The sequence below is a fragment of the Schistocerca piceifrons genome, chromosome 3 (genome assembly GCF_021461385.2).
Source record: "Schistocerca piceifrons isolate TAMUIC-IGC-003096 chromosome 3, iqSchPice1.1, whole genome shotgun sequence".
Classification (NCBI taxonomy): Eukaryota; Metazoa; Arthropoda; class Insecta; order Orthoptera; family Acrididae; genus Schistocerca; species Schistocerca piceifrons.
Window position 1 is genome coordinate 408,699,831 of NC_060140.1, and position 72,089 is coordinate 408,771,919.

At 40.2% G+C, this 72,089-nt stretch overlaps 1 protein-coding gene across 1 annotated transcript; it reads left to right on the forward strand.

The window, feature by feature from the left end:
* Positions 1–10,502: 10,502 nt before the first annotated feature.
* On the forward strand, positions 10,503–44,159 carry LOC124789281 (COP9 signalosome complex subunit 7a). The gene is made up of 6 exons (XM_047256587.1): positions 10,503–10,619; positions 10,811–11,001; positions 16,578–16,742; positions 16,814–16,901; positions 30,002–30,222; positions 43,589–44,159. Exons 2-6 carry the CDS (start codon positions 10,834–10,836, stop codon positions 43,751–43,753), a joined length of 807 nt encoding a protein of 268 aa, XP_047112543.1. The 5' UTR covers positions 10,503–10,619; positions 10,811–10,833; the 3' UTR covers positions 43,754–44,159.
* The last annotated feature ends 27,930 nt before the right edge of the window (positions 44,160–72,089 follow it).

Genomic DNA, 72,089 nt, shown 5'->3' on the forward strand with positions numbered 1-72,089 from the left:
TTTAAATGTTCGTTGGCTATGTATCAGACTTTTAATACTATTTGGCAAATGACCAAAGATTTTTGTGGTAGCACAGTTCATCCCTTTCTGTGCCAAAGTGAGATTTAATCCAGAATAGTGAAGATCATCCTTTCTTATAGTGTTGTAGCTATGCACTTTGCTTTGATGAAAAACCGATTACTTTGAAACTAAGGTTGGTCACTGCAAATTTTAATTAAAGAAAGAATCTGGTTTCTACACTGTTCGGCATATCTGGTTTGCACTGGATAAGGCCATGCAAATGGCTCTCACTGCTACAGCGCATCTCGATAATAGAGCTCCAGAATTTAACTAATGAGATACGCAAAAGTGCAATACATTCTGTAAAATCATTGCTATCATTCTTGGTTCATAATTTTTAACAATAGTTTAAAATAGATTGAAAATTAATTGACTCCTGGGATGTGGACAATGAATATGGGTTAAACGAATTCAACAGCAATCTCATATCATTTGACTTAATAGAATTTAATGAAACATCAATAATACTTAAGCTTTCTATGAAACCACATAAGTATAACCCAAGAGTTACTAAAATTAAACGTCACATTTCCTTAAAAAAGATTCAAAAATCTAGTTTTTAAATCCATTCCTCTCACAATGATCGATAAATCCTAAGCAAAATGATGAGAAGCAAAAAAATTCCGAATCTGGATGTCTGACAAACTAAGAATGCTGCATTATCAAATCACTACCGCAAATAAAACAAACTTAATCAATACCTGTAATCTGTTCTTCACAAAGAGTGTAATCATACCAATGTAAAAATCAATTTTTTCTCTATTCACAGTAAATCTTCCACTAATACATAACATAATTCGCAGAAATCTCCATTACTTCCTGTTTACTAATACTAAACCAAAATTCGACCATTCATATCTAACACCAAACTTCAACTGTCCATCTTCTCTCTTCTCTAGTGAGCAATAGATAAACCCAGCGTGCATCTTCACAGAGCAAAGGTCACCTATAACTTATTTCTGTGCAGTGCAGCTACTCTGCCGAAACTGTGAGCTCGTATCTAAGCAATTCAGATCTTACGATCATGATTCCGGACCTCCAGAATAAGAAAAATTCCTACGAAAATTAACACACACACCTTTCAATGGTGGAAGCAAGCACATGGTATGTCGAATTGTCCTAGCAGAAATTGTGTGTAGCTTGTGAATTCGCTATGTTGGCATTCTATGCATGCTTGTGCCAAGCTGTGGCAGTCTCATTTGATGTTTGGTCACACTAATCACTGCTTTTATGAGGCCAACTGTCAACCAGATGCCTGAATGAGACAAGTTATGAAACTGGCTAAAGAGTGTGATCCACATTCCTTTGGCATCAGAGGTTGGATTCTGTTGTGGCATATGTCAGAAAGTATCAGCGCTTTGGATCTGGGTAGCATTCCCCAAACAACACACAGTCCTGTAGAGACATTGTTTAACAAGTTTATAATTCTTATATTGTTGCCCTGTCCAGATGCCAACTCGTTATAATCTATGTGAAGAGAAATGACGTTGGCACATGATAGGTAATCTGGAATAGTATTGTCCCTTGTAGCTGGGGAAAATCAGTAGTGTACTGTGTAATGCAGCCAAGGTGTCGATTGTGGTTGTAGCTAACATCCTTTGACAGATCACAGATTGCATTGGTGAGCAGCTTGTGATTCCTAAATATGATGAAGTGTGTCTCCTCAATATCTACCCTAAACTACCCTCATTATTTCATAGATGACCAGTTGTTCACAGTCAAAGGCAGACACTTTGACTGTGAAGCATAGGGGCTGAGTCTCAGCTCCCATAACTTGTTGCAGTACAGCCCTAGTCATGGTTTCATTGGAGTCTGTGGTGATGGTAAGCTGTACATCCAGAATAGGATGAGCCATTGTAGATTTTCATGTTAGACTGTGCTTAACAAGGTCAAATGCATCGTTCATTTTATCGGATCCAACTCCCTGTCTTTTCCACTCATTGTTCAGCCTGGCGAGGGCATCAGTTAGGGGTGCTCTTATCACAACTGCTTGGGGTAGGTGACGCTGATCAAAATCCCTAAGAAGTGCCGAAGCTCGTGGTAATTCACAGGAAGGTGGGGTTGTGTGATGAGATCAGTTCGGTCATCTGTAGGTTTGATTCCTGCAGTGTCTAATGGACTGTTACTACAGTCTTCCACAGCTGAGACTTCTCTTCACTAATGACCAAGCCCTCTTCCTGTATTACAGTGGAACCTGTTGGAGGCGCTGGTTGTGTTGCTGGTGTGTGGCTGGAAAAAATGAAGATATCATCTAAGTAGGCGTAGCAGAACTTGAACTTAAAAAGTATACCATCTATGAAGTGCTGCTATGTTTGGACTGCATTTTCAGACCGTATAACATGAAGAGGCCAAATGATGTTATTATCACAGTTTCTGTAACATAGTCTGGGTAACACCTGCGAGTGTGTGGATGAACTCCTGGATATTATGTATGGAGTAGCTATGACACATTGTGTGAGAGCTGAGAGCTCTGTTCCCCCCACAGAGTCTGACAGTCCCATCTTTCTTTTGCATGAGTTTCATCAGCTGTCCAAAGCGCAGACTATTCCTGCGTTCAACAATTTGTCGACAGCCACGTTTTTGCTGCACAGGATAGCTGGGGCTAGACGATGCACTTTGTATAAACTGGCAGCTGAGTGGTCGTTAGAATTCGATGCACCACATCGTTTGTGATCGCGCATAGCAGCGCCTTAGACTGCAGGAAATTTGCTGTGGAGGGGGCACCTACATTTGATGCATTGCTTGGCGAAGTGGAGTGCGCCATACTAATCAGTGTTGAGTGAGGTGTGTCCAGGGCCATTGGCTGTGGGGGCGCTGGGTATGCTGACAATGGGAAAGGGCTGGGTGGGGAGAGTGTGGTTGCACTGCGTCACCTACCCCATCTGTGTGGCAGGCACACACAAGGTTCTTGTACTGCTTGCACACCAGAGCAAGAGAACCGAATGTGTCTTTTATGTACTGTCGGAGCGTCGCATTTTTGGCATGTGTCTGAAGCTGAGAACCGGTCAAGGTACCACAATATGCTTTCTCAAAAGCTTTCTCGCCGTCATGATATACTCCATGATTGAGCTTTCTCACCGTCATGATATACTCCATGATTGTGCCGGAATATGTTACTTCATCAACATCTTGCACTGTTGGGCACAGCGTTGTTTGCAGGATAAGGTTGCCATTGGGGTGAAGAGTCTTAGGATGTGGTGGTTGGTGTTGTAGTACAGGAGTGACACATTCCGTAAATCTGGTGAGCAACTGCCGGTTTCCTGACGACGCTCCACATGAAGCAGTATTGCGGGGAGAGGTGCAGGGTCCAATCAATCATTCTGTGCATCATGGTCCATGAATCATTAGTGCAAGGAGTTGGACTGTTGTCCTAGTGGTGAATATTGAAATACTTTCCTTCGGTATCCTACTGATATCCAAACCTGTGCTTGGTAGGAAGTAGTTGCATGAGTTGTGATTGTGGACATACCATCTACCCCTGCCAGTGGTGTGGGCCGCGAGGCGCGTGGTTTTTGTCGACCTGTTGATTTGGCATGGGCTGGTGCACCCAATACAACCTGCGTGGCGAGGTGGTAAAATCAGAAGGCTGATAAAAATTGCTCACAGCTTTGTCAGACTGATAGTGGTAGCAGAGCAATGATCTTGTAGTAGTGGCGGCACTTGGCCGATCTTTGCCAGCTGGCACTGCAGTGGTTTGAGTGTTTGTCTGGGTTGCCATTGCCAGTTTCACCGTATTGTACTTATTTTGAGTGGAAGGTGTGAGTATTATATCGCTGATGAGGTCGGCATGTTCTGGCAGATGGCAAATTAGAGTCACCAATTGGGTGTCATCATCTGGATTGCATACGGAATTGAAAATAGATTCCATGGTTGTGAACCAGAGGGCAGATTATTCTGGGTGAAACAGCAATAGTTTAGGTTGAGAAGCCAGTCAGTGTATGTCATGATGGGTGTGTGGTAATGGCGTAGTAGTGGCTGAGTGAAACAGTATCACAGGCAAGATGAACTGCAGTATGCCTCACGTAGTTGTGAATCTGGTAACCATATAGTGGTAATGGGTGATCAGTTGTGGAGCCACGTGTGAAGCGATCCTATGTCCAACTATCGATCGCAGCACGGTTGATATGGGTGTCACATGAAATGCATCACAGTTTGAATGAAGTACTGTTTGTTGCACTGGTTTACATACCAGATCACTTGGCAGTAGTCCATGTCTGAAGTCTGACAGACGATTATCTAGATGTTATAACTGTTGATGGGATTTGGGCTCGGCCCATTATGTAACAAAAAACCTATAGCCATCATGCACTCAGATTTATCTGTTGGTCAGTGACTGTAACACTGATTGCACTAATAAATAAATTAATACATTAAGGGATCTAGAAATAGAGTGTCAAGTGCCAAATGTGTGTAAATATACAGTATATACATAAAAAAGATTATTTCTTCAAAACTAAAACTGTAATAAGTTACAATAAACTTTCAATTAAGTGTGATGTATAGGCTAAAACAATTTTAAAAAGGTCTTTTTCATTAAAAACGTCATAGAATTTACTGTACATTCTCGAAACAATCACCACTACCATGTCACATTTCCACATTCTTAGCACACTGGACTTGCATTTGGAGAACAATGGTTCAAACAAGCTTCCAGCTATCCTGATTTAGGTTTTCTGTGATTTTCCTAAATCGCTTGTGGGAAATGCTGGGGTGGGTCCTTTGAAAGGGCATGACTGACTACCTTCCCCATCCTTCCCTAATCCAATGGGACCGATGACCTCACTGTTTGGTCTCTCTACCCAAATCAACCAATCAACAAACATTTTCACATTCATGAAATAAATTAACTGAGGTAAACATTATCTGCAGCTCGTGGTCGTGCGGTAGCGTTCTCGCTTCCCGCACCCGGGTTCCCGAGTTTGATTCCCAGCACGGTCAGGGATTTTCTCTGCCTTGTGATGACTGGGTGTTGTGTGATGTCCTTAGGTTAGTTAGGTTTAAGTAGTTCTAGGTTCTAGGGGACTGATGACCACAGATGTTAAGTCCCATAGTGCTCAGAGCCATTTGAACCATTTTTTGAGGTTAAGATTAATGGATAACAATTGTACAATCTGTGCCTAAAAAAGTCGACTGGAGCTTCTATCCATTCTAGAGGCTGTTTGTTGAACATTCTCATACTCACCACTTGATAGGTGTTCAATGATTTAGACAGTCTACAGTAAGGTATCTCAAAATTCCTATGATTTCTAGTACCATGAGAGTATAAATCTCATCTAAGCCGGTACTCTGATAAGTTATTCTTTGTATACAAGAGAACAGTGTAAATGGATAAGTTTAATACAGTTAACATTTTATACCAATAAACAAATATCTGTGGAGGGCAAGCTTTCGTGAATTAATAAGAATCTTAACAACTTTCTTTTAAAGTACTAAAATGCCCTGAACATGTGAGGTACTGCCTCCAAATTAAAGTCCAAAGCATTTGTCGAACTGGAAAAAGTGTTCAACAACGTAAACTGGTGCAAGATGTTCAAAATTCTTAGAAAAATAAGAGCAAACTATAGGGAGAGATGGGTAATATACAACATGTACAAGAGCTGAGAGGGAATATGAGAGTTTATGACCAAGAACAAAGTCCTCAGATTAAAAAAGGTGTAACAAGCGATGCAGACTTTCACCCCTATTGTTCAATCTGTTCATCGAAGAAGCAACGATGGATATAAAAGAAAGGTTCGAGGGAAATTAAATGTCAGGGTGAAAGGACATAAATGATATAGTTTGCTGATGACATTGCTATCCTGTGTGAAAGTGAAGAAGAGTTAAATGATGTGCTGGATAGAATGAACAGTCTAATGAGAACAGAATGTGGATTGAGAGTAAATCGACAAAAGACGAAAGTAATGAGAAGTAGCAGAAATAAGAACAGCGAGAAACTCAACATAGGAATTGATGGTCACTAAGTAGATGAAGTTAAGGAATTCTGCTGCTTAGGCAGCAAAATAATCAGTGACGGATGAAGCAAGGAGGACTTCAATAGGAGACTAACACTGGCAAAAAGGGCATTCCTGGACAAACGAAGTCTATTAGTATGAAACATGGGCCTTAATTTGAGGAAGAACTATCTGAGAATGTGCATCTGGAATACAGAATTGAATGGTAGTGAAACAGTGACTGCAGGAAAACGGGAACAGAAGAGAATCGAAGAATTTGAGATGTGGTGATACAGACAAGTGTTGAAAATTATGTTGGCTGATAAGATAAGGAATGAGGATGTTCTGCACAGAATTGGAGAGGAAAGGAATATGTGGAAAACACTGACAAGGAGAAGGGACAGGATGATAGAACATCTGTTGAGACATCAGGGAATGACTTCTGTGGTACTAGAGGGAGCTGTCGAGGGCAAAAACTGTAGAGGAAGACAGAGAATGGAATACATCCAGCAAATAATTGAGAATGAAGGTTGCAAGTGCTGCTTTTCTGGGATGGAGAGGTTGGCACAGGAGAGGAATTCGTGGCAGGCTGCATAAAACCAGTCAGAAGACTGATGACACCCCCCAAAAATAAGTGCTATAACACTGTGGTAAAAAACAAAAACATAAGCTAAAGGTACAGGATTTTTAACTTTCTTAAGAAGTGCAACACTCTAGAGAGCCTACACTAGCATGTTTCATGTGTGAATCCCTTGAAAATTTACTTGCTATAACATTACCTAAAAACTTAACACTATCTAAACAATCTCTTACTAGTATATCTCTTAAACTAAATACAATTTGTTGATCTGTATTCTTGCTGAGCAAAAATACATTAGCTTGATGTCAGATTGACACTTTTGATAAGATGTCTCTTGTCATAGGTTAAAGGGTATCAAAGCCTGAACTGACAAGGAGAAAAGTGGTAACGTAGAGAATGGAGAGGGTATTTATAAAAATGGCACGTCATTTGTCATTGGAATAAATAATATAGGTCCCAAAAATGAACCTTGTGGCACACCACACTTATTTGCCACTATCTCTCCTTTTCAATACACTCAACTTGTTTCCAGTTATTAAGAAACGATTCAAAACTGTTACCAACTCGGTTATTAATAATTCAATTATAAACTAATTTAATGAGAAGTGAATCATGCTCAACACACTCGAAGGCCTTGCTAAGGTCACAAAAACTAACCTGAACAATGTTTTTCTCGTCATAAGCACTAACCACCTTTTTATTCAAAGAGACAGTAGCATGAACAGTAGACCTGCCCTTCCTAAAGCGAAACTGTGGGTGACCCTATACCAAATGCGTTATGTGGTTTCTTAACCTCATTGATTGCATGTTTATAATCTTTTCTAGCTCTTAAGAATCTTACATTAGCTGTATCTGTCTAAATATAACGAAAATCGGTTTTTCAGATTAGGTAGTTTAGAAGTATTAGAGGGATTGTTATGACTACGCTTATTTCCGTCAGATGTGTCTGGCAGGACTCTATATTTGAAACACTTCACTTGAAACAGTTCACTCATTTTCATCTATTTGGCAGAGTTGCGAGGGGCTGGTGAATAGTTATGTCCAATAAAAGGTGGCCACTTTGTTAATATGCATTAACCAAAACGAAACGAACACTTACTCATTGTGGTATGCAGTTGACACAGTGTCACCAATGTGGAAGTTTCCTCTTTTGGGTTTAAAGAAAGTTCTAATAATGGAGACAAGACTATTGTGAGCAGACAATACTTAATTTGCCACCGAAGGATACAAAAGTGTGACTGCACAGCCACATGTCTCACAGTATACTGAAGCTTTGTTTAATGCTCAGATATTGGTGTTCAGCATCCCTACTCTCTCTGCCCAGTAATGCTTGCATCTCGGAGCTATGCTACTGATATTCTCATACAAAGACAATTTTCGAAATGCTTTGAGACCACTGCCAATTTTACAGGAGTGGATTTACAAACGCATAATTATCTCTTGACACTCATAACTCATAGTACAATACATAAAAATCTGTCTTGTATGAGGAGAGCAATTTCTCCACATGAGCGGCTGACAATGATGTTAGGATTACAAGGATCTGGCACTGCAGTTACGAAACATGCGTTGAGTGAAATCACACATGAGGCTATTTACGCTGTCGTGAAGGCAAGTGAAGAACCATACCTCTATTCTGACTAGCTACAGATAATATTTATAAAATTTTAGGCATGTTTGAGACACAGTGCATTCTTAAAAGTTATACATGTGGCGATTCACCTATAGTTCAGTTTCTTTCTAAGTCAAGATCTTCAGTTCTCTGTATGAAGTCTACTAGCAACTTTTGCACCAAACTATTAAATTCTATTCTAGAATTTACAATATATATGAGATTCACAGTATATCCGGAAAATTTTACCTCTACTGTTGTGGTGATGAATTCTACACTTCACCTCTGAAACATTCTTATCGTGAACATATTATATTAGAAGGTAAAAGAAGTGTAATAAGAACTATATATCTGATGGCACACTCCAATGATCTTTCATTATGAGCTTTACACAATATTCTGGTAGTACTCTTCTTTAGAACAGATAGGGCCTACTTTTTTGCCACATTCTCACGATTGACATTAGATTATAGAATGAGCCAGTACTGAGTCAAAGTATGCTAACAATCTTCCGGCTCCAAATCGACTAAGTTTTGTTATTTTGCTTATCTCTTTGCGGTAAACAGTCTGTAAAGAATTGCTTTGAAACTATGAACCGTCTCCTCTTTGCCGTTCTTTCTCTGTTAAAAAATTATAAGCAGCTGCCTTCTTATCACAATGCTGTATTCCGTGTTTTTTATTTTCCACAGACTTGTATGACTCTTATATATTTCGATAAATTCGGCAATGAACTCTCCATTTTAAAATCGAGGAGACTAACGTGTGAATTTTAAAATTCACTATGAGCCCACAGAAGAGAATCACTTGATTGAACAAACTGCTGACCGGAACACATTTTAGCGCCAGATTTGCAGCGATGTCCTGTCCACACACTCCAATTTTTCTGTGCAAATGTGATTTGAAGCTACAAATTTGGGTAATTTCATTCGGTCTTACAACTCAGGTTTATACACATCTCATAGCTGTGCAAATCTCCTGTTGACAAGTAAAGATTTATCTGTGCAGTTGTGATATCTGCATACATCTGTGCAGTGAGATCCTTCTGTGTGGGCAGACATTAACAAGGAGCATTTCAGAAAAACATTTTTTGCGTATTCTTTTTGTACCCAGCAGCACCTGTTAGAAACATCACTTTACGTCTGCACCCTGAAAATTAAACTGACTCAATATCAGTCACCATCACTTACAATAATTTCTAAAATAGGCCCACAAATAAATAACACTCTGACATATATGTAAATAACTAGCTGACCTTATAATCCATAATAAGCAATTTCATTGCGTTATTTGGAAACCTTGTATGTCAACAGACATCAGACTAAATTCTAATAAGTTACATTCTTCGGCTCTGAAAAAAAGAAATTATATAAGTTACATTCTTCCGCTCTGAAAAAATGAAATTATATTCAGCTACTGCAGACTACCACAAAATTAGAATATATCACAGAATATATAAACATCTAAAAAAATTTCGCAGTTATGAAACCTAACATCGTACCACTAATTGCACATAGTGTAAATTCTGAGTTCCTACGAGGCAAACAAAGCTATAAGCCAACTTTATTTATGAAAGCTAACAACATAAAAAAGTCTGTCATCACAACAAAAATTAAATATAGTAAGTTAACTTCATTTACGAAAAGTACGTAGGAAAACATTCTCATACGCTATCTGTATCTGGCTCATGATTGTCCGTCTCATCGTCGCACTGTTCCCAGCATCCAGGCATAATGCAGAAACCACCGACCCCGTAACTGCACGTTAACCAGAAGAAACAGAAGCACGATGCTCAGTACAGCAACGTGAATGAGCGCGACGAAAGTAGATTTACGTGTTATGTTAGCAGATCTCGATACTGTTTCCCCTCCACCAATTTCAACATCAAAACTTTCTTCCTCAAACTTGATGTGACGTTACGTCATGTGGCATGACATTCCATGCTGCTGATTTGGACTGTGAAACGTTTTGACGTGACGCGACACTCCGTTCCACCTTTCCAGCCTACTGCTAGATTGCAACTTACAAGAACTCCGATAAATAGAGATTGTCTTTATTCAGCTTGAAATTGTCATCAGTAAAAAGTCCTGCTAGTATTGAATTAATGATCCGATACTCGTACACTACACCAAATACAAAATCGATGATTTAGACATGAGAATAGACGGAACATGTTTTCCTGTATGGGTTTGTCTATATATGAATGCCCTAGGTAATCGTAGTTGTGCAGACCACAGACATAAATGTATTTCTGTGGTGCAAGCGAACTTATACGGGACGGAGCAAAGAAGTAAAGTATCGTTTTCCCTATCTTTGGGATGGAGAGAGAACAATCACTTGGAATGTCTGTGAAAGGAAGGGTTTTGCTTGGAGTTTGAATTGTCAGTAGAGTGCAGCAAGAGTGGATGAGCCGAGAAAATAAATTTTTTTCTTAAGTGAAGTAAGATCATTCATCACACTTCGTTTCTCAATTTGAAATTAGTTTCACTTATATCTTCCATATGCAGTGGAACTTCAGTCTTTTATAACTGATAACTTCCTCGTTGTGGGGTCTTAAGTATTGTGATTTAAATTTTATTGTTGTTGTTGTTTGGGCTGGTTTGACGTCCTGTGACATATAGTGCCTTATAGTTGCAGATTGGGAGAGAGTCAACATGACAACCGACAAGGGAACTGCTACGAGTAACAACCCTTTAGAACAGTTTGTTTTGTTGGCCAAATCTGCAAAAGGAGCTGCAGCAGTGGAACTTATCAAACAAGTTTTAGAAGCTCCTGGTGTCCATGTGTTTGGCGAACTGTTAGATATGCCGAATGTAATTGAAGTAAGTTTTATGCTGCATTACCTCGGGTGTACACAGTCACGTCATCTTCGGTATTTCTTAGTAAATGTGGACATTCAATGCGCCATAGATTTGCATTCAGTAGTGCTTAAGCATTTTCTTATAGTCTCGATTTCTTCGCTCTGGATTGTGGCATATGTTGAATTAAGCATGGAGCACTTTGGATTGTGTAGTACATCGAATCATGAAATTGCATGCACAAGATAAATGGAACTTCATTGTTTTTGTGAAGAGTGGAAAGTGATGGAAATATCATTAATATTGTTGCATGTGCTATGAACTAGTATTTACTCCAGGTTGTTTACTGGGCCACAGATAAATCATTCCTCTTAACCCTGAGCTAAATGTTGAGGGGGGGGGGGGACAGTTGTGTTGTTACTTGTTTAAGATGCACAGCTTTACTTATTGAAGACATTGTACAGTTGTTAGTGATTTGCAGTATGATTTCCAGCAGCCACTGTGATGTCTCAAGGTACGTACCAGTACAAAGTACTTCATTGGAACTCCATGTGTTGGGTACTTTAGGGACCGATGACCTCCGCAGTTTGGTCCCTTAGGAATTCACACACATTTGAACATATTTCATTAGGTACTTGATGTGGAAAGTCAGGCTGCGCCCCACATCAGGATGCCATGTGATAGCCTCTGTGTTAGTTTCACAGATGTCCAAAATGTTGTTCCTCACATACCTGTTACGTATGAAGTAAATGTGTTGAAAGTGATTATCGATATGCCTGTATAAATTAGAAATATGAAGCAAGTGTTCTGGATTAAAGATACAAAATAAATCAACTTATTTTGTTCCTAATAATGAGAGTTCATCTGTATTACATATGATCTAAATTATCTTAAAGCTACAAACATGTGTATCATCTGTAATTTTCACACTGTTTAAATGTTGTTACGGGTTGGTCCATCATAAAGTGCAGAGTAACTCAAGTTTACGAAAAGATGAAGTAGAACATACCTCAGATTGAATGTTATGTTGTAACCATGGCGTACTTATCTTTGGTATTTGTGGTAGAAGCGAATGAGGTTGCTATTACTGTCTATAAACTACCAGCCAGTGCTTGTTGCATGGATTTAAATTGGCCACTTTAATGTCAGTGTTCAGTAGAATGCTTTGTAACTTGTTTTTTTGCCATGTTGGAGACAAAGAAATTATTTTGTTTACCTCAGTCAGTAGTTTTGATTGCTCTGCCATTAGCTTTTGTGATAGTACTTGAGTACTATTCTCATATAATGGAATAGCATCTGTAGAGGTCATTAGGACATCAGATTATTTACAATGCACATAGAGACATTTTAATGTAGTCATTCTTCCTGTGCACCATAAACAAACGAGATAGGAAGAAGCCGTAATAACTGGTACAGTGGGAAGTATGTCTGTGATGCACTTCAGCATTTTGCAAAGTATGGATGTAGATTTAGAGATGGTCACTGAATATTTGCATTACCTTGTTCTACCAGTTATGCTGATTTGCCACAATCCAAACTCATTAAATAATTTTAACTTCCTCTCAAAGTATTTTGTTATAGAATCAAAGAACTGGGCTGATGGTAACTACAAGATAGTTTTCCTGTCAAAAGCAGTTTATGAAACAGCTAGCCTAATATCGAACAACATTTGATAGAAAAAATGTCCGATAATTATCATTAACTCAGTTCTTTGCTTCCATAATTAAATAATTTAATCCACTGGGAGTGTGATCAGACAATGTAGTTAATACAATAGATTACAGATATTCGGTAACCATTATGTTGGGAATAGTATGCAAGTCCTGTCGTACATGTAGAAGAAATGCCTGTAAGAAACACAGAATAATGTTCGACATAATGTTTTGAATCTTAGGTTCTGCTGCCTCTCATGTTTATTTAAAAATTTGTAAGTTCTGTGGTTGGGTTTTCAAGGTATGTGTGGCCTACAGATTTCAAGTATCTTATCTCGATAGTGTTCTTGTGGCCTGATGTGTACTGACTATTGATCAGTTGCTGTGGAGTGTATTGTCACAGGTACAATAGTTGTTGATTTATTTATTTATTTATTTTACCTGGCAAGATTAGGGTCTTCAGGCCCTCTCTTACACCTAACCAGGCATACTGAGATTGAACATTAAGTTTCTACAGAACATTAAGGACATATAACATGTTATACAGTATTAATGTTAAAGAAAAGTAAATAGGGATTTCACAACTTACTATCCCAAAGTAACACGTTAGTTGATACATTGTTGAGAGGCCATTTGTCCATTAGTAGATACACATTAATTAGCATGCTCAGCACTTATTTTTCAATGTTCCTAACCTTTACCATCTGTTGTATGTTGTTGTGTATAATATGTTCTATAATTACAGCAAACTAAGCACGTAGCTATTGGTGAACAGGTTTTTCACCATTTACATTTAGGGTGGCGAGCACCAAACAAGTGTCAATTACTTTTGTAGTAACTCATAGTTCTTTAGTCTGGACTACTTTAGTAAATGACTTCTGTAGTAATATACTCCTTTAGTAACTGTTGGAGAGCTCAATTTCTATTTACTTCTTTAGTTGTAACTAAAGTAGTAACGCCTTTTTACTATAGTAGTAAGCCAGTTTTGCACACTGCCAGTATGTGCATTACATTCCCTCCTTGGAAAATATTGGTTGTTGGCAGACTTTATTGCATTGCTTTTTGCGTAGTTTATGTTTATCGCTATACTTTGAGAAGCTAGAAAGGATTATTAAATTGAATTATTAAAATTGGAAAATCTAAATGCTATTATACTAATTATTGATAATATCTGTGTATTATGAAACAGAAACATGCTATTAATGGATGACTCTTTTGTTAACTCCGCCATCTACAACTGTTTGTTCATGACACACATTAATTTAAGCACCAGTTTGAGATAGGAGCTAGCAGCAACATGGCGGTAGCCAAGAAATGTTCAAAAAACATGCCAGAAAATGAAAAAGAGCGGTTTGCTGAAATAATGAAAAAGCACATAACTACTATTGAATATAAAAAGCACAAGGTCAACATGCTAAATAGGAAAAAGAATGCTTGGGAAAATATACACATTGAATGCAATGCTCTTACACAAAGGTCATGAACAGTTTAAAGTAATTTGGAAGGCTTGAAAAGCAAAGCGAAGAAAATGAAAGCTAAATGTAATTAAGAACAATTTCAAACTGGCAGTGGAGTAGGTGAGACAAAGATCGACAATATAAGCCAAATGGTTGTTGACATTAACCCAAAAGTTTTCAAGGGTATACCTGGAGTTGACGACAGTGACACATCTGAAGATAATGTGATACTTTCAAGCAACTTTGAAGATAACTCACTGAAGGTAGCAATGAAACTCCTGAAGGTGGAGCTTCATCCCATAGTCATGAACCTTGTCCTGCATTCTCTGGTGGGAGCACACCAAGCAGCAACTGAAAAGATTCCATACAAAACCCAAACTTCTCTTTGAAATCACTGTCACCATACATCACAAATGGGTCTCTTCTCTCCATTACAACCCTCATTCTTGGGGTGTTCCTCTCTACCTCCATCTCCATATATTCTTTGTAGTCCAGGTAATCTATGGAATTCGGCACTTAAAGCACAGAACTCAAAGAGCACTCGGAAGTAAATGAAAATTTTTCTCCTGGAGTAATTTACTCCTTTAGTTCAGTACTATTGACTGGAAGTTGCCAATTTCTTTCTCTCTTAGTGACTTACTACTTTAGTTTCACTCACTCCTAGTTGATGCTTGCCACTCTTACTGTAGATAAATAAAGGGACTAGGGTACAGGTTTTGCAATTTATTGGATTATGTATCAATTTCTGTATTTTGAATTGCTAATTTCGTGTGATGAAAAGACTACTGCTTGTTGCTAAGCTTTGACCATTTTTAGGTTAATAAAAATGTAGAATCAAATGTTTCTAACCTTTTTTGTAATTTTATTATGAGATAGTGCTTTGTGCCTGTGATTTTGTCAACGCTAAAGGTTAAAGTAAAACACTAGCTTCATTTCAGTTACGATTATATTTCCCACATGTACGTACATACTCCGCAAACAGAACAGAACACGGCACTCCCCATTGTACCACTTCCATGTAGCCATGTGTCAGAACTGTAGTCAGTCTACTTTTATCTTTGTGTTCCTTACAGGAGGAATGAATAGTATGTTGTAGTGTAATGAGATTCTTCATGCAGTAGTGGTCCTTGATACTTGTTATTTAGGCTTTTATGAGTTATGTGGCATCTTATATTAAATGGCCTGCCAGGTAAAGTTTTTCAGCATCTGTGGCACTCTTATGGTTCACACACACACACACACACACACACACACACACACACACACACACACACAGTGACCATATGTGCTGCCCTTATTTCTGTACATTCATAAAAGCAGTATTCTAGGATGAGTTACATTAGTTTTTTGTAAGAATTCCCCTTTGTAGAAGGATTGCATTTTCCTGTATCCTACCAATGAATAGAAGTCTCTGTGCTTTAACTACATTGCTGTATTTATAGCTGAGCCATTGTGATTTCCATTCATATCCCCACAAATTGTTACACAAACATATTTGTATATTGTATGGTTTTATGTTTCTGAGCATACTGTTCATATTATACCAGTAACTTCTTATTTAACTTAACATAAGTTTCCCTATAAGTATTTGTACCCATTTGGCACTCTAGTAGTAGTCAAATTTTCATTCCTCCCCCTCCTCAGATGATTAAACTCGGGACCATGAGCCAGTTTCAATTCCTTATTCACTCTGTTCTTTTTTTTCCACTGTGCGTTCTTCCTGTCTTCTGACCACTTCAGACCACCAATATTTATTTATTTATTTTTTTACTCTCTCACCTTGGAATCTTTTTGTAGTAAATACCTTCCCTAAACCCTTCTGTCAGTTGTTTCTTTAACTTTTTGTATTATTTTTTTCTAAACCCTTTTTTACTTTATGGATCCACCTTGTTGACTTCGTATCCCACAAATACTTGAAGATCTTTATAGTTAATCCACTGTCTTGTATTCGATATAAATGTCCAAAAAATACTGGTCTTCTTTTTCTCATTACTTGCAATATGTTTTCTATGTTATGATAAATTTCATAATTACCATGTAATTTCACTCTTCTCAGCTTTCTAGTATTCCTAATTTATCTAAATTAAATATATTTGATAATTTTAACATTCCATTTTTAGTTTTATTGTGCTGCACACAAGTAACAAACTCTCACAGGCACACTGAAGCTAGCTCTCTCTCTCTCTCTCTCTCTCTCTCTCTCTCTCTCTCTCTCAACCCCCCCCCCCCCCCCCCCCCACACACACACACACACACACACACACACACAATATTTCATGTCTCGGCACACTCCATCTGTTTATCTTGGGCACTGTCAAGATATTTTGAGGTTTGTTTCGTCTAAACACTCAGATGTGTTTTTTTTAACTTTCTTGCCTATTTTAAAAGCCATGCATTTCATAGAATGCAATATTGGTAAGTTTTGTAATAAAATATTCTGTGAAGAACTTTGAAACATTAATGTTTCTTATTACTCATTTATTATTTACAGTTAGAAAGTGGCCCTCATGCACCCTATTACCGAGCATTGCATTTATTTGCATATGGAACTTACAAACAATATCTAGAAAATAAAGCTCAGCTCCTGGAATTGACACCTTTGCAGAAAAAGAAATTACAACATCTAACAATAGTTACACTTGCCACAAAGTCAAAGGTAATTGGAATGTAGTTGGAATTACATTTTCTGGTAAATTCTAGATATATTAATTTTTACTTTGTTTTTAGTGTATTCCCTATTCAGTATTACTACAAGAACTGGATATGAAGAACGTGAGAGATTTGGAAGATCTCATCATTGAAGCCATTTATGCTGGTAAGTTTCTTGTTTGGAAATACTGCAATGGTTGTTGTGTGTTGTACCACTGAGTTACTAAAAAAAGTGAATAATGTATAATATCTAATTGTTTAAGGAATCACCAACATTTTTCCTTTGTCATTAAAAGTTAATGTTTTTATCTAATATTAAAAGCCAATGGAGGAGGGGTATCACATCAGCTGATGTATAATGCCAACTTCAAACATTTCCTCGTGGTTTTGCAATATTAAGCACTTGATTGATGTTATCTTTGATGTTGCAAACCATTTAGTGGAAATCTGAAATGTCTTCTTCATACTGAAACATATGTTTATTATGATCCTGCTGCAGCAGCAGGAATTTTTCACCTACTGCTGTCAAAGGCCTCTTCATTTATCACAACCATTCTCACACATCTACATAGATACTCTTTTCATTTCCTGTCCTGTTTCAGTCGCAAATAGAGATAGGGAAAAATGACTGTCTGTATGCCTCCTTATGAACTCTAATTTCTCGAATCTTATCTTCATGGTACTTACGTGCAATATATGTTGGTGGCAGTAGAATCGTTTGGCAGTCAGCTTCAAATGCTGGCTCTCTAAATTTTCTCAACAGTGTTTCTCGAAAAGAACGTTGCCTTTCCTCCAGGAGTCCCATTTGCATTCTCGAAGCATCTCTGTAACCCCTACATGTTGTTCAAACATACAAGTAACAAATCTAGCAGCTCACCTCTGAATTGCTTTGTCTTCCTTCAATTAGACCTGGTACAGATCCCAAACACTTGAGCAGTACTCAAGAATACATTGCACCAGTGTCCTATATGCAGCCTCCTCTACAGGTAAACCACTCTTACCTGCAATTCTCCCAATCAACTGAAGTTGACGATTTGCTTTCCCTATCACAGGTCTCACATGCTCATCCCATTTCATATTGCTTTGCTGTGTTATGCACAGATATTTAAAGGACTTTACTGTGTTGATCAAGATGCTAGTAATACTGTAGCCAAACAGTACAGGTTTGTTCTTCCTACTCATCCTCATTAACTTACATTCTTCCACATTTAGAGTTAGCCGCCATACCAACAAGAAATTTCGTCTAAGGTGTCGTGTATCTTCCTACAGGTCACACCTTACTGTCTACCACAGATTGCTGCCCACCCTGTTCCCCCTGCGGGTTCGGGGGTAAGAATAGGCCCGCGGTATTCCTGCCTGTCGTAAGAGGTGACTAAAAGGAGTCTCAAACGTTTCGGTCTTCTGTGATGGTCCCCTCTTGGGTTTGACCTCCTTTTTTCTTTCCAAATTTCCGTTGTTAGTGCGTGCCATTTGGGGAAGGACACCTTACATGGTGTTTTTCTATTGGTCCATCATGCTCCACCATCTTGCATGTTACCTATTGTCGTGTGGGGGGGGACTACGCCCAACATCTTCTGGGTTGTCTCCTTCTCGCCTAGTGCGCACTCTTCTTCTTAGCGCCCACGACAACTGTGGACCCTTTCAACACCTAAAATCCAGCACGGTAGCCAGTCCGTTGTGGTGGGGTCGTCATGTACCCTCTTGGTGGTAGCCCCCTGACCACGCAGGGATCGCACTACAGATGCCAGAGCTGTTTCCTCCCCATGCATGCCAAGGAGTATGTGCCCATCTTGTCTGGGGCATGGGGACTCCGGGCAACGGAATATCGGCCAGGTACCCGTTGCTTTGGCTGGGTGGCGCCCTTGGGGAGAGCCCTCGTTCGGAGTAGGTGGCATCTGGGCGGATGTGGCGCAATGAAGCGCAATAAATCACACCAAGCTGGTGGTCGCACGGCCACCAGCGTCTCTAAGCGAGGTAGAGTAGACTTTGATGCTGCGCAATATGACCCTCAGTCGTTCCCCTCGTTGGCTGCGCCGTGGGAGGGACGCCGATCTAGTGCCAAGCGTGGAGCCTTACGTACTGCAATACCTTGTCTGCAGCAGGACTGATGGTGACGCCTTTCTTACGACAAAGCCTCTGTTTTTTGTGGAACACCTGGAGGATAAGTTTGGGGAAGTGGCGGGGTTGTCTAAAATGAGGAATGGGTCCATCCTCCTCAAGACGTCCTTCCCGGCCCAGTCACGAGCGTTGCTCTTGTGCGATAAGCTGGGTGACATCCCAGTTACAGTCACTCCCCACAGTAGCTTAAATATGGTCCAGGGGATTATTTACCATCATGACCTCTTGTTACAATCCGATGACGAGCTGAGAGCCGACTTGGAACGACGTGGTGTACATTTTGTCCGTCGTGTACTTAGAGGACCCAAGACTAACAGGGTGGCCACCGGTGCCTTTATCTTGGCCTTCGAGGGTGATGTCTTGCCCGAGAGGGTCAAGGTGATGGTTTACCGTTGCGACGTCAAGCCATACGTCCCTCCCCCGATGCGATGCTTCCAGTGCTGGAAGTTTGGGCATATGTCCTCCCGTTGCCCATCCAGTGCTACATGTCGAGATTGCGGACGCCCCTCTCATCCCGATTCTCCATGTGCGCCTCCGCCTGTATGTGTCAACTGTGGGGAGCACCATTCTCCATGCTCGCCGGATTGCCCCGTTCTTCATAAGGAGCGGAAGATCATGGAATTTAAGACTCTGGACCGGCTTACTTATCGAGAGGCAAAACTGAAATATGAAAGGTTGTATCCTGCTTCCATTCGAACATCTTATGCTGCAGCCACGTTATCGTCGCCCACGCAAGCGACGGTTGTCGCCTCATCTGTGCCGCCTTCAGTGGGCCCTCGGGGCCGTGTATCTCTGTCTACCCCCCTCATGTCTGGGGGCAAGCCTTCTTCTTCTGTTGCCCCCTTAGCAGTTGGGGGCAAACCCTCTTCTGTCGCTCCCCCCCACGCTTACTTCGGGAGTGACATCTGCTCCACAACCGGGAGGCTCGATCCCTCCCCCTCCTTCTCCGCCGGCGTTGCCTCCGCCGGTTCTTCTCTCGGGGAAGGGGTCCCTCGGGGCTCTCCCTTCCTCCGTTTCTTCTCCTACCCAGCCGGATGTCAGCCAGTGGCTGAAGGTTCCGCCACCTGCTGGTCGTAGGGCTTCTGCGTCGTCGTCAGCCTCCGACGCTCCTTCAGAGAAGCTCTCCCAGCCCTCTCACCCTAAGGGCCGACGTGAGAAGAAGGAACGGCATGTGTCCAAGAAGAAGGACGTTCCGGCGGTTTCAGCACCGCCTGCTGTACATAGTCCTGGCTCCGGGGATGAGGTGGAGATCCTCGCCTCTGCCGCGGATCTCGCCCTCACGGAACCCTTGGGGGCCTCTCCTATGGACTCAGCTGACTCTCCCCCGGTGGCGGCAGTTGGCTCTGAAGCGCTGTCTGCCTCTTAGTCGCCTTCACACCCTCCCAGTCCCTTCCTGCTTCCATTCTCCAATGGAACTGCGGCGGTTATTTCCGCCACCTGCCTGAGCTCCGGGTGCTTCTGAGTGTTTCCCCTGTTCTCTGCATTGCTCTGTAGGAAACTTGGTTTCCTGCAATGCGGACCCCCGCCCTTCGTGGTTATCGGGGATACTATAAGAACTGTGCTGCCTGTCAATGAGCGTCAGGTGGGGTTTGCCTCTTTGTTCACCACTCTGTCTGTAGCTCGCCAGTACCCCTTCAGACGCCTTTAGAGGCAGTTGCTGCCAGGGTTGAGCTCTCGCCGGCTATTACTGTTTGCTCTGTTTACATTCCTCCGGATGGGGAGCTCCCCCGACATGTCTTGGCTGCGCTGCTGGCTCAACTCCCGCCACCATTGCTGCTTCTGGGCGATTTCAATGCCCACAACCCTCTATGGGGTGGGACTGTTTCTGATGACCGCGGTCGGGCCGTGGAGCATTTGTTGGCTCAGCTCGACCTTAGCCTCTTGAACACCGGTGCTCCCACGCATTTCAGTGTGGCCCATGGCTCGTTCTCAGCCATCGATCTCTCTCTTTGCAGCCCCGGACTTGTCCCATCCCTCCACTGGAGGGTGCACCCTGACCTGTGCGGTAGTGACCATTTTCCAATCTGTCACTGTCCCAGTGTCATTCTTCTGGGCGCCTGCCCCGCTGGGCTCTCCATAGGGCTGACTGGGCGGCTTTTACTTCCGCTGCAACCATTGAGTCTCCCCCACAGGGTGACATTGACGAGGTGGTCCGCTTCTTAACCACGTCAATTATTTCGGCGGCCGAGGCTGCCATCCCCCGCTCTTCTGGCCTCCCTCGGAGGAAGGCTGTACCCTGGTGGTCGCCGGAGATTGCTGAGGCTATTCGCGACCGTCAGCGGGCTCTCCAGCGTCATAGGCGGCACCTGTCTCTAGAGACCCTCATCGCCTTTAAGAGGCTCAGTGCCTTGGCCCGTCGTCTTATTGCACGGCGTAAGCAGGAGTGCTGGGAGAGGTATGTCTCATCCTTGGATTCCCATGTCTGCCCCTCGCTCGTGTGGTCCCGGATCCGGCGGATTTATGGTTACCAGACCCCTATGGGTGTCCCTGGGCTCTCCTTGGACGGCGCTGTCTGCACGGACGCTGCCGCCATTGCTGAACGGCTTGCCGTGCATTTTGCTCAGAGCTCTGCGATTGCATCTTATCCCTCCGCCTTTCGCTCTCTAAAGGAGCGAGCTGAGCGGACGCCGTTCTCATTCCACACGCGTCGTTCTGAAAAATACAATGCTCCTTTCAGCGAGAGGGAATTCCTCGCTGCCCTCGCCGATTGCCCTGATACAGCACCAGGACCGGACTGCATCCACGTGCAGATGCTGAAGCATCTCTCCAGGGACTGCCAGAGACACATTCTCGCGATATTTAATCGCATTTGGAGTGATGGCGTGTTCCCGTCGCAATGGCGAGAGGGTGTTATTGTCCCCATCTTGAAGCCTGGTGCGGACCCACTGGCGGTGGACAGCTATCGTCCCATTACCCTCACCAGCGTTTTGTGCAAATTGCTCGAACGTATGGTGGGGCGGCGTTTGTGTTGGGTCCTTGAGTCGCGCGGTCTCCTCGCTCCATCCCAGGGTGGCTTCCATCGGGGCCGGTCTGCAGCAGACAATTTGGTGCGGCTGGAATCTGCTGTCCGTACGGCCTTTGCCCGACGTCAGCATCTCGTTGCTGTATTTTTCGATCTGCAGAAGGCGTATGACACCACATGGAGGCATCACATCCTTGCTACGTTACATGACTGGGGTCTTCGTGGTCAGCTCCCGGCTTTTCTTCAAACCTTTTTATTGCGCCGCTCTTTCCGGGTGCAAGTAGGTGCCGCCTCTAGTTCATCTTATATACAGGAAAATGGGGTCCCGCAGGGCTAGGTGTTGAGCGTCTCCTTATTTCTCGTGGCCATTAATGGTCTGGCTGCAGCCGTGGGGTCGTCGGTGTCTCCTTCTTTGTATGCCGACGACTTCTGCATCTCATTTAGCTCCACGACTACGGGAGTCGCCGAACGCAGGCTGCAAGTCGCCGTTCGCAAGGCAGCATCATGGGCTCTGACTCATGATTTTCAGTTCTCTGCAGCCAAGACTCGAGTTCTGCACTTCTGCAGGTGTCGGACGGTCCACCCTCATCCTGAACTTTACCTCGACGGCCACCTGCTTGAAGTGGTGGACACTTGCCGCTTCTTGGGACTCGTGTTTGATGCCCGGCTCACATGGGTTCCTCATATTACTCAGCTGAAGCAAAAATGCTGGCGGCACCTCAACGCCCTCCGCTGCCTTAGCCACACGTCTTGGGGTGCAGATCGCTGCACGCTGCTGCGATTGTACAGAGCCCTTGTGCAGTCCCGGCTTGATTATGGGAGCCTGGCCTATGGGTCTGCATCACCATCAGTGTTGAAGTTGTTAGACCCCATACACCACTGTGGGGTTCGGCTTGCAACTGGCACTTTTCGCACCAGCCCCGTGGATAGTTTACTGGTGGAGACCGGGGTTCCCCCGCTGCGGATTCGCCGCCATCGCCTGCTCGCCGGCTATGCTGTCCACGTGCATTGCTCGCCAGGCCATCCCAATCGTCGCCTGCTTTTCCCTGCCATGGTCCTCCATCTGCCCGAACGGCGACCTAGGTCTGGGCTTTCCGTAGCTATCCGCGTCCAGTCCCTGCTGTCGGAACTGGGGTCATTCCCTCTTCTGCCTCCCTTCCGGGTCCGTGCACCTACGCCTCCCTGGTGTTTGTCCCGGCCGTCCGTCCGTCCGTCTGGACTTGGCACAGGGACCCAAGGACTCGGTTCCGCCTGTGGCCCTCCGTCGCCGTTTTCTTGCGCTCCTCGCCTCATTTTCGGACTGTGAGACTGTCTACACTGATGGTTCCCTGGTTGATGGTCGCACTGCCTACGCTTTTGCTCACGCTGCCCATGTTGAGCAGCGCTCCTTGCCGGCTGGCTGCAGTATTTTTACTGCAGAGCTGGTGGCCATATTGCGCGCTCTTGAGCATATGCGTTTCTGCTCAGGTAGGTCCATCGTCATCTGCAGTGACTCCCTGAGCAGCCTTCAGGCCATCGACCGCTGCTATCCGTCTTCTCCTCTGGTGTCCTCTATTCAGGAGTCTGTTTCCGCCATTGCCCGTTCTGGTCATTCGGTGGTCTTGGTTTGGACGCCAGGTCACGTTGGCATCCCGGGGAACGAACGTGTTGACAGGCTGGCCAAAGGGGCGATCGACGCCCCAGCTTTGGAGATCGGCCTCACAGCTCGCGATCAGCAGCTGGTGTTGTGCCGTAAGGTGCTTGGGGTGTGGTCTGCTGAGTGGCGAGGCATGACAGCGCCTAATAAACTGCGGGCTGTCAAGGAGATGACTGATGTGTGGCGCTCCTCCCTGCGGTCTTCTCGCAGGGACTCTGTTATTCTGTGTCGGCTCCGCATTGGCCATACATACCTGACGCACGGCCATCTTTTGCGTCAGGAGGATCCCCCCCTGTGTCAGTGTGGGTCCCGGCTGACGGTCGCCCACATTTTATTGGAGTGTCCCCGACTGCGCACCCTCCAGCAGTCTTTTAATCTCCCGGGCACTTTGCCTTTGGTTTTAAGCGACAATGCCTCTGTGGCTGATGACGTTTTAAATTTTATCCGTGGTGGTCCTTTTTATGGTTCCGTTTAGGGAGGTCCTGCTCCTTTCCCTTTGTGTGTCTCTTGTCCTCGAGTCTCTCGTATTTGGTTGCAGATTTTAGTGTGTAGTTGGTTGGTTGACTCTTTCCCTTTTTTGTTGTCGTGGTCAGTCAACCAGGCTCCGGCCATCTTCTTTTCTTATGTTTCCTTTTGTCTGGTGTTCATCTATACTCTTCGTGTTTGTAGTGTTCGTTACCGCATTTGTGTTCTTTTAGGGCCTGGGGGGGAGTCTCCTTCCCCTTGGGGTTTTACCTGCTTCGTGCATTAATGTCTCGCCTGTTTCTGGAATGGGGGACTGATGACCTTAGCTGTTTAGTCCCCCTTAAACATCCCAACAACCACCACCACCCACCCTGTGTGCCAAATCATTCATGTATATAGAGAACATCAGCAGTCCTATCACACTTCCCTGGGGCACTCCTGATGATAGCCTTGTCTCTGAAGAACATTTGCTGTCGAGGACAAGTTATTGGGTTCTGTTACTTACAAGTCTTCGAGCCACTCAACTGTGAATTTACTGTAACGGCCTAGCCTGCTATGGGGCAGCATGTCAAATGCCAAGTATGTTGTTCTTACTTCCTAATGTCATTTATCTCTCTTCAATTAAGATAACCAGTTCAGTCATTTGTTATCAGTAGAATACAGTAGTGCAGTTTTTAATGTGTGTTGACAAAGAATATGTAAACTAGTGGAAGCATAGATTTTCATTTGCATCACCACCTCTTCAATCTTCGCGCTCTCAGTGCAAACAGCTTAATAATTTGATGTTGTTGTTGTTCTCAACAGCAACTTTGTCAGCATACCAAGCATATGCTCTGTCGGAACTTGTTCTTCTATAACTGGAGATGAATCACATTTCGCCGTAGTATACATGTCTTACATCAATGTGTTTGGTTCTGCCACTGTAACCACTTGTTTTTGGCACCTTTCTTGTCACTGAGAAGTTTATTTAGGCCATTTTCAGGGAATGGAGAAACTTCAGTAGCTATCCTTCGCTGCCAGAGAGCCCCTTGACAAGCTGAAGTAAGGGCCTTGTAATCAGCTTCAGTTATTGATAGAGCTACTGTCGGCTGTTTCTTTATCGTGGCCAGTCGGCATCACTGTACCCAGTTACGTTGTAATTCTATTTGTTAAAAAATTAATTTTAAAGTCTTTAGCTCCTTTCAAGTGTTGTGGGATTCTTTTATAATTGGTTACCAGTGAGCCATGCCTACATTTTTGCTGAAGCAAATTACAACAGCAGTTGAATATACTGGTCAGCTCTTGTTTCCTTTTGTGCATGCATTAAACTGCTCACAGCTTCTCTGTAGGGAATATTTCTCACAGCTTTTCTCTCTCTGTCTTGGTGTCCCCATCATTTGTGGGTATTTGATTGTTAAGCGGTCAATACTCCATTGCAGTCCTTCATGTTGTGTTTTTCTAGAATTTGTTGTGTGTAATGGGATGGATCCATTCGTAAAAATCACCTTTTGCAATGTCTTGTGATTCTGATGTCAAACAATTCACTTCTCATGGCTCTCTCAGCTTAAATTGCTCTTAGAGTTCTTTTTAAGCTGCTCTTCTCTTGTGGATTATTACTAAAAAAAATCAACATTGATAACTTTATGTAAGTTTACTTCCATTATTCTTCTTATAAACTTGTGGATATGCCGTAAAGTGCAGCTTTTAGGAGCACTTTCTTCTGTTTCATATTCCAGTCATGACCACATAGTTTAACTCACAAACTGTTTTAAGTCTAAAGATACACATATCTTTAGTAGTTCCAGTGACAAAATAGATTTCTGAGATTCTGACACAAATCTGTTCTTTGAAATCGCCTTGTAGGAATGCGGAAGGTCCAAGTAGTGTATAACTGAAGTCTTCATAGTTGCACCCTTTAATTGTACTTTGTATTAAACGGTCTCCTCAAAGATCCTTATTACTTTGTAAAATACACTTTGTGTCTTTTGGTATTTTATCTACTGTAGAACAGATGTTTTTCGTGTCATATTTTTGGTATGTGAATGCAAAATTTCTTTAATCACTGGAAGCCATTCGTTTGGTTGTTCACTTTACAAACTTTCTTCCAGTGATAATTAATCTAAATTACATGTGTTAAATAATTGTTTGAATTTTCTATGAGGTTGAGAATTTTTATTTCTCCTAGGTGAGCTTGACCCTTCTGAGTTGTTTTTATTGGATTAAAAATATGAGGTGTCACGGTTCTCATAAATAACAAGTTCAGACTCAACTCTTTGAGAGTTGTTATGTTGAATTTTCCATCTTTCTCTACGTGATTCGGAAGACTTTTCAAGGACTGTTTGTATTTGATTAGTCAGCTAAGCCCTATTTGCTTTAAATATCACACGTCTTGCCTTTGTTAACTCGTTTTTAAGTATTTTTAGATGCCCAAGGTCTGGTTTCTTTCTGGTAAGTGCTTCTTCTGGTATGGTGCATTTTAAGGCTTCTGTAGGTGATGAGTTAATAAAATATTCAGCTTCTTCTGGACAATATCTTTTTGATAATCCTACATCAAATAGTAAATGTATGTACTTTCTACGACTGATGTTCTGTTGTACTTTCGTGTTAACCGTTTTGTTCAGATGTGCAAGATACTGTTGTTTGGTATCTTAATCCTTAATGAGATTACTTATCCTGGTTCGCATATTCCTTAGCATTGTCTGTGTGCTGCAAAATATGTATTTTACTTCCTGTCCATTTTTCCACTATTTCTTTTTTTTCAAATTTGTGATAGTTTAAAGTACTTTTTTTTTTTTTGCTAAGTGTGTAGAAATATATCTTTCTCAGATCCCAATTTACCTTGGTACCTTCGGTCAACACAAGTTGGAATGTATTAGTTCAAGAATTGTTCTCGACTTAGAATGCTGCAAGGGTAATTTTGTCTGTCTACCTTCTAGGCATGCAACGCATGGAGCGTCAATAGCTCCTGTATAGTTACATAATGCCATTGGCCCTTTTACAAGAGTTTCATTCTGAGAGGGCTGAAGTGTCCTAAGCTTTCAAGTGAAAAGTTCACATCATTTGATAGTAATACTGACTTGCGTTTAACAGAATTATTTGGTTTATCCACTTTGTATATGGCCATTATCAAGTAATGCTGCTGCAAAATAGACTCCTGTCTGTATCATAAATGTGACAGCTTCATTTATCATAGGTGATGAAGTTTCCCGTTTTCACTGTCTTACTTACAGAAAGAAAATTTATATTTCACTGTGGCATGTAAATAATGTTGATTATTTTAAAGTATTTTTTATCTGTTCCAACCACTGCATCAATGTGTGTGTCACCAGTTTCTTTAATGGGAAAATTCTCATTGGCCACAGCCACCTGTGGAGCTAATACCAATTTATGAGTGCTGATGCACCAGAGTCACTCTATTAGCCATTATTAATGACATTATCTGATACTGATGCAATGAAGAATGTCTTGTTTATCGGCGAATTGCCACTTCCATTGGTCTTGCTCTGACAGTTTTTGCAATGTGACCATACTACAGTTATAGCACCTTGTTCCCATGGGAAAAATTATGACAAAGCTTGTTATGTTTCTTATTGTCTTGAAGAGGTGCATCATTATAAGGAGAGCGAGAGTACTTGACATTCTTCCTACAATAATTTAATCTTAAGTCTCCAGTTGTTAGTATATTAGCCCATTAGCTCCCAGTTTCTTTTTAGTTAACATGTATTCTGTATTTTTGGAAAACTGTGTCCTGGCAACCCAATTTAGGGAAATACAAAGAAATTTTTTCATTTGTAGCATAAATGTGAAATTTTGACAGTCTTCATTTGAGGATGTTGGGCTCTTGGCAGATGTTTTGTCATTTACTGCTTACTAGGAAAAATGACAAGGCATAAGGAAATTGGTAACAATAAACTCAAAATAAACATTTCAAAATTATTATTTTATTTCAGTAAGTAACATTTACAAAAGTTTTAACCTAAAAATTCTTCAAAACTGAAATTTCGTAAAGGCCTGATACGACATTTGGGAGAGCTTTCCGTACAGAACATAGCATTAAACTTCCCACAATATTCTCAGCTTTGCTTTGCAGTTCTCATACTGTCTTTGCTTTTTATGCTTCTGGATGATGTGCAGCTTCTGGTCATACTATATTACTGGTACATTACTCCTGAAAGGTAGATGAGTTTTTCCGGCTTTTCCTTAACTGACCTGATTTCAACTGACCTGATTTCAACTGACCTGGTATGTTCTCATAATCTGCCTTCTGAATTAGTTCATCTCTTGGAAGCCAAATATACATTCCCAAGTCATATTTACCATACTCATAAAAAGGTGTCAGTATCACTTTTTACCATGCACTGATCAACATTTCCCATGAAATTCTAGTATGTATTCAATGCATGTGATTGTGGGAACTGTGGCCTTTTCGGTTTGGGATGAATTCCAACACTGGCCTTAGACGGTAGGAAGCACAGTGTCGAAATTAGTTGCTAGTGTAACACAGTTATTGTCATTCCATTTTTTGACCAAAACTGCCTTCTTTCTGTCAAATCTGAACTCAAAATATTTTTCTGAAACCAGAGCCTCTGCCAATGATTTTATTTTGAAAGATTTGTCATCTTCGGTTTCAGTGGCTTTTTGTGTTCTTACTGAAATATATTGCAGTTTTCAGTTCAAGATACTATTCACGACTCATTGTACCATTCACTATTTTAACACCTAGACAATCGTCCTCAGACCAGTAACCTCTTTCAGTAGACAATTTATGATAGCATGTAAAGATAAAGAACCCAACAAGTACACGAATTTCATTGTGTAAAACCGAATAATTTATTTAGCTTTTACACTCGCTAGTGTATTTTTCAGTTTCCACTACGATTATGCTTACAACTTCTTCGGAAAAGAGTTCAAAAACCTGCATGGGAGTGAGACCGTGCAACTTTCCTTTCAGTTCACCTGACAGACAAGGAGCTTTCATCCCTAAATCGGGAAATGAATATTTCGGAACCTGATTATACCCTTGAATTTCCTATTTTGGGCCCTTTTAGGAATGTCTTTGTTGTCTCACTCACATGATAGTTCAGTATTACCTTTAATTAGGCTTACATATGGATTTCCTAACACGTCATCTTCAATATTTTTGTCATTGCTCTGCTCATCTACATCTGGAGGTAGAGTTACTAGGTCTGCTTCTATTTCTTCAGAAAATAAGTATTCTAGTGCCTCTTGAGCAGTTTTAAAAACATTGTGAGCCATGGCTAAGAAATCTGAAAAGCCCGAAAAGCATAACATTTACCATGGAAATGCCGAGTGCCCTCAAACAAGGACAGCAAGTTTTCAAGCACTGGGGCAGAAAATATAATGAACTATTTTCACCTTCATAAGTACCAAACAGTATCACAGTAGTGAATTACACATCAGCCAGAAAATGGAAGTGATACTTGTCTTAGATGTAGCCACAAAAATAAATATAGAAATGATCAGCAGGCACTGCAAAAATGCTCCCCTTTTGTTAACATTCTTCAACTGAATAACTGTAGCAGAGAGATAAAAATTGTACCAATTGTTGATGGAAAGCTTACTTTACAACAACAAAAACCCATTGTTGGAATGGAGTTACAAACATTGTAATAATGACGGGAAAATGGATTATCATCACTCGAGGACAACGGGCACTAATCGGTTAAAGTTCTCTTACCCCTTGAGCATTGGCTCGCACTAACCATGTAGCCCCGTCAATAAAATATATGCTTTCCACTCATCTTTCACTTCAAAGCTCAACAACATAACGGAACAGGATAGATAGTTACTTGTCCAAGCATCACAATTTGACTATTTAAAGAGTTATATGGAGCACCACAGTATTACTTAATCGTTGTTGAATGCATGTAGTATGTTCTCAACATTTCAGCTGTCCCCAAAGTTGTGGTTAATTTTTTGTATGGCTGATGCAGTCATTTTAAGCAGTGATCTGTCAAATAATTTTTACTACATCTTCTCTGAAGAAATGATCCTTATTAAAATTTTCACATATTTGACCAACCGTATGTAAATTAAAATGATTTTGCTGTGTTATAAACAATACTTTTGTTATTCCACCATACAGATATTATTCATGGAAAACTTGATCTGAAAAATAGCCAACTAGAAGTAGACTATGCAATTGGAAGAGACATCCAGCCTGCTGATCTCGGATCAATCGTCTCAACTCTACAAGAATGGTGCGACTCTTGTGAAACTGTGCTATCATGTGTAGAGATGCAAATCAATCGTGCAAATTCAGAGAAGAATCGTCGGCTGAAACATAAGGAAGCTGTTGAGCAAGAGGTTTGTTTGCTTATGTAATTTATACTATGGTGCCATTTTGTTTCAGTAGATTTAAAATAAGAAGACTTAAGTTCAATGTACTAGCTTTTGGTTTTGTTCAGTTTTCATAAATCACACCAAAGATAAGCAGAATATGGAATGTGAATGCTTAGAGATATCCTGCGTTCTTCGAACAGAACCTAGATGGTCACTCCTGCCAGTGGTATTGAATGTAGTTCCTGTTTCCTGGCTCTCACTTGTGTCCAGCTAATATACATTATGGGAACTGGTTGGGAAGGCGGGTTGTTGTCATTCCAATTGTACTGGAAACCACTTTCTAGTGTACATTGGGCTGTATAAGTGGACAAAACACAGTCGTTCAATGTTTCTTAATTTTTCTGTTTTTGTAGACCTCAGAATTAATACCATTCTCTTTTGCCCTTGTTTATTCATGATAATTTTTATATTCTTTTGCATAAATGCTAGTACACAATGTAAAACAATTAGAATCCACTGCACTGGAGGAAGTATAGAGTACCACAGCAGTAGTAATAATAATAACCGTACAGTTAAAAGGAAGTCACGCTTGATCAAGGTCCGCGTCACTTTCCATTTTTAAGCAGACATAATGTCTGAGAAAGGTTTTCTCATAATAATAAAGATATCAGGCATTTGTATTCACTTTGTATCCTACATGGGGTTACACTTTTAGATCACTGTGATATACTAATGTATGTGCAATGTGCATAACTGAAGGCAATGAGGTTATTTACATTCGTGGGATGGTTAGAAATCCATGATTACTATCTTTGAATATGGTGTGTACTTGATGTGGCTGCTTTAAATCTGTTTTGGATGGACTTTTGATAAGATCAACATACAAACAGTTTTGATAGAGATGTTCAGCACTAAAAACCAAAGAGTGCACTGGCCACAGCTTCGGAGCGATGTCTTTGTTGACACTTTCCCAGTATTCCACCAATAAACCAAAGTCTGCCACCAGCTTTACCCACGACGGAGGCTGTGTGATAATTAGATTTCATATCCGTGCAAAGTGTTGCAACCAAGTATTTGTATGATTTGGCTGATTACAACAGTTACTTGTTGAGGCTATAGTCATAGGGTACTATGGTTTTTTTTGTGAAGTGCACAGTTTTACATTTTTGAATATTTAAAACGAGTTGCCAGTCTCCGCACCACTTAGAAATCTTACCAAGATCTGACTGAATATTTATGGAGCTTCTTTCCAACAGTACTTCATTTTAGGTAACTGCATCGTCTGCGAGAAGTCTGGGGCTACTGTTAATATTGTCTTCACTGTCATTAATGTACAACATGAACAGCAAGGGTCCCAACAAACTTCCCTGGAGCACACCCGAAGTTACTTCTATACCTGATGATGACTCTCCATCCAAGCTAACATGCTGCATTGTCCCTACCTAAAAGTCTTCAGTCTGTACACAAATATCACTTGATACCCCATAAGATTGAACTTTTGACAGTAGGGTAGATGTGGTACTGAGTCAAATGCTGTTCAGAAATCAAAAAAATACTGCAATTTGTATATTTATTTTTTATTTTTAGTGCATGGAGGACGTCATTCTATTCAAGATACTTCTTTATGTTTGAGCTCAGAATACCTTCTAAGATTCTACGACAAATTTATGTTGGGGACATTGGATGGTAGTTTTGTGGACCACTTCTGCCACCCTTCTTGTAGATGCATGTGACCTGTGCTTTTTTCCAAGAACTGGGCACTGTTTTTTGCTCGAGGATTCTAAGACAGGTCATAGTTAGAAAGGAGCTAACTCAGTTGCAAATTCAGTATAGAATCTGATGGATTCCATTAGGACCTGGAGCTTTGTTCAGTTTTCATGATTTCAAGTGTTTCTCAACACTGCTGAAACTAATACTTTTTAGTGGTATGAATATTAAATTGGGGCAGTTTTCCTGGGTTTTCCTTCATAGAGGAACATTTGAAAACAGAGTTAAGCATTTCAGCTTTTGCCTTGCTATGCTCAGTTTCATGTCCCGTCTCATCCGCTAGGGACTGGACACTTAAGTTTGGTGCCACTAACAGCTTTCACATACGACCAGAATTTCTTTAGGTTTTGTGAAAGATCATTTGACAACATTCTGCTACGGTAGTTACTGAAGGCATCGTACATTGCTTTCTTGACAGCCAAAAATGTTTCATTCAACACCTGTCTATAACCCTACACTTTGTTTTACACCTATTATGCAGTAATCTCTGTTTCCTTAGAAGTTTCTGTACAGTGACTGTATACCATGGACATTCCTTGCCATTATGAACCATTCTACTGGGTATATATCTATCCTATGCGTGGTCAACTGTTCTTTTAAACATGAGCCACAGTTCCGTTCGTCAGCATGCTCCTGCCCTGTGCTGAAAGTCTCAGGTTCCTCATTGAGATATGATACAACTGAAGCTTTATTTAGTTTACCTTGTTTTAATTGTCCTTTGTACTTTGGTAGTCATTGTTGCTACAATCATGTCATGGTCACTGGTACAAGTTTCGGTGTGGTCATTCTCAAAGAGGTGAAGACTACTTGTTGCCATTAGCTCTAATATATTTCAATCATGAGTGAGGTTTCAAACTATCTGTTGTAGGTAGTTTGCAGAGAAGGCATTTAGTAATGTTTCACAGGCTGTCTTATCACATCACCACTAACAAAACTGTGTTTCCCAATTGATTGTAGGATGTTTAGTCTCCACCAGTGATTACATTATGATCGGAGAACTTACGTACACATAAACTGAGATTTTTTCTAAAGTTTTTGGTTACCGTATTTACTCGAATCTAAGCCGCACTTTTTTTCTGGTTTTTTGTAATCCAAAAAACCGCCTTTGGCTTAGAATCGTGTGCAGAGTAAAAGAAAGTTCTGAAAAATGTTGGTAGGTGCCGCCACAACTAACTTCTGCCGCCGAATATACGTAGCGCTACACTGGCATGCTTTGCAGGCACACAGATAAGTACTGGCGCCAAAACCTTTTAAGTCAGTAAATAAATTTAAGTAAAGGTGGAAGACGAGCTTTTTTCTCCGCCCCGAGTTTCGACCACTGCATTTTTATACGTTATCCAACGAAGTAAATACAAATTCCGTATTGGTCATCTTTGAACGTAACAGCATTTCAATATCCAACTGGCAAGACTGTTTGGGATGTTTGTCAATTTGGCCAACTCTACGTTCTGAATTTTTTCCTACCTGTGAGAAGAGATGGTTGCTAATAGGAACTTTTATGAATTGTGAATCACATATAGTATTCTCTTCACCATAAGAATAATATGAATATAAACATTTTGCCATGTATTCTTTTGTGTTTGCTGCTACGTCATTTAAATCCTGTCTGCTTAATAAAGTACGAAACTAGAGTGAGACAACAGCAAACGCGGAAGAATGTACATATCATGTCATGAAACTTCCTGGCAGATTAAAACTGTGTGCCCGACCGAGACTCGAACTCGGGACCTTTGCCTTTCGTGGGCAAATGCTCTACCATCTGAGCTACCGAAGCACGACTCACGCTCGGTCCTGACAGCTTTACTTCTGCCAGTATCTCATCTCCTACCTTCCAAACTTTACAGAAGCTCTCCTACGAACCTTGCAGAACTAGCACTCCTGAAGGAAAGGATACTGCGGAGACATGGCTGAGCCACAGCCTGGGGGATGTTTCCAGAATAAGATTTTCACTCTGCAGCGGAGTGTGCGCTGATATGAAACTTCCTTGGTAGCTCAGATGGTAGAGCACTTGCCCGCGAAAGGCAAAGGTCCCAAATTCGAGTCTTGCTTGGGCACACAGTTGTAATCTGCCAGGAAGTTTCATAGCGCTCACTCCGCTGCAGAGTGAAAATCTCATTCTGGAAACATCCCCCAGGCTGTGGCTAAGCCATGTCTCCGCAGTATCCTTTCTTTCAGGAGTGCTAGTTCTGCAAGGTTCGCAAGAGAGCTTCTGTAAAGTTTGGAAGGTAGGAGATGAGATACTGGCAGAAGTAAAGCTGTGAGGACCAAGCGTGAGTCGTGCTTCAGTAGCTCAGGTGGTAGAGCACTTGCCCGCGAAAGGCAAAGGTCCTGAGTTCGAGTCTCAGTTGGGCACACAGTTTTAATCTGCCAGGAAGTTTCATATCAGCGCACACTCCGATGCAGAGTGAAAATCTCATTCTGGATATCATGTCATGTTTATATTCGTATTATTCTTATGCCTAATAGTGATACAGTCAGAAATGAAGCACGGCAATTGACTAGATTTTTAAATCGAAGATGACTCTAATTTCTGTGCAGAATGTAATGTACTAACGAGGCGTCCAAAGATTTTCAAAATGAGAAAAATTTTCGCTAAACTCTAGTTCAGAACGTCTATCATACGCAGTCTATTATTTGGTTCTTGTTGACCATATCGTCATTCATTCTTTAAAGCAGCACTGTAAGTAACAACAAGTAGTGGTCTCTTGCCATTGTTTCGCTAATGAGATGATTCCTCTCTTTTTTTTTAATTGTAAGCCGCGGTAGCGAGCACAGAAGCAAGCCATGTCGCGAGCGGCGACATGCCGTAAACACTCACTATCAGAATGCGACAAACAATGCGTGACACAGTACAATAATGCATTTTCAGCTTAGAGTGATGTAAACACCTATAAAAAAGAGAACGGCACTTACCAGATCAAAGAAAAATAAGCAATCGATTCAAACCAGATGAAACACGTGAAAAAGGAAGGGTACCCGTATAAATACGGACAGAGCACCTGACGCATAGCAATGGCTACCTGGTAAAGCTCAATTGCTAAGCTTACGACTTGAACCAAACTACTATAGCTGTATCGTCATTCATTCGACCTAAACTGTGTCTCATATTACAATGGACCAATTTTGTTTCGATTTGGAGGTGCGGCCTAAAACATTTTTCTCCCCTTGAATTTCGAGTCTCAAATTTCAGGTGCGGCTTAGATTCAGGAAAATTATTTTCTTGATTTCGAGTCCCATTTTTCAGGTGCAGCTTAGAATCGAGTGCAGCTTAGATTCGAGTAAATACGGTACATTAGGAGACGGATCTGGCAGGCGATAGAAGGATAGGATCCAGTTATTTTATGCCGACCCCTGATACTGAATCTTACCCAAACAATAACACATGCATCTTCAATTTCTGTCTCAGTGGTTTTGAGTTCCTTGTTTACTCGACAAATACTCCCTTAATTTCCCATGTGCCTATCCTTTCAATAGAAACTTAAATTTTCTGCAAAGTTCCGACTGCTATCAATTTCAGAATGCAAAAACTATAGATGAATTGCATTCTTCCCCCTATTTATGTTCTCTAATGGACTATCGGCAAGAGCTAATGAATCCCTGATGATGTTTGTTGGACATTATTCACTTGATTATGTTCACATATCTTTCATTGTAGGAAAGGGAAGGTCTGTTGTGGTTTTGAACTTAACAAAGCTACAGCTTACATTTGATAAACTGTGTTGTGACTGATTTGTTTTGTTCTGAAAGTGAATCAATATCCTACAGATCCCAGAAAATGAATTGCTGAGACAGTAAATCAGCTGTACTCAACAGTATCAGTCTCAACATCTATTCCTCCTGGTTCTTTAATATCTGAGCAATGGCCCTTGTGTTAATAACATGTTTTGTGAAAACAACTGAGCAAAACAGCATTTATTATTAACACTGAATCAGGTGTGTTCACCAATCTGCTCAATGAGCTGGCTCACAGTGGAGAGGAACCTGAGTGATTTTTCGGTATGGCCTCAGTGTTCCATTTCCTGATAGATCTGCAACCATCCGATGTTTGACGTTAGTGGCTTTATTTGTTTTGTTCACTTTTATTAATGCTTACTGAATGGACCTCTAGTCAGTTCCATTCAACAGTGCTACAACAGTCTTCATAGAACTTCGTATCCTTGTATGTGGATGGATGCAGAGAGAGAGCATTAATTTCCCTCCAAGCTACTAGAATGACCTTAGCAACTGAACTTCAAACTTTTGTAGTCATCTTCTTTTACAACAACACAATCTTGTATAATAAGTGGATATACAGGTCATCTTAAACGTACGTAGCCTATGCCAAAGCAAGAAAAGAGGTATCTCTTTACATAAGCCAACTTGCTAGGCGTTTATCACAGCATCCGTTGAAGTCATGACCTTCTCTCTTTTTCTCTTGTCTTTTTGTGTTCTAAGGAGATTTGTGGGTGGCTTCATGGTGGCTCATTAATGCAGTTCATGGGAAATTCGCTTTATAAGGCTGTTGTGTTAATGAGAAATGACAGTAAAGTGAAAATTACATCTCTCTTGATATTCTGATGAAGCAAAGAACATGGGGCACCTATGAAACATGATATTTCTTACAACTGATGCAGCCTTATGATTTACCTTTTAGGACGAAATTAAAATTGGCATTAACCTCTATTTCAAGATCATTTTATTCAAATGTTAAACATAAAATACTGGATGTCAATGAATATTAATTATTTTGCTATTCACTGAAGCCTGAATGTTAGGTATCACTTTCTGAGAACTGCGGATTCGAAAATAAGATAGTAAGTGAAAGCCTGTCAGTGAGCTTCCATGGGTGGTTTTCATTCTTATTATTGTCAAGAAAAAGTTACCCATACCAGCATGGACATAATCATAGTTATGTAAATTTATGTTAAGGAACATTTTTACAAAATTCTAAAATACTAATTTTGTTGTCTGGTCCCTTCAACCCCCACAAACCAACCAACCAACTAATTTTGTTATGAAACTTACCATATAAGTGTCTGACTGTGTGTAAAAGTTCTAACTGTAGCTCATTTTCCACATTGTTAACAAGTGAAAAAGGGAGGTCAGATGATGTCAAACTTTTCATAATCCTGGAAATATACTCATGGAGAAAATAAACGATACATCCATACATACATACAACAATATTGTGAAAAGGATATATTGCTTCTCACCATAAGGTTGAAACGTTAAGTTGCAGGCAGGCACAAGACTGTTACACGTTGAGCTTTTTTCTAAAGCCTTCGTCAGCAAGGAAGCGCACATTCACACAGGCAAGCACACTTGACATCTATCTGTGGGTTCTCCAAACTAAATGCAACTGTCAGACCACAGGGAGAGGAAGAGAAGTGAGCGTTTCCTGCCGTAATGTTTAGGGATTAGATGGTGGCAAGACAAGGCTGCCAGGCCTGCTGTTGGGAGGCTGTGATGGAGAGAGGGGGTGGGGGGGGGGGTGGAGAGTGGAAAGGGAAAGGAGCAGAGAAGGGGAAAGGGACATTGGATGCATCAGCAGAGAGCAGTGTAGAGTTGAGGGTAAAATGACATGAATTGGAAGGAGGTGATAGGATAGAGGTAGTGGAAACTGTTGGGTGGAGGGTGTGTGAACAGTAGGTAACCATAGGTTGAGGCTAGGATAATTTCAGGAGTGGAGAATATGTTATAAGGGTAACTCTCATCTGTGCAGTTCAGAAAAGCTGATGGTGGAGGGGAGAATCGATAGATAAATACATACATTCCAAGATCACTGACCCTGTACACCATGTGCCCACCTTGTGTTTCTATTGGACAAGTTTCTTCAATAATAACACTGGTTCCCCTCACTGCATTATGGGCTTAAAGTTTGGTCTTAATTTGCAAATTTTTTGATGACTTTATCTGCTTGAGACTGAAATAATTTTTAGACTTGACAATGAGCTGAATAATTTCTTGTTTGTATGCCTGTTGAATCAAGGGTGTTGGTATTTAAAATTTTCTGCTCGGGCATTTTCCTTGTTCTTACCTGCGATGGGGTGCTATTAGGGGCTGTGATATTAGGGGCTGTGATATTAGGGGCTGTGATATTAGGGGCTGTGATATTAGGGGCTGTGATATTAGGGGCTTCGCTGGATATTTCTATCATAACATTTCAGTCTTCTCCGTATTAATCTCCAGTCCAATCTTAATGTCATTCTTTGCTAAGTCCCAAAAGATCTGCCATCCTTGCACACCACTATGGCCTCAATGTCATTTGCAAATCCCATAAAAATGCTCTGGTCTGGTTCAGGTTCATTGATGATATCTTCATAAACTGCACTCAGTTCATTCACAGTAGCAACACCATTTCTCCCTTCCACTTCATCTGATGCTCTTCAATGCAGTGTGTCACCTTCTTAGATGTTGACCATCTTTTCTGTGGTGGCACCATCCACACCTCTGTCCACATTAAACCCTCCAGCCACCAACAGCAGCTGTACTTGGACAGTTGCCATCCCTTCTGCATCAAAAAATCAATCCCATATTGCCTGGCCACCCAGGGACAACATATCTGCAGTGACAAGAACCCCTTTTCCCAGCTCCTTTACAGACAACCACTATCCCCACACACCTTCATTCAATCCTACCACCACACCAAAGAGCCAACTACAAAAGAGTGCCTCCTTTGTCACCCAGTATCAGCCTGGACTGGAACAACTGAACCACATACTTTGTCAGGGCTTTGACTGTTCATCATCATGCACTAAAATGTGGGACATCCTATGCAAGGTCCCTCCCACCTCTCCTAAAGTGATGTTTCATCATCCACACAATCTCTGCAACATCCTAGTCCATCCCTATATCACTCCCAAACCCAACCCCTCGCCAAAGGGATTGTATCCATGTGGAAGACCCAGGTGCAAGACCTACCCAATCCGATCTTAGCACATCAAAGGCTGGACCGCCTGTGAAAGCAGTCACGTTGTATGGCAGCTCTGCTGTAAACGTTGTACAACTTTTTATATTGGGATGATTGTCAACCAGCTGTCCACCGGGATGAATGACAACTTCCAGACTTCGACCAAGAGCAGAGAAGACCACTCAGTGCCACAACATTTAGTTGAACACAGAATGCTAGGTTTCAATGACTGCTTCACAATCTGGGCCATCTATATCCTCCCCTCCACCACCAGCTTTTCTGAACTGCACAGATGGGAGTTATCCTTACAACACATTATCTGTTACCGATATTATCCCGACCTCAACCTGCTGTCCCCGCACCCTCCACCTGACAGTTTCTGCTACCTGTGTACTGTTGCCTCCTCCCTTTTCATGACTCCCACCTTCGTTGTGTGGCACCCTCTGCCAGTGCACCCACCTATCCTTTCCCTTTCCCCTTCTCTGCTCCTCTCCTTTTCTGCTCTTCAAACCCCCCCCCCCCCCCCTCCACACACACACACACACACACACACCTCCATATGCTATACCCTCCAGGGGTGTGAGTTCATGTGTAGTGCACACGGGATCCCGAGCAGTTTCAGCTCATTCTTCCTTCTCTGGCTGCATTTCCTTCACCGTGCCCCTCCCACCCCATCCTTGCTCCTTCTATGCTGCCCCCTCGTTCCACTCTCTCGATGTTCTGATTTATGTTGACGTGGCTGTCCATTGGTTCTCTGTATTTCTTGAAGTTTTGTTCATCTTGCCTGTTTGCTTTCATCCTTTGTGGCGGTTTGGTCCCCTGCATTGGAGTTTGACCCCTACTTCTAAATTTCATGTTCTAGTGTGAGTCATTTGGGGAAGAATTCCCTCCCTAGTGTCTATAGTATGGATTCCTCTTGCCCTTCCTTCCCTTCTTCCTTCCCCACTGTAGCCCCCCCCCCCCCCCCCCCTCAACCCCACTAGGTCACCAACATGTGTAGCCAGTCTGTGTGGTGGGGTTGTGAAGTATCCATGTGACTGAGTCGGTGACAACACAGGGATCACACTACTCACGTGAGATTTTGCCATCCCACATATGCCAAGGAGGGGCTGCTTGTCATCCTGGAGCATCGGAACTTCCAGCAGCGGCTGCCGTGTCGGGTGGCCCTGGCTGTGGCTGGGTGGCACCCATGGAGAGAGCCCGTAATAGGCATGGGTGAGACCGGAGTGGATGCTCCAGTGACAGGCATCATTCGCAAAGGTGTCGAAGAGCGTAGCGGCAAAGGAAGTTCTAAGAAGATCACAGTCAGGGCGAACATGAGTCATCGGGAGTTTGAGTATGCAAGACTGATGACTCGTTTCCGGACTAGGACAGAAGACTGAGACTCTGTTCTCTTAAGGAGGGATCAGTGTTGCAGAAGCAGCTGAGTAGCATAGTCACCGTGGTGTAGTGGTTATGATACTAGGATGTTGCATGGAGGGTTGTTAGTTCAATACTCACTTGAACTGAAAAATTTTAATTTCTATATTCAGTTCGCGGTACATTCTAGAAGTATCCACTAATGCCAAGAATCATTGTACTGGAATATTCTGTAACTGCATATATACCGTATGTGTTCTGACCAGAGGCAGTTCGCTCTGCGCTCTTGTATGTGCAAGTGCTGAATAAACCTTCGTTAAGTGAAGTTAGTGTTCGTCATTCATCTAATTACACCTTCTTCTACATGACAATATAGTACACTGTTCCGTGCTGTACAGCTGATAGTGTTGGGTATCATCTGAGTGATCTCCAGGAGCTATCTAGTGAGTTCTACTTCTGGAGAATCTCCAGTGATCATGCATTTGGCAGTGTTACCTATGTGGCATTAATTCTCCCATGCTAATAAGTTAGTGGATGTATCAAGAAGGTGACGGCCCAGAAGATGCTGTAGCAGACCATAAAATGAAGAAAGAAAGAAAGAAAAAAAAATCTGCTCTTAGGATAGGGTATAGTACATCCGCCACAGCGAATTGCCACATAATGTGTCAAACAACCATATGTATTGATTGGAGAACCATCGGTAGCATGGAGGCAATGGTCGTCACTGCAGTGGAGAGGTAGTTGAGAAAATGGGTACACCAATATGTTGTAATGTGTGTGTACTAGAAAATGCAATTTTGCTGAAAGTTCAGTGAGACAGTTGACAGCTGCTATCTGGGAAGTCAGTTGCCATTATTAACAACTTGGGGGCCCGTTACCCATCTCCCATGGGGAATGGCATTGGTGAGCTTCTGAGCCAAACCATCTATGGCACCAACACATCCTTTCAGCTGAAGGAAAATGGCGGTGTTTCTTTGGTGAGTGTTGGCATTATGACAAGCAGCTGGAATGTTGTATATGAAGAGTGGCAGTGTGTGTGGTAAGCTCAGTGATTTGTACTTGAAGTGAGGCCAGAGAAATGTCTGATAATGGAAATATGACTACGACACAAGTGGACAGGTACATCTCAGCAGCATGGTTCACGGGTGTGCTAGTACCTTGAGGTCACTTTTGCATACAGTGAGTATTTTCTGTGGATCAGGCAGTAAGCGTTTTAGAGAATGTTTTCATTGACAGCATTGCTATCTAGGGCCTATAAACAGAGCATTTGGGAAGGTGCGCGATTCCTGTGCCGAGTGACTTTTCCAGTCATTGGGCTTTAGACTAAGATGAACAACTGGTCACGGCTTTTTTTATTGGCAGTGTATATGTCGTCACTTGGTGGTAATGCAAAAATATCTTGGACTTATATGGTCATGTCCTCATTGAGAGTAGCAACAACATAACTATATTTGGTTTTGTCCAAATTTATATGGGTTAACACAAACTGGCTTTGGAATTGTGTGAATCACACAGCAGTATTCTCTTGCCAGAAGGTGGAGATTTGACTCTTCCACAGCTTACGAGTGCATTCGTAAGAACATTGATAGTTGGCACCAGATTTTGCAGTAGTAGATATTCGCATATCTAGCCTTCAATGTGTCATAGCTTGAAGCATCAATAGTTGTCAAAAATGTTGTGTTTTAGTATGAATACTTTATTGACTGTGTTTTGATATACATGTGAGAATGTGAAGAAGAGCTCCCATAAAATATCACAAAGTCAGTGAACAAAAATGAAGTCAACGAGTAAACGAAAAGGTTGCAGTTCATAAGGAAATAAGTCTCTTTATTACACTTCAGGCTTATAACCTCAATTTGGGGCAATGATGGGCTCCTGGTGACATGAGTCTGGATAAATTTCATATACACCTATATGTGTCCTCGCACATGCTATCTCCCAATGAGTCTTATGCATACCACAGCACAAATACCTAGTTCAGAGTGATAAGTTATGCGTGGAATGGGACGATATTGTTGATTCCACATTATACACATGCACACCATGTCTGTGGCAGCATGAGGTTTGCGATTTAGTACCAAATCCATTGACACATTTATTTTTAGCTTGCAGTACGGAGTTGGCCTTGCATGAAGTAATGACCTTACAACTCTAGTCCTCTTTCCTACCACTTCATGAACTTTTCTCTGCCTAAAATACAAAATAAAGAAAATCTGTACACAGAAACAGAAAAATAAGTCTCAACAGCTACATTGTTGGCTGTGGTTGTCCGTGGCTGTCTGTGCGAATGGTGACCTTAGGTAACAGAGCAATGTCTTGTGTCATTAGCTTTCTTCTTATTTCATTTGAGAATAGTTACAGATGTTAATACCTCCTGTGTATGAACTCAAATTAGTTTTCATGATTATCGCACAACATGTATATGGGGGTTAGCTCCACTAGATTTTTATGATATTTTCAATCAGTTTAGAATTTCTGGAGTATGATGAGCACATCTGACAGCAACTAAACACTCCTAAAATTCTGTGGATATTATTTGAACAGCTTTTTATACCTGTATTAATCTTGTTCTGCTAAGGGAAACATATAGAGTGTCAATAGTGGTCGAGGATCATGGGTTTTTAAGTGATCTGATTTGTAGATGTTACACTTTCTCAGGATTCCTTCTGTGAATTTTGGGTCTTCTGCTTTTCTGATATCCAGATACTGTTGATGATTTCATCTTCAGTCATTTAGGATGGTGCACTTAAAATATTTGACAAGTGTCTAATTCCAATGACTTGTCGCCAACAATGTAGACAACCAGTATGGAATCTGCTTCTGCAGTGATCTTTCTCTCTAATTATACTTGCAACCTCAGATTTCTTTATGTGTGTTTGTTTCATTTGGAAAATAGCTGCTAGTTACTAAAAAATAACTACACAAAAACAATATGTTCATAATTCAACAACAAATCAGTTACAGTAAAAGTAGCATATCAGCTCTGGTCACTTGGTGCACAATCCTTTCTTTGTCTTACAAGACACCACATATTTTATTTTGCCCCCCTCCGTAGCATCTATCTCTCTACTGCTGGTGCACAATCCTTTCTTTGTCTTACAAGACACCACATATTTTATTTTGCCCCCCTCCGTAGCATCTATCTCTCTACTGCATTTGCATTACGGGAATGCTTCATTGTAGGAAGGAATCCAGTTTATGTGCATATTTGTACCTGACAAAGTAAGCAATTTGTGTGATCTCCATTATTTTTACTGTAGTTTCTTCTTACTTCCTCTCAATGCAAACTGCAGCATTGTGCTTGACAACTGTAGTACAAATGCCTCGTATGGCATTTATTACATGTGGTATTGTAATTTCTTTCCTTTTTTCCAGATTGTCAATATCAAAAAAACATTGAAGACTCAAACTCAAGACACTGATGAGGCGATGGCAACAGATACCCGTGAAACGGCATCGCAGACAGGAGACAAAGGGAAAAAACCTTTCAAAGGCAAAGGAATTCGCAGCAGTTCTGGGAAATTTTGGCAAAAATCCTGAAGTGTGAAAGTTTATTATGTGACTAGACATCAGAGTTCTACCAAATAGGGATTGTTGCCTTCATTGTGCCTCATCGAGGGATTGTGAGACTGAAGTGATAAAAGAAACTGGACTTTGAACTGCAAGCCATGTAAATGTCTGTCGTGTTGATTAATAAGTTCTTAATTATCATTTACATGATTAAAATTTTTTATTTTTTGATTGCAGCTGTTTAGTGAAATGACTGTTTCTTAGAAGCTGTTGCCTTCTAAGATATTTGTGAAAAGCATTGTTCATCTATAAGCACTGTGCTCACAAGGTGTGAATATAATTCCTCACACATTTGAATGATCCATTTTGTTCCTTAATTTGAATAAGACGTGTATATATAACAGTTCTTAATGAAATTAATTGCTTATTTATAGTTTTTGAAAAGAGTATAATTTAATTTTCTATAAGCTTTCTTTTCAATGTGGCAGGATTTTACCCATTTAAGTACCCAACTACATATAGTATTAACAGATGACTTGTATTTAGTAAATGTCAATTTCTTGGTGATTGAGACTTGAAAGAAAAGTTTACACTATCTTTTATTTTCCTGTGAGATTATATATCTTTCGGTCTGAGATGAATGAGTATGTAAATTGGATTATGATGTGCTCGACTTGCATTTATCATAATCCAATTTTCACTTACGTTAAAGCCACCCTTTTGAGTTTTCCATTGTTTCCTTGTATCCTGCGTGTATTAAGAGTTCCAGAAAGGCTGCAACTTAATCTCATATCACCTTGTTTCTGTCAGAGAGCATGCCACATTTTCAAGTTTCTCTATCAGATGAACTTGAAAGGCCACCACGTGTCTGTAATTTTACTTGAAGTATAGTATGATTTCAACTTTGTGTGTTCATCACTCATTTCACTGTTCACATATAAGTCCTTCATTGTCTGCATTAGTGTTTGCAGATAATCCATATCCAGTGCTGGTAATCTGTGTAGAAAGTTGCAGAGAGTGATCATAAGTTTAGAGAGTATTTGTTTGTTTCTGACAACAAACTAAAATAGTGAGAAGCTATGTGTGTAAAAAGTGTTCTTATTGGAACTCTGGTCTTGGTTGTTATAGTTTGTTTCAGTGATGTTTTCCTGTACGGTCTCTTTCCTCTATCAGCCTTTGCTTTCCTGGACCACCTTCTCATATTCGTTACTTTTCCAAATTCTTGTTTCCTTACAGAAACAAGACAAAATCCAAAAGTTAAACATTCAGCGTAGGTCAGCCCTCAGGTTGTTGATTCCATTTACGCAGTTGTCGAATAACTGATGCTCTTTTGTCCCATGAACTGTTAATAATCTGTTTTCACAGTCATATTTACAAGTAAAACAAATATTAATCATGTGGGCCAAAAAGTGAAAGAAAAAAAGGCAAGGTATGCCACATAAGGTTTATTCTGTTTAATTCTAAGGACAATAAAAAGGAATATCTGTAAGTCTCTGATGTGATATGTCTTCCCTCATGACTTTGCCAAAGTTTTGACTTGTACATTTCTCCTTTCTGCCATTGCACACTCAGTTTTTCTACTTACCGCTAGAGAAATGGATCTTTGGTTCTGAAACATTGAGATTCTGTCTCAGTGTTTTACTGTAGCCATTTGCTGTACAGTACCCAAAGATTTTGGAAATGTAGAGTTTTTATCAACTTATAGTGTGGTATCTGTTGTTTTCATGATTTCTGATACACAGACATATAGTGGGGGGAGGGGGGGCGGGAAGCGTGAAATCTTTTTCCATTACTGGGAGTAAATGACGTAATGGCGGCAGTCGTTCAAGAGTACATTTGTCACTGTCGGCTAGTATACTGCCATTGCTAGGTCTCCATACTGGCAAGACTGCTGCTGCTGCTGCTGCTGAATGGCCACAAAATCATCCTTCCAACATTCACTAGCCTTCCTCTGCAGGACACAATAGGAACCTGTGTAATTATCCCATCATTTGAACTGTGTCTATATATTCAGCCCAGACAGACTCCCAAGACATTACTTGAAAATCTGCTGTGCAGCTCTGGCTTGATATCTACTACTCCAGGGCTTAACAACTGGCCGGTTTTGAGTGCGAGTGCTCGCGTCTGCTCAGGCACGTGCTCGCGAGCAGGTGCAAGGTCGCTAAGTAGGGACGGAGGGGTGGGAGGGAGGGGAAATGCGCGCGCACGTTTGAATAGGGCCGCAGCATGCCTATTGAATTCGCGCCGACTGTGTAACATTTAAAGTACTACGATCAGCTCTAACAGTCACTTCGCTGATTAAGAATCATGTCAAGTCGCCGTTATGTAACCCCAACCATGCTTTCACAGTTCAACCCCCATTGCGAGGAATTGTATCTGTTTACAGAAAAAGAGGGTGTTGCAAAATGTTTAGTATGTCACAAAATGCTGAATTCTTTTAGAAAATTTAATTTGCAGCGACATTATATGTCGTACCACGTGAAAGACTACGGAAATGGAAAATGTGATAGACAGATCATGCACAGGAAGTTATTAAACGTAAAAGGAAGCTATCCGAAGAAGATCTGGGCGACGAAGAAAAATCAACTGAGGCAGTTCTCAGAGTGAGTTACAAAATTGCTTTGCTTTTGGCAAAATCCCTGCGCCCCTTCACTGATGCTTGCCATATGTATTATTGAGATCTTCAGGTGAGGGAGGAGCTCCTTGATGTAGTAGCCATGAACACTACAACCGGAGGTGATATTTCAAGTAGTGTTGGAGAAAGTGTTGAAAATATAGGATCGTCGTGGAATTCTTTAGTTTCAGTGTCTACAGTCGGTGCACCAGCGATGACGGAAAAAATCAGGTTTCGTTGCGCTGTTGAAGGAGAAAATGCAAAAACTGACCGTGCCGAATGAAATAAGGGGCGTTCACTGTGTGATCCACCAGGAAAACTTATGTGCAAAGAGTATCACTCTAAAAAATGTGATGAGTGTTGTTGTTCGTACAACCAATTATATAAGGAAGCATGGGCTGCACATACAGGCAATTTAAAAGCTTTCTTGAGGATGTAGAAAGCCGGTATGGTAGCCTGCCTTATTACAGCGAGGTCCGCTGGCTTAGTCGTGGTGAATTATTAAATCGATTTTTTTGCCTATTAGGTGAGATAAATATGTTCATGGAAATAAATAACATGTGTGTTCCTGAATTGAAAGAGCCTTCATGGAAATGTGATCTCGCATTCTTAGCATATTTAACTAGCCGTCTGAATGCTTTGAACATTTCACTACAAGGTAAAGATCTGCTAATTACTCATTTCATAGATCGAATAAGAGCTTTCAAAATGAGATTGACACTTTGGATGAGTCAGCTGGAAACAGGAAATCTAGCTCATTTTCCTAAATTATCATCCATGCAAGATGTTCACAAAGACTGTGAACGTTATTCACGTAGTTTAGTTGCCCTTAAGGAAGAATTTGATCAATGCTTTCAAGATCTGACAGCACTAGAGTGTCATTTTTATCTGTTCTCCTCTCCATATTCAGCGAATATTGAAGAAATTCGTCCTGAGCTGCAACTAGAAATTATTGCCCTGCAGTGTGACAGAGAATACAGAGACAACTTTCAGAACAAGAAAAACATTTTGGAATTCTACAGACACTTCCCTCAGGATAGATTTCCTCGCTTGCACAAACTGGCGGCTACAATAATATCAAAGTTCGGTTCACGTATGTTTGTGAACAACTGTTCTCTGCAATGAAATGTAACAAGACGCACCAGAGAAACACATTGTCTGATCGAAATTTAAACTGCATGCTGCGCTTACAATGCACAAGAACAATTACTCCGAACATAGACGCAATTGTAAAGGGCAAAAAGTACAAGATAACCGAGAATCCCACACTTTAGTGACACCTTTTATTGTATAACAGTTCACAAATTAATTCGAATGTAGAGGCATACAACACTAAGCTAATAAAATTATGTGGCACGCGTACATTCTCCTTTATTTGTTTCATTTGTCGCAGTAATAATTCGTGAGTGATATCCCTGCAGGTGGCCGCGGATTTACATTGACTGGCGGCAGCTGTTGTGTGCCTCACGTGACTCTCCCCACTCTCCGCTCTGGTCCGGTAGTGGGGGTAGCGTGCTCCGTGCTCGCGCCTTGCTGCTCACAGCTTGCTCCGCGAGCACGTATGTTGTGAAGCCCTGTACTACTCCATTTACACTAAATTTGTGTATCGCCTGGCTTTTCTGCCTACCACTCACTCCATTAACGTTTTGGCCTCTTTTGTTCTTCTCCATGTATAAAGCTTTTAGTTTGTGATCAGTTTTGAGACTTAATGTCTCATCTTCAGATGCACCATAATATACTTCTGATTGATGGTTACGTATTAATTTCAGAGATCACAGCAGGTTATCAGCTGAAATCTTGCGAACACTCCCTATGGCTGCAACACCATGCAAGGTGACCCTATACCAGTGCGCAAGAGACAACTGGAGAAATGGATCATGAAATAAAATTGTAACTGCAAACTGAGGCTGTTCTACTACCACCACCACTACTACTACTACTACTACTACTATTACTATTACACGAGACTGTGTTCCACCCAACTGCTATGATGCTTATTGAAGATGATTTATTTTTGTCTTGTAATTTTATGTGTACTCTTGCACACTTCATTTCATAGTTTTGATGGTTGTTCTGTGCATGTTTCACCTCCATTTACTCAAACCATTTGTTTCATGTAATATATGTTATTATTTCAGTTATAATGTAGTGTTCTCTCAGTGTTCTGTCTTCGATAATAATGCAGTGCCATTAAGGTATTTTAGACTCTTGGACTATACTCTCTAATTGATGTTCTAGCATGTGTACCTGTGACTTATTCTTTTCTGTATCTTTGAAATTTTAACCATATATTGCCAGTTATTCATTTCATGTTGTCCATTAAGACTGTGTTTACTTCTTGTCATTATATGCTTTATTTACATGAGGTTTTTTTTTTTGTACATATACTTCTGGTCTTTTTTTAGTCAGAGCTTTCATGGGTGATGATGGAAATATACACCCAATGAGCCATCAATCTTTGTTCATCTTTTGTGTGGATGTAGCAGTTACTCAGATATAACATATGCTGTTCTAATAAGATGCACTTCTCAACTGTTTTCAAGAAATCAATGTTAAGTTTTATGAGTCTGTTGAATACCATACAAGAGTGCCAGCTATTGAGCTGTGGCATTAGAACAATTAGCTAAGGCACCAGGCTAAAAGTCTGCCCTTGCTACTACTGGGTCATACTTTTTCCCCCCTCTCCTAATCTTCCTCCAAACACTTGTATTATTGCAGTGAATCATATTGCCTTATGAAGAAGAAGAAACAACAGTTACAATCATCATCATCATCATCGTCGTCATAATTATCATTGTGGTATATCCAGTGTATGGTTTAATTGAAGTACAATAAGTAATCGTGGTAAAATGAACATTTATCATCAATATCTTAGTCGTGTGTGTATCACACTGACCTGTACTTGCTTCTAATAACGTAGAATGTATGTGTGATATGCTCATGAATATGTTGCATTCAACAGACTTGTAAAACTTTGAGCCCAATTTTTCAGAAACACTTGAGAAGCACATTATTCTAAAGCAGCATTTATTACTCTGACCCTCAGCCAGCCATCATTGTTGTCTCCTCGGCACTTAGTGAATTATTTAAAACTGTAGGTTATGCTTATATTGTCAATTTTAGTACTTGGGAGGACTGTATTAAGGTTTTTGCTTATTACGTACTTGGTACTCTGGTGACAGTTTCATTTATAAAAATTTTGCTATGGAGAATTGTGACTTAACTTTTATTTAACTTGATAATTTTCCTTATTATAATGGAACTGTGAAGTACCTAACTAATAGTAGGCCTACACTGTTTATTGTTTGGTCTTAAATGGATGGGCCTGGTTCGTTCAACTGGCTGAGTATAGATGATACATGTTTACAGTGAATTGATTTCTTTCATGTATGGTTTTTAAATAGTAAGATTGTAATGTAGTAATATTGTTTTATCATTTGACATCTCATTACTGGTCTGATTTAATCTTGAACTCTGGTTCATCGTTAGTTACTAGCGCCTCTATGCATCTCCATGCTCTTTATTCCAACTGTCATCCTTTGATAGTATATTATCAGGTTTTTATTACTGTTTTACGGACAATATTTAGACTCCTAATTTGAGGCCAGTCAGTAAGCACACGCAAGGGAGACTACTGCTTACAGCACTATAATATGATTAGGTTGCACATAGAAATTAAATTGTCAACTCATGTGAAAATCGAAAACATGCCATCAGTCACCTGTACAAGAAATCATCTGGAATAATTGTCCATAATTTGACAAGTGTGATTTGGGTAAATTGGAAATGGCTCATGGGGAAAAAGTACTTACTATCCATTTCGTCACATCACATACTCCAGATTTTAGTGAATTGACATGGTGTGCTGCGGGAAGAAGCGGTGTTGATTTTGTTTCACTGTTAGAAAGATACAGACATCTTTTCAAAAGTATTTCATTCAGGCGTGAATAACATGCCGAGTAGGTGAATGAGCATGTACTGAATCTTTGTTGTACAAGACACGTGGAGATTCTCCCTGAATGGAGGACATTTTCTTTAGCAAACTGAAGAACTTAAAGATGTTTTGATGGAGACATTAGCTACTATAAACTCACCAAATCAGCTTAAGAGTTCAAGAATGCAGTTCCTCACTAAATGTTTCTAATTAAAATCAAAGTGCTGAAAGACCCAATGAAGCAAAACACTTCGTTGTTGCTGAGGAGAAAGAAGAGACTTTATAGTGTTTCTTTTTACATACTGTATGAGTGACAAATGAAATCTGCATAAGGTGAGAGAACATTTATCCGAACCTAGAACAGTACTGTTCTCATGACAACTACCAAATCTTGTTGGATGTTTGGCATTGCTAAACTGCACTAGATATCATTTTCCTCCACGTATGCTGTGGTATTATGTTAGCATTTTTCAGACACTTGCCTGAGGAGTGGTTTGATGCAAGCCTCTTGACTTCTGCACCTACCTCCATTTGAACATAACTATTCTGTTTATGCTGTATTAATTTGACTATACATAGATACCTCTGAATGTGTCCTATTAATCAATTTGTTTTTCAGTCAAGTTGTGCCATAAAATGCTTTTCTCCTCAATACAGTTCAGTACCTCTTTCAACATTCTTCTCTAGCACCACAGTTTGGAAGCATCTGTCCTCTTTTTGTCTGTTGTTTATCATCCATGTACTCCCATATATGACTACATTCCAAACAAATACTTTTGAAGAGACTTTACCATACATTACATTTATAATAAATGTTAATATATTTCTTTTTCCCAGGAAAGCTTTTCTTACTATTTGCAGGTTACATTTTGTGTCCTTTTTATTTCTGTAATACTTTGAAATATTTTGCTGCCTATATTGCAAACCTGTTTCCTAATCTGATTCCCACAGAACCATCTGAATTGTTTTACTTACATTCATCTTACAACCTTTCTTCAAGACACTGTCCATTTATAACATTTGCTCTTCCACACCCTGTGCCATTTGTGACAGAATGACAATGGCTTTGGGAAGCCTCAAAGTTTGTTTTTCTTATCTGTGAACATACATCCCTTTTCCAAATTTCTCCTTTGTTTCCTTTAGTGCTTGCTCAATGTACAATTTAAATAACAGTGGGAAGAGGCTACAGCTCTGTCTTACCCCATCTCAACTCCTGCGTTTTCATGTCCTTTAATTTTTGTAATTGCAGTCCAGTTTCTGTACAGGTTGTAGATAACCTTATGCTCTCCAATTTTTATTCAGATACCATCAGAATTTTTATAGAATGCAATCCAGTGATTATGTGAAAAGCTTTCTCTAAGTCTACAAAAGCTATAAGTGTAGGTTTGCCTTTTTTTTCCATTCTATCTTCTAAGGTAAGATGTAGAATCTGTATTGGCTTGCATGTGCCTACATTTCTGTGGATCCAAGACTGATGTTCTGGCAGTTTGCCTTCTACCAGTTATTCTATTTTCATGGAGTTAACTTGTTTTATTTTTCTCGGTCACTACTTAGATTGCTGTCAACACCTGCCTTATTTGGATTTAATGTATTACGTTCTTCTTAAAGTCTGAGGGTATTTTGACTGTCTCATATATCCTATAAACCAAGTGTAACAGTTTTGTCATGAAATGTACTCACAATTGCGAATATGGACAACCATCAGCTGTATAATGGAATGACGACAATGAAAATTTGTGTCGAACAGAGACTTGAACCTGGATTTCTGGCTTATTGTGAGTGATCACCTTACCATTAGGCTATCATAGCTCGACTCACAGCCAAACCCAAACTTCCATATGTTGTCAATGATGTAATTACGATCTTTACTCATACATCCCTTCCATATATTTCCATACAAGGGAGACATTTTACTTGAAAGTCACTTGTCCATGTCAGTGAATAAATAAGATATTGCAGTGCCTGTGTTGTTCAAAAGTATGCAAAATTCCTTCAACATCCTTGTATGCATAATTCGGAATAACACAGGCACTGCAATGTCATAATTTTGTCATGGCTCATTCTCCCATGCATCTTGATTATTGTAAAGGGATGTCATCTGCTCCAGGTGTCTTATTTTGATTTTGGTCTTTAAGTGCTTTTATCAAATTCCTCACATTAATGCATTGTCTTCATCCACTTCATCAGCTCTTTCCTTATCATCATCATTAAGGCACTGCCATTGACGTATATTCCTTCAAACTTGATTGCTTGTTATAGGACAATTGCTTCTCTTTTCATCTAAAAGTTAGCTTGTACCTTTCCTAGAATCAAGTGTGTTTCTTGAGCTCTATATATCTCCTAATGCCATTAATGCTTTGCTGTGTAGCATTTTCTGTCAGTATCATTTTTTAGCCATCTGTTTTCCATTTTGGCTATTACTCATCAACATCTACATCTGCACACATACTCTGCAAGCCACCGTATTGTGGGTGGCAGAGGCTACCTTGTACCACTATTAATAATTTCCTTTCCTGTTCAAGTAGCAAATAGAGCGTGGGAAAATACTGTTTATATGTATCGTCGAGGTCCTTTCACAAAATGTATGTTCGTGGAAGTTGACTTGTTCTCCAGTCAGCTTCAAATGCTAGTTCTCTAAATTTTCTCAATGCTGTTCCTCAAAAACAAAATCTCGTTCTCATCAGGGATTCTCATTAGAGTTCCTAAAGCAGCTCTTTACTGCTTGTATGTTGGTTGAATCTACAAGTAAAAATGCAGCCCACCTCTGAATTGCTTCGATGCCTTCCTTTAATCGACCTGGGAGGGATAAAAAAAATACTCGAGAAGTACTCAAGAAACTAGTGTTCTGTATGTGGTCTCCTTTACAGATGAACTACACTTTCATAAAATTGTCCCATTAAACCAAAGTTGACTTTTCGCCTTTCCTACTGCAGTCCTTACAGGCCCGTGTTTAGTACCACTTTGCAATGTTACACCTAGATATTTAACCCTTTCATGCCGCCACTGTGATCGTTGCGTCATGCGCTGTGGACAAGTGGCAGTCCCGCCTGGCTGTGCCCACTGTACAGCACATTTTTTTGCACTCCCTGAGGTACTACTCTGTCCTGCTTTCATGCTTGTAGTGTTATCGCAATTATTGGACTTTATTCAGGAAAATATTTATACAAATCATAAGTTTTTGATATTCATTTTGAATAAAAATGGCTTTCTTGAATCTTTCAGATAATTTGCATAATTTTTTCATATATTCTACAAGATCCGTGTTTGGATTCAGCTCTGGTGGAGTGGGTGCTTTATTATTTAAAACGTACATTAAATACTATTTTTGTTTTAACTTGTTCAATAATATTCGTTTACAACTGGTTAGCATCACATTTCAGTAGGATTACATTACTAGACTATCATTAAACAGTGTTACATTTCCAAAAAGTCTTTTGTGTATGGTAAATCATGAAGCACGAAAAGGTGCAAAGTGTCGTATTGCATTCCTTACAACAAGTTTTAGTCTGCTTTTGCTTCTTCTGTGCTCTACAGAAAACGCAAGTTCTGTAGCTGCTCCACTCGTCACGTAGGTGAGGCCCTGCTGTCAGTCTCGAGGAACGCTCTGATCTTGTTCCTCCGCTGGATCTTCTTTTTTCTGCTTTATATTTTTCCAGCATTCCCTGTATGCCTCCCATTTGAAAGCTAGAGTAGCTAATTTTCCTTACAGATTTATTATATAAGCAGAAAGTGTTAAAAAGGGACATGTCCATGATTTGAATAAACAGCTTGCGATACCTGTAGTGGATTTTCACATATCCCATTGATTTATTGTAGTCTAATACTACTGAAGGTTTCAATTGCTTCGAGCCTATTTGGCAGCAAACATACCGTATTTACTTGAATCTAAGCCGCACTTTTTTCCGGTTTTTGTAATCCAAAAAACCGCCTGCGGCTTAGAATCGAGTGCAAAGTAAGCGGAAGTTCTGAAAAATGTTGGTAGGTGCCGCCACACCTAACTTCTGTGGTCGAATATATGTAGCGCTACACAGGCATGCTTTGCAAGCACAAAGATAAATACTGGCGCCAAAACCTCTGCGTCAGTAAAAAAAAATAAGAAAAAAGGTGGAAGACGAGCTTTTTTCTCCGCCCCGAATTTCGACCACTTCATTTTCATACATTATCCAACAAAGTAAATACAAATTCCGTATTGTTCATCTTCGAATGTAGCAGCATTTCAATGTACTACGAAAATCCGACTGGCGAGATTGATTGGGATCTTTGTCAATATGGGCAACTCTACATTCTGAATTTTTTCCTACCTGTGAGAAAAGATGGTTGCTGATAGGAACTTTATGAATTGTGAATCACACACATTATTATCTTCACCATAAGAATAATACGAATATAAACATTTTGCCATGAATTCTTTCGTGTTCGCTGCTATCTCATTTAAATCCTGTCTGCCTAATAAACTACGAAACTAGAGTGAGACAACAGCAAACGCGGAAGAATATATGTACCATGTCATGTTTATATTCGTATTATTCTTATGCCTAATAGTGATACAGTTAGAATTGAAGCACGGCAATTGACTAGATTTTTAAATCTAAGATGACTAATTTCTGTGCAGAATATAATGTACTAAAGAGGCGTCTGCAAAGATTTTCAAACGGAGAAAAATTTTCGTTAAACTCTCGTTCAGAACATCTTCTATCATATGCAGCCTATTATTTGGTTCTTGTTGATCATTATCAAAGAAAGCAGTAGTGTAGGTAACAACAAATAGCAGTCTCTTGCCATTGTTTCGATAATAAGACGATTCCTCTCTCTCTCTTTTTTTTAAATTGTAAGCGGCGGTAGCGCGCACAAAAGCAAGTCATGCCGCGAGCAGCGACAGGCCGTAAACACTCATTATCAGAATGCGACAAACAATGCATGACACAGTACAGTAATGCATTTTCAGCTTAGAGTGACGTAAACACCTATAACAAAGAGAACGGCACTTATCAGATCAAAGAAAAATAAGCAATCAATTCAAACCAGACGAAGCACGTGAAAAGGGAAGGGTACCCGAATAAATACGGACGGAGCGCCTGACGCATAGCAATGGCTACCTGGTAAAGCTTAACTATTAAGCTTATGACTCGAACCAAACTACTGTAGCTGTATCGTCATTTATTCGACCTAAATTGTCTCTCATATTACAATAAACCAACTGTGTTTCGATTTGGAGGTGTGGCCTAAAACTTTTCCCTCCGCTTGAATTTTGAGTCTCAAACTTCAGGTGCGACTTAGGTTCGGGAAAATTTTTTTCCTTTATTTCGAGTCTCATTTTTCAGGTGCGTCTTAGATTAGAGTGCGGCTTAGATTCGAGTAAATACGGTATATCTTTTTTGTCACGCCATTTTAGTGCCAATAGAAATCCCGATGGAGAACAGAAAATATGCTCTCCTTCCTTTAGTTTCTCAGGCATTTTAGATGTAGCTTTTCTTGTATGCTTGACTGTTCCACAAGCATTTGTTGCCCGGTCATACACCAACAAAACAGGGCAGGACTTGTATACCAATTGTCACAGTAGAGGGTGTGTCCCTTCTGTAAATATGGCTCTACTGATGTACCTACAACATTTCCTGAGATCATAATTTTCAATATCTGTATGTCAGCCACAGTTATCCCAAAAGGGCTACATTTAGCAGATATATACAGCTTGATTTTTAGTCTGCCTTTGAATAATAGAAGACTTTCAGCTATGCACAACATTTTTTTAACTATACAAATTTTACTTATATTGTTTTCTAAAGTTGTCAGTTACTGGCTGTAGCTTGTACAAATAGTCATTGTCGTATAAAAACCGCAAGATATGTTGAAATTGGTCTCTAGGTAGCAGTTTAGAAATTATTGGTGTATGAATAACTGGATTCTCAGACCAATATTCAGACAGGCCCAATTTCTTTACTCTTTTCATGATAAACATAGTGGCTATAAAGATGTAAATATCATTTACATTCACATCACTCTGTACTCCTTGGATCCTTTTTGGAATGCGACCAGCAGCCACCATTTGAGAAAAGTATCTGTTAGTTTCCTCACACAAAGTGTTTATGATATTCATGCTAAAGGCTCAAGTTGTCTTTTTCCACATTATTTTTGTCTTGTTCAGTGATTCTGATGCCTCTTCGTCTATCTCACTATCTGTAGATTTTTTTCTGTGCACAAATCCAAGTCTGGTGATGTCAGTGGAACAGCTGAAGTAGCACGTGTACCTGATGTAGAAGCGGCTACAATAGGTGTTTCATCTTCATTGTCAGATTCGGACGATGATTCGCTTTCATCTTCATAGTCACTACCCAGTATGAGAGAAAGAGCTTCCTCCTCAGTATATCGCTTATCTGCCATATCACTTCTAGTAGAAACTAACTGAGGTTAACAACACATTACTTCAGATTAGAAACAAGGTGGGAAATGAGAAGTGAATTTCAAACAAAACTGAATGCAACTGCCATCAAGTGATTCTGTTGTTAACTGCAGACTTTGAACAAAGCCTCTGGATGGTGCATAGATCAAACTTCCACACAAGTCGAGCGTAGTGAAGCAGAGAAACTATGTGAGGCAGAACTGTTGTCCACTGGCTGGGCAGTACATTCACTCCCGACTTCTACAGTAGTTCACCATAGCGGAAAGGTTAATCGATGCGACTGTGCTAGGTACCACACTACTAATTCTGTGTTAGAGCATTACAGGATGTTTTTCCTACTCATCTGCATTAACTTACTTTTCTAGAGCAGTCCTATCTCTCACTTCCTGCAGCCCTTCTGATGATACCCTTGTCTCTGATGAATCCTCACCACTGAGGGCAGTGATTTGGTTTCTATTACGTAAGAAATCTTTGATCCATTCGCGTTTGTGGGAACCAATACCATAACCTTAAAAATTCCATAACCTTGTACCTTCGTTAACACCATGTCTTTTGTTGCATTTGTACATTTTCTCCTTTAAGTAAAAAAAAAAAAGGTAATACCTCGTGTTATCCAAGGATTTCTTATGGATCATTTCTTTGGCATAGTTTTCCCCTGTTGTCTTCACCATTTCATCTCTCAAAGCAATCCGTTCTTCTGTTGTATTCCTTTTTCCATTCTTCAGTTAGTCATTGTGTGATGCTCTTTTTGAAACTCCCATCAGTCTGTTTCAACTTATCCAAATTATTTTTCTTTAAGTTCATACCATTCTATAGTTCTTCAGCTTGAATCTGCATTTTGTAACCATTAAATTACAGTTGGAGGCCACATTATCTCCTGGAAATGTTTTGCAATCTAAAACCTGGTGTTTGGATCTTGTGAGTTACCATTATACAATCTTCAACTTTTCAGACGTTCCCAGTGGATCTGGTGCAAATAAACTTTTTGGGTTTGCTGCCGGATAACACTGTGCAAGTCCTGCAATATTTTATCAAAACAACTGTTCGACATCTTCAGGTGGCAGTAATTGCTGTTGTCTTTGCTGCAAGATGTGGCTGGTGAAAATTGTGTGGCGATGAGAGCGTACAAGGACCTTGTCATTTTACCTACCAACAAGGGGAATGCCACCGTCCTACTTCCAAAACTCTAGACCACCTCAAGAAGAACTCTGTTCAGACTAAGGTCACCAAGGACCTGCACCAGCAGACTGCTGTACCCCAAAGACTATAGAAAAAGATAAAGGCTGTGTCCTTTTTCTGTCCTGTAGTAAGCAACATCGGAATGCTTACCTATTTCATGACTAAACATCTTGCTTTATTGGTGGCATATTTTGTGAGCAAATGTGTTAATCATATTTGTAATTCAGAGGACTTCATTGAATGTATGAAGACACTTAAACTACAACTGTCAGATCTTTTGGTTAGTGTTGACATAGTATAAGTATATATGAAAGTGCCTCTACAGAACCATTGGAGCTTGTTAGTAGCAAGTCTGAAAAAGACAGTGTGGTGATGTTTAAACATGTGTGTACCTCAGCATATTTCTTATTTAATAACCGTTGTCTTGAACAAGTGGACAGTGTTGCCAAGGGAAGTTTCCTATTTCCCACCATAGCAAACTATTTTATGTAAGACTTTGAGGAAACAGTATTGAAGTCTTCAACTCTCCAACCTTCCTCCTGGCAGTATGTAGATGGTACATTTGTGGTGTGGCACCATGGAATGTTGACAGTACCTATGTTTCTCCAGCATTTGAACTAGATCCATCTGAATATTCAGTTCACCATGGAAGTGGAAGAAGATGGTAGCATACTATTCCTGGATGTCATGGTTAGATGAAAAGCTGACAAATTGCTGGGACATAATGCCTACTGTAAAGTGACTCACACAGTTACACTGGCAGGATAAAAGCTGTCATCACCTTGCACAATATGGTGGCGTCGTTTGCTTCCTGGTACATCGAGCACATGTGGTCTCAGATCCTGATAGCTTGCGAGGTGAGCTGCAACACCTAAGAACAGTGTTCCTGCAGAACAGTTATTCTGATGGACAGATACATAATGCATTCTGACCAAAGTGAGTTCAATTTAGGGATGTAAATGAAGATGCAGAGGCATCCACTACAATGGCCTTCTTGCTCTATTTTGACGGCATGTCTCCATGAATAGAATCATCAAGAGAGACAATATTAACACTATCTTTCGTCTACTGGCAAAACTGAGGAATTTGTTGTTTGGTGGAAGATGATCTGGCCTAAGAAACAGTGACATATATAAAACCCCAAGCCAGTGTAGGAGATCTTACATTGGTTCAGACATGTTGCACTGTGTAAGAGCATTGTGTTAAATGCCATTGACATGGGCCAACCTGATAAATTGGCAGTAACGGAATGTTGCCTGAACATGGGATGTTGCCTGTGTTATGAGAACACTTCAGTTGTATCCTTGTTTTGGAATTTTGTTTTTAGTAGGCCATTGTACATAACTGTATGGTGGACAGCCTTACATGTGGGGATGCAGAATATCAACTAAGCACTTTTGGAAACCAGCACTGGCTGCCATTAAAACAAAAACCTATTTATGAACTGCTGAGCACATTGCAGAGTGTTAATGTAGCTTTTAACCATTGGAGTATACAGCAACACAGTCACTGCCCACACTCTTCCGTTTCTGATAGAGGTCACTGTGAGCAACTCCTCACACATGGATGATTACTGCTCATAGACTGATGAATTTTACTGCTGCCACTCGATTTGCTCCAATTGCACCTTGCAGCAGTGACAGTAGCGACTACCACTGTGTGAAGGTACTGAACAGTTGTTTCAGTGGAAAATTGGAGGGACTTTCAGTGTTATTTGGCCACAAACCCAAGAAGTGTAATTGCATTATGCATAATTCCATGTCAATATAACACAGAAAAGTAAGACTTTCAACCCGACCACCTCAGGTTTCTTTTACATTTGGTGTGTCCAATCATCCAGATCAGAGATTTTGCAGAGGTATATGACAGTTGTGAAGAAAATGACAGGTCTGTAAGTTGTGTGAAATTTACGTGCACATGTCTTGACATAAATGACTATAGTTCAGGTTCTAATCCAGATACAGCAATGAAATTTGTATTATTGAAAAGCTAATGAGTACATCTCACTGATATGCAACACGGTGGGTTTCTAAGAATTTTCACATTCAAAGTCACTGACTTGAACCTTTGACCTTAAATATCTCAAAGCATGATTTAAAAAAAAAAAAAAAATTACACTGCATTTCTCCAGTATGCTACTATAAACATGGCAGATATTATGATGGCCCATCAGTCATCATGCCCAAACATTTATTTTGTCAGTATCAGTACACTATCAAAATGCAGAATGTAAAACATAGATATGAAACACAAATTATTAAAAAATACAATTCATAAGCAATGTCAAAAATAAGGTTTCTATTATTGTATTGCTATTATGAAACATTTACAGTGTAACTGCAATGAAAGTCAATAAAAAATTGTTATATCTTGCTTTGCGAGTGTCCAGTTAAATGTTCACTAGATCCATTCAGGGAGAAAGCATATTCTTCCAGCAGGTGTCACTGGGTCTAGTCTTGCAAGAATGTCACATCTGATGACAAGTGTCTGGTGTGGCAGGAAACAAAAATGATGGATAGGGTCCATGTGGATGCAAGAATCTGGCTTGTACTTCATCTGTTTCTTCATGAGACATACCCAACCCACCAGTGATTGTCATCCATACAGGCAACAAATCCATGTATGTCTTAACAGCATTTCTTTCCACATAGCAATAACTGACACCTCTCTGCTCACCAAAGAAGCAGAACATGGGTTTTGTTAATAGGTATCACACAGTTAGGTTTATGGGTACATGAAATTGTATTCTTGAAACATTGCTTCAACTTGGCAGTGCCTTAGTCATGATGAGGAACAGATGTATGGTTGAAGACACATAAGGAATATTTTCTTTGCACCACTGACACACAACTATCATGGTGTCAAAATATGGTTTTCATGAGGTTGCTTGAGGCTATCAAGTGTGACTAATTTCTTCACAGCCTGTGTAACCACAACACAAGGTCCTTCAGCATGTGCTGTAGCAAAAAAAGTGCTGTTCAGAGTGTTCCTGATGGTAGGACAGATTCGCGATTGATTTTTTTTTTTTTTTAGTCCAATCCACAGACAATGGCGGTTCATGCATGTCGAGGCACAGATGGGGATTGCATTGTTGACAATTCCAAACAGTAGTTCCAGTACGCACATGTGGGTGCTTTCTGCTAGAAGAAAGTGTTTATCCTGCAAATTATGTCTCTCGCTTGCTTCTGCAAAGTTTATCGCTTACCTCCACTATCAGCAATGACAACTCACAACAAATGGAATATAAATTCACTAAACAACTCGCTATGATCCCACTTAATGCTAGCATTAACAGCAGAGTGCTGCTACCAATGCTACTAAACACTCAATGGGTTTCAGAGATTAGCAAATTGTAACCTGTGAATCATTCCAGTGAAATCTTTGTACTTCATCTTGAGTGGTGAAGGAATAATTCTCAACAGTCACAACTCAGAAGATATTCATTTACTTTGAGTTCTTCCTAGTGATTTTAAAGATCTGTGATTGCTGCTGGTTGATACATGAGTGTGACAGGAGCTGTTGTAAACTTGATGCAAACACCTCAAGGAAATCATCTCTTGGTTTTATTATAGTCTCTAGAAGTAACCTGCCTGGAGTTACTGAACACTTGCATCTAATTTCGTCAGTCTAATTTGTATCAAACAGTTCAGATAGTCAGTCTTGCCAAATTTGTTCTACAGGGACGTGCACCTAAGAAACTTGCTATAAATGCGGGATTGTATGAAACACTTGCTACGCAGTGCATATATGTTGATAATGTGTTCTTCACACTTTGTTAGTTCTTTCAATGTCAACCCTTCAACTATTAACTTGAAATTTCTAGTGAGACACACACAAACAAATGGCATGGGTCTCACTGATAGGCAAGAACACAGTGCTTCGGCTGCAACTCATAAAATTTTTAGAATCCTATATTTGCATCTGGTTATGTATTTTTTAAGTATGCATACAATTTCTCAAGAGTGTGCAGCCCTAGCTGCTTCTGTTTAAATGTTCTTATACTCCCACCCCTCCACACAGACAGTGTTTTTCCTTCCTGGCATCTTATGGCTCAATATGATCACAGTAAACATGAAGCACACTTTGAACAGCTTTTCCACAACATGTCTTACCTGGCTTTGGAATCACCAATATACCATGATGTGCTACTACCTGTTTTGCTCTTAATATTTTGTAATTTGAAATGGAAAATTCTTTACTCATTTTCCTTATGCTCCAGCTCTTTGGAAATACTGTAAAAAATTGTGTTTTATGACACACACATTCTGTGTAGTGAAACTTACATTTCAGCTGGGGTATGATTTCTCTTTCAATTTTTTAACGCTCTTCTTCTTTCAGCTGTCACATAACTATGCTCCAACACAGAGGCAAACTTTTGCAGCTTTTGCTTTGGGTACTGTTTCTCACACCGAAGGCCATTTTTCTTTACAGGAGATTCATCTAAAAACTGAAGGCCAGTGTTTAAAGAAACCAGTTTCTTGAAATACCTAGCACAGCTGAGGCAACATCTGTGCAGTTATGGGTTTTGTTATATTTGATTTTTACATTTGCTGCAAATTTTTCCACCTAGCAATAGATTAGGACACTATTTCGCCATCCACTTCCAAATGTTCCTCAAATTCTTCTGTACTGTCGAATGACATACTTCTTTAAGTGGATTGCAACAGTATAATTTTGACTCAAAATACAGTTTTTGCAAATACCTACTGAATACTACACAGTACATGTACAGTGCAGTTTGAGTAAAGATGCTGTAGCCCTGAAACAAGCTAATGATGTTGGTTGAAATGAGTCTCTGTGATTGGCTGCTCAAGCAAGAAAGTTTCACCAGATAGACAGAATAATAGCAACTGCTATAACTGCTGTTGAGGGGGAAAAAACGGATACATAACCACTTACTGTATTTTATTTACCGTGTTTACAGTAGCATTTTTGTTCAAAAAAAAATTTAAGGTGGGGTGTTCCGAGATATTCAAGATCAAAGATTAAGGTAAATGACCTTAAATGTGAAGATTCTTAGAAACTGGTCATGTTGCATATCAATGCAAAGTTCTAACCATTAGCTTTTCAATGCTACAGGGTTCATTGCTGTATCTGGTTTAGAACCAGAGTTTAGTCATTTTTGTTGAGACAGTCACATGTAAATTTCACACAATTTCCAAACTTCACAGACTAGTAACTTTTTTCACAATTGTCATGTACCTCTACAAACTGGTAGTTCTCCATTTCTTTTCTGGACATTGGACACACTAAATTTGAAAGAGATTTAAGGTGGCTGGGTTGAGTGCTGCATTGAATTGAGGAATACAAAATTATGTGATATATTTGAAACTTTCTGGTGTCTCCAGATCTTCCACAGTAAATTCTTGCTTCATGATTCTTAAGCTAAGCACTTACAACAGTTGTTCTGTGCTAAATTCTACTTGACAGCTGGCACTTTCTTTGTTGTAACCCAGTTCATATTCTGCTCTAGTTCTACCTCATTTCTCTTTTTTCGCTTTGGAATCCCATTCAACCATCGCAATGAAATTTTGGCCTATGAACGTACTGAATAATTCATCAGCATTCATTTTATTTTTCAGTCTCTTCTTCATCTGCAAACCTAAAAACTGATTAAAATTACTCATTATTTGACACTTCCAACCCTGGAACTGATTTCCTCCAATCAGAGCTTCCAACATCACGTGTTAACTGTACACCCTTGCTGCCACAGTGTCAGTTCATGTGTGGTGTTGAATAGTGTGGTTTATAGCAAATACTTGTCACGCTACTGACCTGAAGTGTTGTAATCATTGTGTGGGGGCCAAATGTAACAACAGAGGAAAGATTTTTACTTAAGGTCAATTGTGTCAGTACATGGAAATATATTTAAAGAGAAATGGCAAGTGTTGGACCCCTGTTACTAGTTTCCAAAGTAACTGTGGGAGTGACAGATGCAGTGGCTTGAAGTGGAATGACTGTGTGTTAGAAAATTATGAGAAGTTAGCCATTGATACACGAAGCAAAAAGAGAAATGGTTAGAAATGCATACCAAAACTAGATCGTTTCCCACAAGATATGATTTGACATCATGTAAACAGATATAATCATCATAGACTTTATGTAAGATTGTTACTAAATTGTGTGAATTCAAACTTTGAGGGCGGTAAGTCATTGTTATGTCATGATTCTCAGTTGCAGATATAAGATTTTTTCAGGCTGTAAAATGTTGACAGAAGGAGTAGACATAGCAACATTAGGATACTAATGTTTTTTATGTGGGGTTTGGATCAATTGAATGTGGTTAAATATTGGTCACATTGTTACATAATGTTTGACTGTTGCCAGTGGAGAATGTACGGTGTTTCTCACTAACAAAGATGGTAAAACTGTTCTTTTACATGCCATGCACTTATTCACAGCTGACAACTACCTTTTGATTGAAGGAAATGTGCAAAAGTACTACGAGAAAATGAATAATGACACATTTTTAAATTGGTTTACAAATTTATCATTAATTACTATCAACAGTCCACACCATTCCTTTATGAAGAATAAGGTCAGGGTGTATACGACCCAGGACAACCGGGAAAAACCCGGGAATTTTTTCACCCGGGAGAAAACCGGGAATTTTTCATTGTTTCAGCTTTCAGTTAAATTTTTGTAATTTTGACTGCAGAATTGATTCTCTAGCAAAGAATGTTATTGTACCCTGCTACTGGAGAATGATACTGCAGCAATAAAATATAAACGAGAGGGAAAAAAATAGTTTAGTGACAAAGGAAATGTACAATTTACGACAACAAAACACCGTGCACGCACAAGCGTCTGCAGATAGTAAAAATATGTCAAAGGCCGTAGGGCGGAGACTTTAATTCTTCGTAACTATAAACTGCTTGCTATGAGCATGACGTCGCAACTGTTCACACTATGTTCGTTTGACCAACTGCCAGCGGTATGTTGCGCATGCGCATTTGACTCGCGCATAAGCAGTACCCTCTCCCGCTACTCGAAGTTTGGCTGTTAGCTGTATCGGTAGTAGCAGCAAGCAGCCAGATGCAAAGGACAAAATTTTTTCTCGCGCGCCCTAGTTGCCAGATTCACGCTTGCACAGAGTTGTCTGAGTTGTAGTGGGGAGGGGGTTAACCTCCACGTGACCCGTGTTTACGTTAAGTGATATCGCTGCTTCTCTTCGCGTACAGCTCCCACGTCAAATGAAAACAAAACGGATTTCTGTGGCCGGGAGCTATCAAGTGAATTAAAATAGTCACATAATTACGGAGGGGAAAAATATATTTTAAATTTCAGTTTTCTGATTTTATTTTATTTGCAAGTTAGTAGCAGTCAAGCATTAATCACCCTGCAGAACAGTGCAGTTATTTTTGCAAGTTTGCTAAAGAAATTTGGCTTTATTAATCTTTCCGCCGAGGCAATCATTTTATTTGAAACTAAGTGTTTCATTCTACAGTATTGGCTAGTTCCAACAGTTCGCTGAATTTCAAGTGTACGTTATCATCTTCTGCCATATATGGCATTATGCCATAATAAAGAACCTAAAATGAGATCGTAGAGTACTGGTACTCCAAGAAAATTTACATCTCAAAAATCTGAGAAAAGGCCAATTTGCACTTCAAGCCGAATTATGCATTTAAGTATGGTTTGGAGTATCCTCGGATGCCCTGTTTCTTTTATAGTTTAATGTAAACTCTCTTAGTGCTGTATACACACGAACATACGGGCATCCTACACCACTGCAGTTGCACACGCACAATAATGCCTGTTTTCTGGCGCTCTCTGGCAACTGGTAAATCGAACCTATTTCTAACAGTCTCCGGATAGTATTGCGAACGGTGGTTAGAAAAGCGTTACTTTAAAAGTAAATTTCTTTTTACGCAAGATGAATTATGTTACGTGTGAGAAAGTGGAATGGATATCTAAATCAAAGAGCGTTCGAAACTGAACAGTTTGAGGACCAGCCACTTATAAGAGTTTCGAGCCGAGACATTTATGTCATAATTTTAAATTTACTGGCACATTTGTGTGATGTGTCTCAAAGTATAACATACGCAAAAAAAGAATCAATATTACATGTGAAAGCTTAGCTTCTGTTGTAGCGTGTTAATCTTAGAGACTAATATTATATGTGAAAGCGTAGCTTTTATTGTAGATGTACGGTACTGTGTACAATAATGTAAACCGTTAACTTTTCCTCTTGCGTGTTCGCGCTATGTAACCAGTGATCTTGCTATTGGCTGACTATAACACGTGTCCTATGCTCTGAATAGCTGCTGTCATCGGCAGACGAGATCTCGTGGCTTGAGATATGACTCGCTTACAAAAGGACATAGCAACCTCGGTTTCAACGCTCCGGAAACTGACGCGCTGTGTTTGGTGCAATTCGAATTTATACTTTCGTAATACGAAAATATGCAGCGTATATGTCGTTGCAAATCAAAGGTCTTTCCAAAACTTCTCTCTTTTTTTTTTAATTTTTTTTTATTTTTTTATTTTTATTAAAAGTCTCTCCAAAACTTCTTTGGCCCGCCCTTTCCTTTTTTCCCGGGAAGTTCTACGCGATTGTATAAAACGTTAACCATTCAAAGGATTGATAAGTTTTACAGTTCCGAAAACCTACTGTCACTTAACACAGAAAAAGTGTATTTTTTAAACGGGATATCCGGGAGAAATCCGGGAATAATCCGGGAATTTTTTTTCCTTGTCCCCGTATACACCCTGAAGGTGCAAATTTGCCCTTTCTGTGGTAGAAATTTTTGGATGACTATGAGAAAAACTGTCTGTGACACAACTGAAGGGGGGAAGTGTAGTTACTGGGACTTGACACTCCACACACTATAGCTCATATATTATCAGCACGGAACACCTCATGACAGGCATTTCCAACGTTACACTGGGAAACACATAAGTAACTTCAAAAGTGATTCACTACAACCATATTGCCCCTAGCTGCCGACAGCAGATGTGAGTGCACTATAGTGTCACGTGGAAAGTGTGGAATAAGTAGTTTCATAGTGCATTAGGTTTGTGTACTGTTATTATTATGTTGGGTAATTGCTTTGTGTCGTACCTTGGCATTAATAATCCACCCACTATGCTGTTCGTAGCAGTTGACATGCATTCTTATTGTCTTGTTTATTATTAAATGGTCTCCTGCAGTGCCCTGTACTCACTTGACCAGAAACCCCACTTTTCCTGCTTCATCATTCACTAATTCTACCTCTATTTTCAAATGGCCTAAGATAACTACATGATTAATACACCTTATCATTTCAGGCTTCAACACACAGAACACCAGATTCACTGCTTCTGATAACATCCTCCTGTGTTGTTCCTGTCCGGAGATGGGAATGGGAACTATTTCCTCCATAATATTTTATCCTGGATCATTAAAATCATGCAGTAGAGCTGCATGTAATCAGAAAATATTGTGGCTGTACTTTCCTCTGGCTTTCAGCATACCCCAATACCAAGCAATGTTACGTGCTGTTATGAAACCAGATCAGTTGATCATTCAGACTACTGGCCTTTCAGCTACTGAAAAGACTATGGCCTCTCCATAAGTCAGTCTAGTCTGCCCAGATAGCCTTCCAATGCAGCTGCACCTATGGTGTGGCCGTCTGTGTTGTTCAAGCACATAAGTCTCTCCACCATGGTGACACAGCATATGGGTCACGCAGGCATTATGGTGGTAATATATATTGAAAGAGAAGTGTGGATTCTGTGTTAGTGGTAAACAACATATGCCACAATGTTAACAGAAAACTGGAGACAACTGTGTTCACACTGACTTTTAATTTCTGTACATGTCTTGAATGTATTGAAACTGGATTTAATTAATTTAAAATTTATATGCCATGAAAAAGAAAACACCGTAAAATGCACTGAACATTAGGTTCTGTATTTTTCCCCAGTCATAAATTAGATAAATGTATTACCAGGCGGCTTGAAGTAGATTTCATCTTAAATTGAAGCAGATTGTGTAGGTGAGTAAACAACCTGATTGGTGATTACTTTTTTTATAACACAGGTTTACATATGATAATAGGATCCACAAGAAGACAAACCACGAAGAAATTACCCGAATGGGACGGAAATCAGTAATGTGATGTATATAAATACAGACAAACAAATGGTTTCTATTTCAGAAGAATTGGATGATTTATTTAAGAGAATGTGTTTCACAGATTGAGCAAGGCAGTAATGGGTTGGTTCATCTCTGGCCCATATGCAAGCAATTGTTTGGCTGGGCATTGATTGATAGAGTTGTTGGATGCCCTCCTGAGAGATGTAATGCCAAGTCCTGTAAAATTGGTGCGTTAGAGCATCTAAATCCCGTGCGGGTTGTAGGGCCTTGCCCATAACGGTTCTACCTTTCTCAGTTGGGGAGAGATCTGCTCACTTTGCAAGCCAAGACAGTGTTTGGCAAGCACGAAGACAAGCAAGAGAAACTTCCACCTTGTGCGGTGGGTATTATCTTGCTGAAATGTAAGTCCTGGATGGCTGGCCGTGGAGAGCAACAAAATGAGGTGTAGCATACTGCTGTGCTGTAAGGGTGCTGCAGGTGACAATCAAAGGGCTGCTTCTCTGAAAAGAAATGGCACCAAAAATATCACTCCTGGTTGCTGGGCTGTATGGTGGGTGACACTCAGTTTGATATCCCACCATTGTCTGGATCATCTCTAGAAATGTCTTCAGACTGGAATCTCATTGACTGGCACAGAGTTGCCTTCAGTGATGATTAGTGCTTTGAACTGAGGCCCAACGACCAGTGAAAATGTGCCTGGAGATGCTTTTGACAGCAGGGAGTATTAACCTGATTGTCACTCACCATATTATCCAACAACCAGGAGTTATACTTGAGATGTGTTATTGACTTCCTCAATGTGTGAAGCTCTTTCTCTTGAATGAATCATCCAATTTTTCTGAAATAATAATCATTTGTTTGTCTGTACGTGTACAACACATCTAGTGAATTCCATACCGCCATGGCTAATTGCTTCGTGCTGGTCCTATTTTTATTTTTTTATTTTTTTTGGGGTATTCACATGGTCCATATACAATAACTGCAATATCTATGATGATGTGAAATGTGTCAGTAAACACACACACACTCTCTCTCTCTCTCTCTCTCTCTCTCTCTCTCTCTCTCTCTCTCTCTCTCTCTCTCTCTCTCTGCATCAGTATGCCCAGTCCTTTAAATAACCATCTATATGGCATTTTAGATTGGCAGTTATAAATTATTTGCTAATGAACACTTTTTTCTTCAGTGAAGTTACCCCACAGTATGCTCCCATAAGGTGTCAGTGAGTAAAATAAGTCAACTTTTTGACATTTTCATTTCTGGAATCTGCTATTGCCCTAATGCATAGTTACTGAACTTGAACATTTAAAATTATGCTTGACTTCCAGTTAATATTCTTACCGGTGTAAGGAATTTGGATATTCTGTTTCATTTATGGATTTTTCCATCATGCACCACTGTTTGGGGTGTCATCAAGGCTTATGAAGTTGAGAATTGCGTATTTTGTGTTTTATCGAAGTTCAGTGACAGTCCATTTGCAAAGAACCTGTTAATTTTCAACTGACACAGTGAATGCTCTCACTGCATACACCGGCAAGAAACACAGTTCAAACTTTATGACACTCCTGTCATAAGTGGTTGTAGCCTCCATCGAAAGGACGACAGTGCATACCTTGTGGTTTTAAGTCAACATGCAGGGTATCGAGAAAGTACATTTTGCTAATAAACATGGGAATCTAATGGAACCTATTGCTTTACTTAGTTTAAAGTACATACTTTGGTTTATTGTTACTGTTATCTAGGTCAACCCTTTTTATGTATGGCCTACACAATGTGATTTTCTGCTTGTTGCTTGGCACATCATCCACAGACTGCACTTTATTAAATGCTCCAGTGCTTCCTGTTGAACCATACTTCCCATTCTGATTGAGTTTCGTACTGTTCATGCTGGAGAATCTGATAACCTTTAACTCTTTCATCAGTGCAAAATTAGATAATGGATGTTCATTTCAACTATTTCTATGAAGAATTCACTGAAGTTAATTTATGTGAATTTAACATAAATGTCTACTGTCATTTCCCTTGCCACATATATTCACCTACACTTATTATCAGAAGTTCAGGTTTATGGGGTATCAAATGAAATTTGTGACTGGAGTTAGGATTTCTTTGTAGGGAGTATGCAGCAAGTTATCATGGATGGGGAGTCATCAACAGGTGTTGAGGTAACTTTGGGAAGTTTGCTGGATCCCTTACTATTTCTTACACAAGGGGCAGTCAAATGAAATCAAGACAGATGGAAAAAAGAAAGTAAACTATTTGTTATTCCAAAAGTAATCACCACAGCTGTTAACACATTTATCCCACTGTGAGAGAAGATGGCCATTGCCATCATGGAAAATAGTGCTGTTGCCTATGGAACCATGGTTGTAACCAGGTGTGCCCTTCTTCTTCCAAAGCAAATTTACGGCCAAGAATGTCTTTCTTCAGAGCTTCAAGAATATGGAATTCACACAAGATGAGATCAAGATGGTATGGAAGATGTGTAAGAGCTTCCAAGTGAATCTTCTGTAATGTGAGCGAAACTACCTTGGCAACATTGATTCTGTTATGGTATAATGCCCGTCCACATGTTGCCAAGGCTGTTCAGACTACACGACAGAAGTTTCACTGAGAAGCCCAGTCACGATCTCTCCTCATGCAGTTTACATATTTTTGGAGCCCTGAAGAAAAACATTTGTGGTCATCGACTTGCTTTGGCTGAAGAGATGATGCCTGGGTACAATCATGGCTCCGTAGGCAATCATTTTGCCATGGAGGCATTGACTGTCTTGTGTCACAATGGAATAAATGCATTAATAATTAAATTTGTGATTGACAGATAAACGCATTGTCGTCTGTTGTGTGGAATATGTATCAGGGAGGAACATACATGCTCAAAATGGGCAGATAGCTGTGTGCAAGTAATACAGATATCTGTAACTGATTTCTTTTTACAAAAGCAACTACTACAACCCCTACACATCCTCTGAATTACCTTAGTGGCAAAGCTAATGGAAAAAATAGATGTAACACAGTGCCATCAGGTAAAAGCAATGAAACTTTTTCGTATCATAGTGAAAAATCACAAAGTTCTGAAAAATACTTTTACCAGGATATCCTAGGTGCAAATCCCCATGTAAGGAATTTGTAATTTCGAGCAAAGTGAGCTAGCCATAAATTTTCCCACCTCACAAATTTTAAATTTTCCATTATTTTCATAAAGAATAGCTTTTAATTTCCTGCCAGAGTATAAGGGAGAGTTTCTTTACATAATACAATAATTTATTTGAATTTCCTGCTAAGAGAGAGGTGAGAGAGCAAGAGTAATAACACTTTCGTGATACAGTAAGTAGCTTACTCGCTGTTGCTATAGGTAGCAAAGAGGAATTTATGAACGATTCAGTTATTTTTATGATTAATCTTACCACTTTCCTAATTGCTGGGTATGTTAAATATTTTTTGAAGCTTCGGTTTTTTTTGTGTTATTCAGCTACAGGTGGGATTATTTGTGGAAATAGCTAGCTGTACACCAGCATTTGTGTGTTGATTGTCATGGAAGGCAAATGAATACACAGCTGTATAGAAAGTGGTCATAAAATTTGAGATGTAATGAGAGACAGAAAAGTGATTAAATATTGTGGAGATTATTTTAACTAAATTGAAACGGGAGTTGGTATTGTGAAGTTGGAAAATGCTAGCATGACTAGAGGTCACCTGACAAAATGGTAGACACCCCATTGAAAGGGCACACTGGTCACTTTGGAGGGCTGTAGCTGTTACAGCACTGGTAAAAGGCTCTTATGCGACCCTCAACCAGTGACGTAATTCGTGGCTCTGTCTGGAATGCCAGAAAGGAACTTTGCACTTGGACGCACCCATGACAACATTATGGATGTTAACAAATTTACTTATATGTCAGCACATGCAGTTTAATATCTTTGTTGCATCCTGAAAACCTTCCTTCCAGTATGTGTAAAACAGATTGTATAATACATTCCTAAACCAGAAAATTCTCTACAAAGTAGTATTTTTTTAAACCATTAACTCTAATAACGCAATAACAAAGATTTCGTATTAATCCGTTGATATAACTTAACAGTAAGTACACTTACCGACACAATTCTGTGTGTTTACAAGGGATGGTGTACCACACATATCCATGTAATGTGACGTAAGAACAGT

Excerpts from the sequence above, each read along its gene's own strand:
- LOC124789281 (XM_047256587.1), top strand. The coding sequence starts at position 10,834 with ATGACAACCGACAAGGGAACTGCTACGAGTAACAACCCTTTAGAACAG. Across the intron at positions 16,743-16,813 it reads CACTTGCCACAAAGTCAAAG|TGTATTCCCTATTCAGTATT; the intron begins GTAATTGGAATG and ends CTTTGTTTTTAG. Across the intron at positions 16,902-30,001 it reads CATTGAAGCCATTTATGCTG|ATATTATTCATGGAAAACTT; the intron begins GTAAGTTTCTTG and ends TCCACCATACAG.